The sequence below is a fragment of the Megalobrama amblycephala genome, linkage group LG7 (assembly GCF_018812025.1).
Source record: "Megalobrama amblycephala isolate DHTTF-2021 linkage group LG7, ASM1881202v1, whole genome shotgun sequence".
NCBI lineage: Eukaryota > Metazoa > Chordata > Actinopteri > Cypriniformes > Xenocyprididae > Megalobrama > Megalobrama amblycephala.
Window position 1 is genome coordinate 9,644,671 of NC_063050.1, and position 60,948 is coordinate 9,705,618.

General features: G+C 38.6%; 7 protein-coding genes across 11 annotated transcripts in view; 4 read left to right on the plus strand and 3 right to left on the minus strand.

Annotated features, from left to right (window-relative positions):
* The window catches only part of LOC125271264 (B-cell receptor CD22-like), an 18,742-nt gene extending 10,046 nt beyond the window's left edge, over window positions 1-8,696 (minus strand). For 2 of the 3 annotated variants that reach the window (XM_048195332.1, XM_048195335.1), the window contains exons 1-4: window positions 7,721-8,696; window positions 5,785-5,920; window positions 4,455-4,808; window positions 4,110-4,358 (exon numbers count right to left, since the gene is read on the minus strand). In XM_048195332.1, coding sequence (XP_048051289.1) covers window positions 4,110-4,358; window positions 4,455-4,808; window positions 5,785-5,827 — 646 coding nt within the window. In that variant the 5' untranslated portion in view covers window positions 5,828-5,920; window positions 7,721-8,696. The remainder of the gene's footprint in view (window positions 1-4,109; window positions 4,359-4,454; window positions 4,809-5,784; window positions 5,921-7,720) is intronic. The other variant, XM_048195333.1, reaches the window with a different exon arrangement.
* Window positions 8,697-8,755: 59 nt separating this feature from the next.
* On the minus strand, window positions 8,756-13,076 carry LOC125271241 (B-cell receptor CD22-like). 2 transcript variants are annotated; one of them, XM_048195292.1, is made up of 9 exons: window positions 12,996-13,076; window positions 12,782-12,838; window positions 12,054-12,413; window positions 11,707-11,955; window positions 11,375-11,617; window positions 11,195-11,291; window positions 11,036-11,081; window positions 9,055-9,132; window positions 8,756-8,968 (listed from the first exon to the last, which is right to left on the minus strand). In XM_048195292.1, the coding sequence occupies exons 2-9, from the start codon at window positions 12,834-12,836 to the stop codon at window positions 8,837-8,839; spliced, it is 1,260 nt and encodes a 419-aa protein (XP_048051249.1). In that variant the 5' UTR covers window positions 12,837-12,838; window positions 12,996-13,076; the 3' UTR covers window positions 8,756-8,836. The 2 variants fall into 2 exon arrangements, with proteins under 2 accessions (XP_048051249.1, XP_048051250.1); XM_048195293.1 differs by having other exon boundaries at window positions 12,054-12,118; window positions 12,996-13,069.
* A 902-nt stretch (window positions 13,077-13,978) lies between these two features.
* On the minus strand, window positions 13,979-24,438 carry LOC125271219 (B-cell receptor CD22-like). Of its 2 annotated transcripts, XM_048195239.1 has the most exons (10): window positions 24,349-24,438; window positions 24,013-24,079; window positions 23,435-23,791; window positions 23,090-23,338; window positions 22,739-22,993; window positions 16,718-16,960; window positions 16,539-16,635; window positions 16,346-16,391; window positions 14,687-14,937; window positions 13,979-14,432 (listed from the first exon to the last, which is right to left on the minus strand). In XM_048195239.1, exons 2-10 carry the CDS (start codon window positions 24,065-24,067, stop codon window positions 14,375-14,377), a joined length of 1,611 nt encoding a protein of 536 aa, XP_048051196.1. In that variant the 5' UTR covers window positions 24,068-24,079; window positions 24,349-24,438; the 3' UTR covers window positions 13,979-14,374. The 2 variants fall into 2 exon arrangements, with proteins under 2 accessions (XP_048051196.1, XP_048051197.1); XM_048195240.1 differs by lacking the exon at window positions 22,739-22,993 and having other exon boundaries at window positions 24,349-24,435.
* Window positions 24,439-37,562: 13,124 nt separating this feature from the next.
* LOC125271269 (CMRF35-like molecule 7) lies at window positions 37,563-39,599 on the plus strand. The gene is made up of 6 exons (XM_048195342.1): window positions 37,563-37,729; window positions 37,857-38,186; window positions 38,275-38,307; window positions 38,416-38,511; window positions 38,745-38,800; window positions 38,915-39,599. The coding sequence occupies exons 1-6, from the start codon at window positions 37,687-37,689 to the stop codon at window positions 39,233-39,235; spliced, it is 879 nt and encodes a 292-aa protein (XP_048051299.1). The 5' UTR covers window positions 37,563-37,686; the 3' UTR covers window positions 39,236-39,599.
* Window positions 39,600-44,396: 4,797 nt separating this feature from the next.
* On the plus strand, window positions 44,397-46,478 carry LOC125271282 (CMRF35-like molecule 7). The gene is made up of 6 exons (XM_048195361.1): window positions 44,397-44,561; window positions 44,691-45,014; window positions 45,144-45,176; window positions 45,283-45,378; window positions 45,632-45,687; window positions 45,798-46,478. Exons 1-6 carry the CDS (start codon window positions 44,519-44,521, stop codon window positions 46,053-46,055), a joined length of 810 nt encoding a protein of 269 aa, XP_048051318.1. The 5' UTR covers window positions 44,397-44,518; the 3' UTR covers window positions 46,056-46,478.
* Window positions 46,479-52,041: 5,563 nt separating this feature from the next.
* LOC125273096 lies at window positions 52,042-56,216 on the plus strand. The gene is made up of 2 exons (XM_048198364.1): window positions 52,042-52,092; window positions 52,370-56,216. The coding sequence occupies exon 2, from the start codon at window positions 52,569-52,571 to the stop codon at window positions 56,214-56,216; it is 3,648 nt and encodes a 1,215-aa protein (XP_048054321.1). The 5' UTR covers window positions 52,042-52,092; window positions 52,370-52,568.
* On the plus strand, window positions 56,189-59,098 carry LOC125271201. Its single transcript, XM_048195204.1, has 2 exons — window positions 56,189-58,745; window positions 59,024-59,098. Exon 1 carries the CDS (start codon window positions 56,218-56,220, stop codon window positions 58,525-58,527), a length of 2,310 nt encoding a protein of 769 aa, XP_048051161.1. The 5' UTR covers window positions 56,189-56,217; the 3' UTR covers window positions 58,528-58,745; window positions 59,024-59,098.
* The last annotated feature ends 1,850 nt before the right edge of the window (window positions 59,099-60,948 follow it).

The window sequence follows — 60,948 nt, forward strand, 5'->3', positions numbered from 1 at the left end:
ACACTTAATAAACCAAATCACTCCAACCTATGAAGCACAGCACTCAATGTGGACACCATTAAACGAGCAGCCAAACTCATTCCCTTCTTCTGTAAAATACAAAAAAAAAAACAACTCCACACTTTGCAACAAGTGTGCACCATTTAGAGTTTCAAAAACAAAAACAAAGGATGAACAAAAGAAAAAGAACATAAAACAGACCACAATCACCCGCACACTCGAGGCACAAAACGGCCAAAGAATGACCTCGTTTGACGCATGTGTGCACTCACTCCATGGCGAGTGATAATCACTCACACACACACACACACACACACACACACACACACACACACACACACACACACACACACAGAGTTGACCGGATGGAAACCCAGGCAAGGCAGCAGTGCGTTATACCACTAGACGGGCATTCAGTCGCATAATACAGCGATGAAACCCTTGGGCATTTAAAATCAACCTGCCAACAGAAATAGCAGTCACTAATAAAATCATAAAAACAAACAAGCAACCTTACGCTCGTACAGACCAGGGGCCCGTTTCAATAAGGAGGTTCAACCAACTCTGAGTTAAAACTTGAACTCCTAGTTGACTTACCCTGAGATGGGAAACTCTGAGTTTTCAGTTTCAGAACAGCTGAATTGAGTTAGTTCAATCCACTCTGAGTAGGTTGACTCTGAGTTAAGCGCATTAAGCTCCGATATTACGATTCACCATGGCAACAGCACGTGACAAATGGACATCCGCATACTTCTGAGTCAATGCAATTTTAATTCTTATCACTGTTATAATATCAAAGGTGAAAACTGGTAGAATGTTAAGTTATTGAACTAATATTTATTTTCATGGTATCCCACATGCAAAAAAGAAGAAGAAGAAAAAAATAATGCAGGATGCAATAATAAGAGTGTAAATGTTTTTATCGTTATTAAACACTCGTTAGGCAATTTACTTCCACTTTTAGAAAATGTTATTAATTATTATTAAAAATAAATGCCTTTCTAATGTGATATGTGATGGGAAAAGGGAGAATAGCAAGCTTGGCAAAAGGCGGATTCGAACCCAGTCAATCACATGACAAGTTAATTCTCCCCATCCAACACACGATTGCCTACACCACTGCAGCCACAAGAATGTATGTCAATTTTAACCTGATCTGACATTTGTGGGCGGAGCTACTGTAAATTTGCACTTAGTAATACCCAGGTGAAAAAAAAGTATACTTGAGTGCGTTAAAAAATACTTAAATACAAGCAAGTACATTTGTAGTACATTCTTTATTTTGGTGCTAAATAAAAGTGTCAAAGTTATACACTATAAATAAACTAATTCAATGTATATTTGTACTTCAGTAGTACTTCACTGCACTTGCAAAAAGTATACTAAATACCACTACTACTTAAATTGATTTTTAGTGCAATTAAATGAGTTTTATTAGTGTATTTGTTAAAAGTTTGTTTTAAATGCTTTAAAATTAGTTCAATCTTAGTAGACTTTTATATAGTAATCCAGTTTAAAGGCTCTCCAAGCGATTCTGAGCGGAGTAACTTCCTGTTGACGTTCGAAGTGTTGTCAAACAAAACAGAGGCTAGCTAGACCCTCCCTCCTACTCCTCCTGGCCCTCCCCTCCGTGCTTCCTGAAACAGTCATGAACGCGCATTTAAAATGTAAGTAGCTTGCGTATTGACGCTGCTTGTCGCTTATTGGCTGGAGCATGTTTATTATGTTTTGTGGTCCAGGCTGCACCAGTTTGTTTTTGTTGCCGTTTTTGCAGCTTGTGGCGACAAAAAAATGTTTTGGCCTAAAAACGCGTGACTTCGCTTAGAGCACCTTTAAATGACATTGATTTTCTTACAAATATATTACTAATGTACTAGTTATAAGTACATTTTCCCCCAGGTGAAAAAAAAAGTGCAGTAGAATACACTTTATTTTAGTACACAGTTTACTTCCATAATGTACTTAAAGTGCTCTATTTTCTTGCACTTATTTTGTACTTAATATACTAAAAGCTCTTCTTTAGTACTTCTTAAGATAATCTTAAGAACATCTAAGTTACTCAACTGTGCTATTTTGAGACACCAAGAAATATAAACTAAAATGTGCTTTTAACATACTTCTTGTATTTAAAAAAAAAATCTTTCATACACTTTAAATTATTCATCAGACGTAGGAAATACACTTATGAATTATTTAAAATATAAGAATAATATATATGATAAATAATACAAAATGTATTCATAAAGTTTATAAAATTTTGTATATATTCATTATATATTAATCTTATATTTGAAATCTAAGTCTATTTTAAAAGTGTTTGAAAGATAGTACAGAGTAAGTTACCATGGTAACTGACTCTGAGTATAAGTTACCTCTCTTTCAGAAACAGGCTTACTTACCCTGCTTTCTCGGGTTTGACATACCTCAATTCTGAAATTAAAACCCAAGTTTCCCTCATTTCAGGGTTAACATACTCAGAGTTCTCACTTAACCTCCTTTCTGAAACGGGCCCCAGGAGATGTTCACAGCGCGGTACTACGCGTGTTGCTGATCATAGCGTGCAGCTAGTCGTTTATCTACAAACTACACATAAAAACTCGGTAAATAAATATTCCCTGAAGAAGCCTCCCTAAAACAAGACGTACAAACCTGAACCTGGGGCCAGCCTACGCACAGCATGAAGCAGGGACGGCACACCAAACATCCTTCCATTCATAAATGGTGAACTCCTGTAAAGGGACGGTACGGATGACAATGCATCCCAGGTAACCAACGCCCTCCCAATTTATACCATAACACTCCTGTCCTGATAGGTTCACTGTTTTTACCTGACATCACCCAATGAACAACCGAAGGTATACTTCACACTGCTACACTACAAACGTTCCTCCTTTAAACCAGCTGAAGTTCAGAGCAGGAGGGTTTGAATCACTGCTGCAGATCAGAGTCACTGAATCTCCTGACACTATTTCACCAGATGAACTGATGAAGATCAAAGGATTCACTGGAGGAGCTACAAGTGAAATATTATATTAAATCACCAGTTTATAACCGAAAATCGTAAAGTTTCAAGGAAAACTCTGAGTTGATACTTTTACATGGGTACTGGAACTTTGAAGATGTTCATGATTGATTCACTGACACTGACTCATTCAGTTAATCTCAGATGTGTTCAGTGGGGTTAAGATTTGGACTTCATGCGATCAAAAGTGTCACGAGTCCTGGTCACAAGTCAACATGAATGTTTGTGTTCCATTTTTATTTATAATGATGTTGCTACGCAAAAGCTGTGTGTGCTTGTGACTCTTTATCACCTGGTAATGTACCCAGAACGTTCAGAGACGGTCACGATGTGGAGTTCTTTTAAGGGTTGGGAGACGTCATCTTAAAAAGTTTACCTTCAGGAAGTACTGAATGTTTAGGGCAGTGGTTCTCAAACCTGTCCTGGGGACCCCCTACCACTGAACATTTTGTATGTCTTCCTCATCAGACACACCCAATTCAACTCTTGCAGTCTCTACTAATGAGCTGATGACTTGAATCAGGTGTGTTAGATGAGGGTGACATGCAAAATGTGCAGTGGTGGGGGGTCCCCAGGACAGGTTTGAGAACCACTGGTTTAGGGGACAATTACAATAGGACATTCCCTCTGGGTCATGGGTCTCCAACCCTGCTCCTGGAGATTTCAGCACCAGCCCCAATCAAATGCACCTGAAGCAGCTAATCAAGGTGTTCATGGCTGCTTGATAATTACAGACAGGTGTGTTGGAGCAGGGTTGGAACTGAAGTCTGCAGGACAGAAGCCCTCCAGGAGCAGGATTAGAGATCCCTCCTCTAGGTGCACAGAAGATGCATCGCTGTCCTGAATGAAACATTCCCATCTAACTAACAGGGAACCATACGGGAGCATTCTGTTAATGTTATATAAGGAACCTCAAACAGCAGCATTTTCATTGCCAAAAAGGACATTTTAGGAACATCTGTTCTGTATTTTCGTCACCTTTGAGAACTTTTAGGGAACATTGCACAAGGTCACGAGAATGTCCCCTCCTACATGGATAGAACCTTCAAAGAAAAAAGTGAATACACTAAATGAAATACATACTCACACATGACATTGAGCTGAACAGCAGGAGAGATGTGATTGTGTCCGTGTACAGCACAGCTATATCTGCCTGCATCCTCTCTTCTGACTGACTGCAGCAGGAGTTCATTGTTTCTGTCTCTTCTCTCAGTTAATGGCTGTGAGTTTCTGTACCAGATGAATGTTGCTCTGTCAGTCAGAGTGCAGCTGCTTTTACATGTCAGACGGACTGAATCTCCCTCTGTCACTCTCTCAGGAGACTCCACCTGAAGATCTGAACAACACACACATTATATCTAGTGCTGCTGTCATACACTGATTATTATTCAACATAATGCACAGAAGAAGAGAGAAACCTCATGAAAGTCACCTGTGACAGTAAGAGTCACTCCTGGATAACCAATCCATTTGTCTTTATCAGTGTTGAATTTGAAATAGTACTTGTGTGAATCCTTCAGTGTCACATGACTCAGTCTAATGGTGCAGTTCTTCTGTTTATCTCCCAGATACTGAAGCCTCTGACTGTATTCAGGGTCCTCAGACAGATCTGGATGCTCTCCATTATGTTTTACCAGTGTTTTGGTCCAGAACACTTTCTTGATCTTATATCCAGTAGGGTATGTATAAGTGCATCTCATTATCACTGATGAGTCCTTTAGTGCACAGATGTGTGAAGGACTGTAACTCACACCCCAATCAGCACTAGAAACCCCTGAAACACACACTATGATAGTTCACATTAAAATGACTGCTTCATTACTGACTCCTCATGTTCATCACATTAATCATCACATGAAATTCTGATATTACAAGACAAAAATAATCACTTTTGATGCACATATTCATATTTTAGATTAATTTCAGTGAGAATAATTACATTTAGCTAAAAGTTTTTTTGTTTTAACCCACATATAGGATTTCGAACGTTCAGTGACGTCACATGACTGCCAGATTCAAACTGCGCTTTCGCTCTTTGGCTGTGAGACGGACGCGCGCAGCTCTTGTCATATATCACAACTATTCAGTGTTTTCAGCCACATAATGTTTCTTTAAAGGTTTCAGACATTTACAGTAGATACGCATAAGCACCATTAAAACAATATATTTAGAGTTTATAAAATACACACTGATGTCAGACGTCAGTGGAAGCAGCAATAACAATCCATTCAAATACAATTGCTGACATTTATTCATATCAGACACACATAATGGGCCCAAGTAACTACAAAGTTTACTCTATTATTCTTCCAGTTCACCAGCCACTTACTTGCATATATTTCGGGAGAAACTGATGAAGTCATCTGCTGTAAATCAGACTGACAGGACTACTTTGTGAATATTTTAAATAAAAAAGGAAAAACAAAATAATAGCGAGCCATCTGTCATACAGTGTTATTGTTGTGGCTGCGTTCAGCGTACGTGACATGCATGACGCGTCGCTATGGAAACATTAAAGGCTCACTCTGAGGGGTCATTTAGAATATTTTAAACTCACGCACGAAAGGGTTAATTCAGCTTTATGTTTATTTATTTTGATGATTTTTATTTATTTTTTTATTATTCACAGTAATTCGTTTGTGAAGGGTGTTTTAACAGGGGGTTCAATGACTGCCTGACCTCCCACTAAAGACCCATGATTTGAAAGAAAGACTTTGATAAGTGACTAAAACATTAAAAACTCTCCAGCAGAAGCGACTCACCGTGAATCATGAGCAGAAACACCAGAGGAAGAGGAGGAGCCATTAACAGTGCTGACTTAAGTGTTGTGAACTAAGGACTACAATGATGTCAACTCAAAATGGCCGCCCTTAATCTCTGAATCAGCCAATAGTGAGCCTGGAAGGGTGAAGTCACAGCAGCACAATACCAGTCATTTAATGTTATTATAAAAAACAATAATAACAATAATAATAAAAACACAAACGTTTTAATATTTAAATTGATTTAAAAGCAATACTGTGCAAAATGATCACAAATTAGTATTGATGGTGTGAATCTTTTTCTATTGATGTACTGTTTGTCTCCTCATTTACAGTTAGAGCAATGATGTGTCATGAGTTCATCAACGGCTCCAACAACTGCAGGAAAACCCACAGTCAACATAAAAGTGGCTTTCTTTTTCCGCATGGTTTGATGGTCATTTGGAAAGTCAATGAACTGCCATAGAGTAGAGGTCAAATGTGATGTCCAGCCATATGAAAATTGACATCTTCAACCTTAATTCAACTTACTTAATTAAACTTTTAAAAATGTGTTAAAAGATGTAAGCACATCGACTAGCTGGAGTCCATTGTTTCATGTGTGATAATGAAATGAAATTTCAAATTATTTCAGATTATGTTTGACCAGTCTGTCATACAAAGAAATTATGAACACATGCAAAAACAAGAGAGAACCAATTAAATATTAAAAACGGATTTTGTTGTATTCAATGTCATATTTTAAAACATTTAAATAATATAAAAATATATATTTTTTTTCTCATATTTTGATGGTTTAAGCGAAATTGTTTGCGATTAACAAGAAACTCTTGTTTGTATTTACTATTGTGTACTGTATGTTCATCTTTTGTGCTTCCTTGTCGTTCGTTCATCAACTGGGCTTTATTTTCTGTGAAGCATTTTGTTTTGTGTCAGCTGTGATGAACAGACATCCACTCTCGTATTGCTTGTGTAACAGTGGCCAGACAGTGAGAGTTTTGCAGGTAAACCACTGCACACTGACACTCGCTAGAGAATGAGGTGTTTAGAGTCATTGTTAGTGCACTCGCCTCACACGCCAGCAGCGATCGGGCCGGGGTTCTTGACCAACTCAGAGCAGGGTGGAGACTCAGAGGTTAGGATTGGGGTGTGAGTTTTGGTGGCTACGTAATGAAGAGAGGGGTGTGTTTGTTTGGGTTGATTTTAAATATCAACAGTGTTCAACAACGAATTTGAGAAATCGCATACAGCACCTTTAAATGTATTAAAATGCATTAAACATATTAATTATTGTTTAAGTAATATTTATTACATGTATTACATTTATTTAAAGTTATTACATTTCTTATTAGGTCAGTTACAAAAAGAATTGACATTCAAGTTTATATCATTTTATCAACTCCATGTCATCATATAACTCCAGTTCATATATCTTCATTGGAAAGCATATATCTCCTCATCTCTGCTGCCATCCTGTTACTCTTAGCTAGGTTAAGAGACCTCTCCAGCTTTAAATAATTAAGGAACTGAGACCTAGTCCTGACACTTAGGAACTTTTATGAATCACACTTATTTGTAAGTCTAAGAATAAGAGTAAAATTACATAATTTTTAGAATTTTGACACACTTAAACTAAAATTTTACTCTGAGCGGCTTTATACATACGGCCCCAGAACTACTTCATCAGATACTCAATCATTATTAATGTATGTTACTGTGGTTTGACCTTGTTCATTTGTTACCAACTTATGTTACAATACACAATGAAACTGAAGCTATTTTCTAAGGCAGATTTAAATAGGTATTTGTAACCAAGATACAAAACCACCTCAACTTTTGACCTTAAACCTTATAATTACTGTGTGACAACTAGCCCCAGTCTCCCCTATAACATATTTGGCTCTAAAGATCAATTATTAGAAAATTATGATCTTACCTGTTTCACGAACACTCATGACCAGAGACAACAGAACAAATGAATAGAGTGACACCAGCAGTGGGGATTTTATGTGGTCAAACACTTTATATTTAACATGAGGATATGACTCTTCAGCCAGTGCTCACATAGCAAGGTCTAAATAAAGCAACATCAGAGATGACATTAGACTAAAATAACAAAATAAAAGTAATTAATAGAGTAACGGAATATTAAACTTGCATCTTTATATCTAAAGGTTCTCATCATATGATATCTTCAAATGTTTTTATTCTGACAGTGATCTTGTGTGCTTTCTGGTGTCTCATGAAACTCTTAATATGGCCATAAATACAGTTTCCTCTGTAGCAAGAGGTGAGAAAACAAAACTTCCCAGCAGCCCCTCTCTAGTGTTGACTGTGATCATGTGACCATTGTGAGCGATGAATAGACGAGTGTTGATGTTACAGACCTGTTACTATGACATCTCTAGTTATAAACAGACTTGTGGTGGTTTTTGAATTGTTAATATCCCGAAAGGGTCTATATAATACCTGGAATACAGCATTAGTTCTCCCATCTATCCCAAATGGTATTTCTCTGACTGACTAGTAGCCCCGGAAGTACCAGCTCTTGAAGCTCACATGCACCAAAGATGTAGCAGATGAGGAAACATTTGGATGAATAAAGGGTAATGTAGTTTAAGTTTGTCCTGTAGAGGGCAGTCAATTTGATGTGGTCACTTGATGTTGGTCTGTTGAATTTTAAATCAAAATTAAGTTGAAAGAACGTTTGAGGAGCATCATACCTTTTAAAACACGTTCCTCTAACATCAAGAAAACTGGACATTTTTACTTTCGCAGAACCAAAATGAACATTTGGAGAAACGTTTTTATAACAAAAATCTGTTATCTGGAAAGTCGCTCATTTTCGTTGGGAGTTATGATGTGGGCGTGTCCAGCGACGTGACAAAAAATGAGTAAAGTTTAACTTGTGCTTCATTTTACCGTGGATTCTTGCTGTGTGGCTGAATAGAAATAAGACAATAGAAACATATTTACACAACACTGAATTTGTTTACTGTTGGTGAAACTCTTCTAGTCAAGCGTGTAACTGAATGAAAGTGATGTTCAGTATCTATTGACTAGTAGTGAGGACATTTTCTTCTTTATTGATGATATTGAGAAGACATGAGGATCTCACACTTACTGACTGATTCTCATATTCAGAAGAGCCTGACTGGTGATCAGCAGGTCTGGGATGGATAGTCTATGTGAAAGACACATTGATTATTTATTACCTGATTTTGAGTGTACAAACTCTTCTGCATGTGTAGTTTTCGATATTTCACTTACTGTGAGTGTGTCGTAGAGGTCAGAAGATCTGGACCTGAGTTCAAGAGCTGTATATGTTCCTGCACTGGGATCATCATTCTACAGGGAAACAGAGAGAAAGATATATGAGCAATATCACACTCAGAGTCATGCGATATGGCTCTATATCAGACGGCTGTGATTAGGCCACAGGCATGAGGCTGTAGGCCGAGTTAAGAGGATTTCTCATCACAGCACTAGTCAATGCATTTGTGGGTTGTGTCTTATAAGGTGTTGCTTTAAATTAAAATGATGTAAAATAACGTCCTTGTTTCAGTTCCTTTCAATATAAAAGTACCATCTCTACCATCTCACTCATGAAGACAGTCTTTGCTGCCATCAAATGTCTGAGTATTTTAAGTTGTTTCCGCTTTTATAAGAAAATTCAAGTGATCGCGCCGGTGCCTCACGCGCACACACAACGTCAGTTTTAGTAAATTGACACTGATGCCTGTTAATTGTCAAAATAACATACATTCAACCAAATATATAAAAAGTTACACTGCACATTTTAAGTAGTCTATGTACAATAAAATCGTTTAAAATCGTTTCTCATTCGTAAGTCGCTTTGGATAAAAGCATCTCCTAAATGACTAAATGTAAATGTAAATGTAAATAATAAATATAGTTTAGCCAGCAAATCGTGAATATGGAAACATTTGTATTTGTGCCAAATTAGAGAGGTAGGTTATAACACCGGATTCAGTTTATATTCAGTTTATATTCAGTTTATAACACCTGTTTCAGTTTATATTTAAATTAATAAGTTTTTGCTCAATGTTTATATATTATATTTTTCATAACAAAAATAGCTTTTAAATAGTTTTAAAATTAACACAACCTCTGTATAATCTGTGTAGTTTTACTCTGTTATTAACTCCTCATAGAGATTTAACCAGAAGCACTTCATATATATTCAGTCTAGTCCCTAAACTCACCCACTGATGTGTAAGAACAAACGACTTTGCAAGCTTTGGGGGTGTTGATGGACTCAATCTACTTGATCTTTTTATCATCATTCTGACTTCAATCTGGATTCCCTTTTTTTAATGAATTTTACCCACATTCAAGTTTGATTAAAATAATGCATAAAGCTAGAAAGCAGAGGCTCTGTTCTTTTTTTTTGATATTGCATGTTTATATATTCATACATCAAAATATTCTGGGGGCCATGAAAGTTTGTGAAAATTATCAAAAATGCTGATGCTGACTGGCAACTTAAAAAAAAAAAAAAAAAAACCCTGGCAAGGAAAGAGTTCAAGTACAGTTAAAGGTATATTTTAAGTATAGAAATGAATACCTACATATAAGTATGGTGTTAGGTTCACATAAAGACAAAAATTTGCAAGTATACTTGCAGTATATAACTACTGAGTATATATTAAAGTACTTTTATGTACTTTCATAAACTAAAAAAAAATGTGCTACAAGTATATAACTCGTAAACTATCAGTATACCTGTTCATGTCACGAACTCGGTCTCTGTGGCTCCCTCGGATCGCCACCTGAGGGCACCCTCACCTGAGTATTAACTGTTCATGGACTACATTTCCCACACCCCGTACCTGGACTGATTACACACTCACACCTGATCCATATTCCCCAGACTATAAAAGACCTTCATGCCCCACAATGCTTCGCGAAGTCTTTTTTTTTTGCCCCGGCTAACATTTCTGAGCGTTTATTCCTGTGTATGTTTTCCCATGTATGACCTTGGACTGCCTGATCACCTTGTTTCCTGTCTGCTGCCTGCCCTGTGATATCTCTGCCTGTTTACTGGTTAACCCTGTCTTGTCTGCCGCCTGTCCTGATCCTCTGCCTGGTATTGTCACTGACTATGTCTCGCCTCTGACACTGATATTGCTGGTATCTTAAAATCTAATTTTATTCTATTATTTATTTATTTATTATAAATAGCTAATTTTATTCTTTGATTTCAATCTGTGTTTTTTGTTCACCTCACCTCATACTCATGTACTGCAGATCTTCTGCTCTTCATTTTCCTCTGACTGTCAAAATAGGAAACAAAGTAATCTCATTGTTTTATATATAATTGATAATCAAATATCCTATTGCATTAGTCTGAAAGTAGAGAATATTTATACTCTATTATTTTATTTACATTATAAATATGATGATAATGATGATGATGATGATGAAGAATAATCCTCCTGATGACGCTGCGATCACAATCACATTCCTACCAGCACCATGATGAACTGAAAGAGGAAGATCATCATGATTAACTCTCCAAACTGATGAATGATGTGAAGATACAGGAGTGTGTTAATAAAAGCTTCACCTGTGACAGTTACAGCGTCTGATCTCTGAGATCCATGTTGATTGTGAGCCTGACAGTAGAAGCGTCCACTCTGTAGTGCACTGAAACTCTGTCCAGATCCAACAGCTGAGCTTTCATTCTCCTTAAACCAGCTGAAGTTCAGAGCAGGAGGGTTTGAATCACTGCTGCAGATCAGAGTCACTGAATCTCCTGACCAAATCTGACCAGACTGAATGATGGAGATTGAAACGTTCCTGGGAGGGTCTAACACAGAGAAAAAAATAAATCTATGAATAATCTCATTCAAACACAATCTCCAGTTTTAAAAAAAGAACAAATGAATCTGTACTCACACATAACATTGAGCTGCACAGCAGGAGAGATGTGATTGTGTCCGTGTACAGCACAGCTATATCTGCCTGCATCCTCTCTTCTGACTGACTGCAGCAGGAGTTCATTGTTTCTGTCTCTTCTCTCAGTTAATGGCTGTGAGTTTCTGTACCAGATGAATGTTGCTCTGTCAGTCAGAGTGCAGCTGCTTTTACATGTCAGACGGACTGAATCTCCCTCTGTCACTCTCTCAGGAGACTCCACCTGAAGATCTGAACACAACACACACATTATATCTAGTGCTGCTGTCATACACTGATTATTATTCAACATAATGCACAGAAGAAGAGAGAAACCTCATGAAAGTCACCTGTGACATTAAGGGTCACTCCTGGATCACCAGTCCATTTACCATCATCTTTTCCAGTAGTGAATCTGAAATAGTACATGTGTGAATCCTTCAGTGTCACATGACTCAGTCTGATGGTGCAGTTCTGCTGTTTATCTCCCAGATACTGAAGCCTCTGACTGTATTCAGGGTCCTCAGACAGATCTGGAGGATCTACACCCTTTTTTACAGGGCCTTTTGTCCAGAACACTTTCTTGATTTTATCTTTAGATGGGTTTTCATAAATACACTTCATTATCACTGATGAGTCCTTTAGTGCACAGATGTGTGAAGGTCTGTATTTCACATCCCAATCAGCACTAGAAACCCCTGAAACACACACTATAGGGATAGTTCACATTAAAATGACTGCTTCATTACTGACTCCTCATGTTCATCACATTAATCATCACATGAAATGCTGATTTTACAAGACAAAAATAATCACTATCGATGCACATATTCATATTTTAGATTAATTTCAGTGAGAATAATTTAAACATTTAGCTGAATTTTTTTTAATTGAGCTTTACATTTATTTATTTTGATGTTTTTTGTTTTGTTTTTTTTCCACAGAAATTCGTTTGTGAAGGGTGTTTTAACAGGGGGTTCAATGACTGCCTGACCTCCCACTAAAGACCCTTGATTTGAAAGAAAGACTTTGATAAGTGACTAAAAACATTAAAAACTCTCCAGCAGGAGCGACTCACCGTGAATCATGAGCAGAAACACCAGAGGAAGAGGAGGAGCCATTAACAGTGACATCACTACAAGAACAATAATACAGTATAACACACACTATTATCATTATAAAAACGTTTCCATAAAGATTTTTTCAGAAAATATGTCCTATTGAATAGGTCAGTGGTTTCTACAACAGTATTAATCAGACTATATTCACACAGTAACCAGAGTAACTCTTACCGTGTTCTGGTGAGTCTCTCCAGCAGACGATAAACTGATGATTTTCTTATGGTTAACATGGTTTATTTTAAAATGCTTGCACAGACAGAAAATGTTTCTTCATCATTCTTGACTCCTGCCCACACAAGCAACTCATAGTGTTGGTCCAGATCCGGCCCACATCTGTTACGTGTGGATTCCACGTGGGCAAGATGTGGGCCGGCACTATGCTGCTGTCAGGGATTATCAGCCAATCGCATTTATTGATATCTAAAAAAAACCCCATTAAACCCAAAATGTTTAACAAAAAGAATTGAGGTTTGTCCAACACTTTGATTAATCAATGAATCATGTACACATATTTATGAACATATAAGACATATTTACAGTTTAATTTGCATTTGCATACATTAAGATTGAATGAATGTTCAGGAATAAAATGAAAAAAATAAAAAAAATAAAACTGTTTTTATAGCCTTTCTTCCTGGAAACATTTTCTGAAGAATTATTGAGCAAGACACTCAGTACAGGAACATACTGTATATTGAGTAAGACTGGATTTCGACACTTTGACCTCAGAGAGACAAGCTATATTTTGACATCCTTGAGAAAATATTTCTGTTCAGTTTATTGGTGAAAAGAATAGCATCATGAAGTGGTGGGCAGTAGAGGTGGGTGAGACAGGAAATGACCTCATCCAGCATCAGTTCACCCACACATAAGCGCCAGCCCATAATGAAGAACACGTGTACGACACACAGACAGTGTCAATACGTCACTGATCAAAATTCATTCTCACTAATGTTGTTAATGCTTTTGCATTTGCAAAATTTTCCTGCATGGGGAATGCAAAAGATTTGAGAGAATAATGTCCATCATCATGTGACTTCAGGGGCTTCGTAAAATGTTGGTTTAGTCAAACTGATTAAACCATCATGATTGACCTCATCTGAACACACGTACACAGAAGCTGCACTACAAATAATCATGAGATTTTAACAGAGTGAGGTGTACATCAAATTTATTTTATCCACTGTTGCACATATACAGAGCCATCACACATTATTTTATAGGTCTACAACGACTTAGACATGACGACACACAAGCTCGAATTTGGTCAAACGGATATGGGCTTTTTATTTGCTCACAGAAAACATCTGAAGTCAAAAGTTCAAATCAAGTTTTTTAGTCTCACCAAACACCATGTCATGGGTTCTTTGCTCTTTCATTTGTATTCTGCTCTTGTAATATGAAAAAAGATTACAGACACTGTGTTCCTGCCATATATTTACCTGATTTATTGAATAATAAATAACTGTGCATGCTGAATTGACAGCCCTACTTTCAAAACTTTAATTATAATTTGTTTAGGCCTTTGTCTTCATGATGGTCTCTGTTACTCATTTGACATGGCTGTAGATCACAGAAGCGTCGTCCACAGTTTCAACATTTGATCGCCTAAAGAACATAAAATAAAAATAAATAGAAACAATCATGTCATGTGTCAGATTACACGATGAAGTCAAATACAGACACCTTGTATATCACATGCTTTTAAAACCTCAGTGACACACAAAGTTATTAGGAAATGTGTCCAGATTTAAAGAACTATAAATTCTCCTTTCATCACAATCATAAAAGTAACATGTGGATGAGTAGATGACAAATGTTTTATTTTGGGTGAAGTGTCTCTTTAAGCTGGTTCTTCTCACCTCACAGCAGATTCAGGCTGGTGAATCCTGATATTGCCGTACTGGCTTTCGTTCTCCTCTGATCTCTTGGTCTGTTTGTTTTTGGGATGTTGTACAGTTGCGTACTGGATCTCCTCAGTATCTCTGCGATCAGGAGCGTTTCTGTCTCTTCTGGGTTTGCTGGAAGTAACAGTGGCGTACTGAGCATCATCACAATCAGCTGATTCAGAAACATGAACGTCTCTCCCTGTTACGTTAGAGTACAGATTGTCCTGTAATGGAAGAAAATTCATTATTATTTATTATTCACATTTAGGGACTGTTCACACAGAACATTTTCCATTTCAGTGTGCTACTTTCCCACACTGTTAGCCCGGATAAGTTGAATTTACTTAAAAAAATTGAGGAAACTGGTTGCCCTAAAAAAATTAAGTAATGATTAAGTAATGTGAACTTAATAATTCGAGTTCATTTAACTTAAAATGTTTTGTAATATTAATTACTTTGTAGTTATTACAACTAGTATATTTAAGTTCAATGTACTAAGCAAGTTAACTTGCCACCAATCAAAATTCATCCATGCCTCCCATCATGCATTGCTGCATGAATAAATTATGAGCTGAATTGTCTTAGTAATTTTCTTTATTCTCACTATTAAAATTTTGCTGTTTTTCTGTGACTTTTTAGTAGCTTGTTTTCTAATGTTCAGAGTTGATCTGTTTATCAGAACATGCTGCTTGTCACCGTCGTTGAGATTCACAGGCTGATTCTTGATGTCTGTGTGTGCCTAAAATATATATATATATATTTTTGTGATAAGGACAACTTTAAAAAAAAAAATTGTATTGTAGAAGTTGATCCTCCGCTGTAGAATCACAGTGCTGCTGTAATCAATAATGTAAATCTAACTCAGAGATTGGGCTCTAAATGAGTTTAGTGATTCAGATGAAATAATGATTATGTGAAAACATAACCAACATCACCTGATCATCTTTTAACTTTGCTTGTCTGGTTGGTTTTAATACAGTTAAAACTGCCCAAACAAAATCTAATATTAAAAAGTCAAGGGTCAAGAGCTCAACTAAAACAAACACTGACCCTCGATGATGGTAACTTAAAAATTGTGATTTTCTCCTTTGGTGAAAAACTATAAGGTAAATGTTAGGAAAAAATGTCTGTAGAACAGCCAAAACAAATGTTCCAACTGCTCATCAACAGCTCCTTGAATTCATACACACCACGACAAAATGGCGTCATTACCTGCCGCAAACCAGTGTGAAGGAGGCGTGGCCAGGAGAAAAACTTCATAATTTAAATGCATTTAACTTACATTTATTAACACATTCAAATACACCCACAAATTAGTAGAATATACTTATATTTTATAAGTAATGCAACCAAACTTAAATATTTTAAGTATATTGTAATTATATTTTTTAAGTAAATATAAAATCCGGGCTAAGAGTGCATATGTAAGTGCGCTAGACGGACATGTTTGACCGTTGCGCTCATCTGACACTGCGTTAAATAAACTCTGTGCTCAATAAAGATGGTAAAGTTTTAAAAACACATCTCGAGACTTTTTTTTTTCTCCTTTCGTTCTACTGACTTGTCTCTCACGTTTTGTATGAATGGCCCCGTCTAATGAGATTATTCACATGTTGAGTCTGGATGATTTACCGGTTTCACTGTGAGGTCTTCAACTTCAGCACCTTTTCGTTTTCTCCTGTAATAATCGACAATAAAATTGTAAGCTGCATTTCAAAGAATTAAATTATTTATCACATGACATGACATTTCCACCTGCACTAGTCTGAAAGTGAATATCTTTCCTATACTCACTGCAATTGAGAATGATTTTAATCAAACTTACATTATAAACAGAATGATGATGATGATGATGATGATGAAGAATCCTAAACATGCCACTGTGATCCCCAACCAGACATGCCAACCAAGACCATGATGCACTGAAAAATGAAGAATTTGAATTAAGACAAACTCTTAAAGCCACACAACTGTTTTAAACTCTTAATAAAATAAGATCTTCACCTGTGACAGTTACAGCGTCTGATCTCTGAGATCCATGTTGATTGTGAGCCTGACAGTAGAAGCGTCCACTCTGTAGTGCACTGAAACTCTGTCCAGATCCAACAGCTGAGCTTTCATTCTCCTTAAACCAGCTGAAGTTCAGAGCAGGAGGGTTTGAATCACTGCTGCAGATCAGAGTCACTGAATCTCCTGCCCAAATCTGACCAGACTGAATGATGGAGACTGAGACGTTCCTGGGAGGGTCTGATAACAATTATCAGATTATTAATTTAGGACCTCTTACACAGTGCTTAATTTGTAAATGAATAATTGCCAGATTCAAAACAACAAATCAAAGGCTCTGTGACCGACACTTACAACTTCAGTTTTCCCAGAACATACAATAAAGTCACTAAACGGTGACGGCACAACTATAAAAGCATCATTTGCAAGTTTCTGCACGGCCCCAACTACTTCTTAATGCAGTGTTTCCCAACCTTATTTATTGCCACACCACACCCAGCCAGCAGAGCCATGTGGGGCCCAAATGGGTTTGACCTGGGCTATCTAACTGGGACCCAGCCAGTTTTGCACCCAGTTTCCATGGAGGCCCCACATGGTTTATCCCAGATGAACTGAACACTGCTCAGTGTGCACACTACAGGCTGTTAAATGAAACACAGAAACATGCTGGAGTTAATGAGATAATTAGGTGATAACGAGCAGAATCACTGAAGGACAGAGAAACAACAAGAACTACGACTTCAGCCACAGCCTTCGATGAAATCAACTGAAGATAAAAGACATTCAATCTCTGAAGATCTGATTAAACATCTCCACAAACAGCTTTACCAGCTTCACTTATTACTAACCAGACTGACTTTATTTCTGACATTCATCTACAAAAGTTGTTATTGAGAATTACCAGAGGTTTAGATGTTGATGATTTGTTGAAAATAAGTTTGGTTTGATGTCACCGTGATCGAGGTCAGCGCTTACTTCAGTTAGGCAGTTTGACTCTTAACTATAAATGTTTTCTCTGGCTGTTTGTTATGGCAAGAAAAACAAGAGACAATGTGGTCGGCTGTTAAATGATAAAAATATAGTCATCATTTAGAGGCTTAATTCATTGATCTAATGACTGAACTTTATATGAGCAAAACGTGATTAAATTTGTGCTGGATCTTTCCTTGAATTACAACAATAAAATTGTTTTAATCAGAAAATTTGAAAAACACATTGTTCACTAAACACTTCAAACCTCCTGCAAGATTCACTTACACAGACATCAAGAATCAGCGTATGATTCTCAACAACGGTGACATGCTTCATGCTGCAATGCATTCTGGGAGCCATGGATGAGTTTTGTATGAGGCACCCAGAATGCATTGCACCATTGAAGCATGTCACCATTGTTGAGATTCATATGCTGATTCTTGATGTCTGTGTGCAGGTAAAACTCACAGGAGCCCAAAATATGTAAATGGTGTGTTATAAATCGTTTGATGTTCTGATTAAATTCTATTATTCGCTTGCTGTAAAATCATAACAATAAAACAGAATTAATAACATATTACCCGTATAAACCTCCCACATAATATCAATGAGTTAAGCCAATATATGATGATTATATTCTTATCATCAATCAGCTTACAGCATCTGATTATATTTTCTCTTGCTGTTCTCTCCATAACAAACAGACACAGCTGTCAAAAGAAAAACTAATGTTAAAAAGTCAAGAGCCTGACTAAAGCACACACTAATCGCCACAATGGTAACATCAAATCAAACTATTACTTTCAAATAAGTAATCAACATCTAAGCCTCTTCTTAATTCTTAATACGAACTTCTGTAGATGTGTGACAGAAATAAAGTCAGTCTGGTTAGTAATAAGTGAAGCTAATGTTGTTTGTGGAGTTGTTTAATCAGATCTTGAGAGATGTAATGTATTTTATCTTCAGTTGATTTCATCCAAGGCTGTGGCTGGAAGTAGTTCTTGTGTTTCTCTTTCCTTCAGTGATTATGCTTGTTAACAGCAGGTGTTCTTCACTAATACAAAATCATTATTCAATCACTTAATTATCTCATTACCTCCAACACTGATTAAGTGTTACATTAAACAGCCTGTAGTGTGCACACTAAGCAGTGTTCATTTCATCTGGGCAAATCCATGTGGGGCCTACATGGAAACTGGGTGCAAAACTGGCTGGGTCCCAGTTAGATAGCCCAGGTCAAACCCATTTGGGCCCCACATGGCTCTGCTGGCTGGGCAGATTTGATAAGTAAAAAAACATCGCTAACGTATACTTAATATAAGGGGCACATTCAAGCTCAAACTGGTGCGCAACTTTTCACTACGGTTTCTAGGTTGAACGACATGTTTCCTGGAAACGGTGTGCAACGGGGTTTGAGACAAAGAGTATTGAACCCAAGAGGCGACACTTTGATATTTTTTGGCAACAGCCACTAGATGGCGCTCCGGTAGCGCGGCCACCATTATGGGGTGAAAATACTAACTGGACCATTGAATCCTTCACATTTTACGCACCCAAAATCGGTGAATTTCACTGCCAAATCAGAAGCGCAATAGAACAGTTTTTTAAATTAAGTCACCAGTAAATTGTATGGCTCCTACAGTAAATGCAGAGGTGGACATTCCAGGGGTCAGAAAGTAAAAATATTTTTATTCCACCCACTGAAGCATTAATGAGATAATTAAGTGATAAATTGAGTGATGATTGAGCATTATTGAAGACACCTGATGATAACAAGCAGAATCACCAAAGGAGAAAATCACAATTTTTAAGTTACCATCATCGAGGTCAGGGTTTGTTTTAGTTGAGCTCTTGATCCTTGACTGTTTAATATTAGATTTTGTTTGGGCAGTTTTAACTGCATTAAAACCAAACAGACAAGCAAAGTTAAAAGATGGTCAGGTGGTGTTGGTTATGTTTTTACATAAACATTGTTTGATCTGAATCACTGAACTCATTTAGAGCTCAATCTCTGAGTTAGATTTACATTATTGATTACAGCAGCACTGTGATTCTGCAGCACAAGATCAGCTTTTACAATACAATTTTTTTTTAGAGTTCTGATTAAAAAAAAAAAAAAAAGCAGAGCTCATTTAAACACACATACATCAAGAATCATCCTGTGAATCTCAACAGTGGTGGCCATCATAAAGCATGTTGCAGTGCATTCTGGGAGCCACCAATCAAAATTCATCCATGGCTCCCATCATGCATTGCTGTATGAATAAATTATGAGCTAAATTGTCTTAGTAATTTCATTTATTCTCACTATTAAAATTTTGCTGTTTTTCTGTGACTTTTTAGTAGCTCGTTTTCTAATGTTCAGAGTTGATCTGTTGATCAGAATATGTTGCTTGTCACCGTTGTTGAGATTCACAGGCTGATACTTGATGTCTGTGTGTGCCTAAAGGATTTTTTTTTTTAAATTCTATATTGTATAAGCTGATCTTCTGCAGAATCACAGTGCTGCTGTAATCAATAATGTAAATCTTACTCAGAGATTGAGCTCTAAATGAGTTCAGTGATTCAGATCAAATAATGATTTTGAGAAAACATAACCAACAACACCTGATCATCTTTTAACTTTGCTTGTCTGGTTGGTTTTAATGCAGTTAAAACTGCCCAAACAAAATCTAATATTAAACAGTCAAGGATCAAGAGCTCAACTAAAACAAACCCTGACCTCGATGATGGTAACTTAAAAATTGTGATTTTCTCCTTTGGTGATTCTGCTTGTTATCATCAGGTGTCTTCAATAATGCTCAATCATCACTCAATTTATCACTTAATTATCTCATTAATGCTTCAGTGGATGAGATAAAAATATGGCAGGACTTTTACTTTCTGACCCCTGGAATGTCCACCTCTGAGTAAATGTTGTATTGTCTTATATATGTTTTATTTTACCAGTTGTGGAATCCAACCATTCAACCATCTGAGGTAACGTAGTTAGGCTACTTTATTGAGTATTTCCATTTTATGCAACTTTACACATTTATTAATAGTAAATTAATACATTTAAAGGGATAGTTCACCCAAAAATGAAAATTTGATGTTTATCTGCTTACCCCCAGGGCATCCAAGATGTAGGTGACTTTTTTTCTTCAGTCGAACGCAAATTATGATTTTTAACTGCAACCGCTGCCGTCTGTCAGTCAAATAATAGCAGTGATTGGGAACTTGAACAATAAGAGTCGAAAAAACTTCCATAGACAAATCCCAATTAAACCCTGCGGCTCGTGACGACACATTGATGTCCTAAGACACGAAACGATCGGTTTGTGCGAGAAACCGAACAGTATTTATGTAATTTTTTACCTCTAATACACCACTATGTCCAACTTCGTTCAGCTTCCGGTTAGTGAGGTCTGATCGCGCTCATTGAAGTATATGGGCGAGACATCACTTCCGTCAGCAGAGCTGGTTTTTTGACCTCACTAACAGGATGCTGAACGAAGTTGGACATAGTGGTGTATTAGAGGTAAAAAATGATATAAATACTGTTCGGTTTCTCACACAAACCGATCGTTTCGTGTCTTAGGACATCAATGTGTCGTCACGAGCCGCAGGGTTTAATTTGGATTTGTCTAAGCAAGTTTTATTTACTCTTATAGACGAAGTTCCCATCCACTGCTATTATTTGACTGACAAGACGGCAGCGGTTAAAAACCATAATTTGCGTTCGACTGAAGAAAAAAAATCACCTACATCTTGGATGCCCTGGGGGTAAGCAGATAAACATCAAATTTTCATTTTTGGGTGAACTATCCCTTTAAGATCATATTTGCAGCGAACAATACATTTCAGAGTGGAGTAATAGTAATAGTAGTATCTAGGTCTGAATTGAAATATATATATTGTACGTTTTAATGGATCACGCTACAATCATAATGATCACTAGTTAGTATTTTAGTTAGTATAGATCACATAGTATTTTATTCTGTGTTGTCATCATTCAGGTTGGATTTCAGCTTTAATATAGTTTTTTTTTTTTTTAACGAAGCAGCTGATATTGCCATAGAAACTAGTGGACTGACGAGTCGCTTTCACCAGAAAATGGCGGAAACACAGGGCCGCTGCTGGGCGCCAGTGTTGCAATGGGACGTTCTATTGAGTGTCGCTTCTTATTAGTGTATATTCTTTGTTTGAGATACGTCTTTTCTTGTTTGGTGGGTGTGTCAAAAATGTCAGCCTGATCAGCAGCAACATGTATATAAAGCACGCGGTATTAAAGAGACAGCTCGCATAATGGGTCCAAGTAAATTCATTTACAAATGTGTCTGCTGCAGCACGGTATACGCAACAATTGAAGAAATTAGAAGACATGTTTGTCATAAGAGTTTTATAGAAAAATATCAAGAAAGCATATCAACATGATGATGTAGCTGTTTATATTTTTAGCTTCATTGCAAGGCAAGTTTATTTATATACACCAAATTTCATACACAACTGTAATTAAGTGCTTTCTTAATTAATGTTCTCTTTTATTCTGGGCAGTGACTGTAATACTGAACGTTTTTTGCAGTATTAAACACATATTTATACTGATTTCATCAGGCTCCGAAAATTCTTCAAAAACAACAGAAAGAATGTCTTTCTCAGCTGCCATAGTTGAAACTCTTGCGTCATCAGCACAGGGTGTTCAACACACCACCGTTTCCTTTTAAAAGATGTTTTGCAACGTTTTGTCAGGCCGTGCAGCACTATAACAGAGTTATAAGATTTGACTGACAGTTTGAGGATCCAGTAGAGATATGAGGTTTAGTCACAAGCTCTTTTAAATTATTTTCATTGCTTAAATATTTGTAAAACTCACATACAGGTGTAAATGATGACCATTGATTGTTAAAAATAAAATAAAACAAAAAATTTGAAGTGTAACATTAATGTTATATAAATAAATAAATGCTACAAATAAGAATATAAGCACTGCATTTTTTAAAATTACTAATATGAAATTAAATGATCAAAACAGAAATAACATCTTATGTTTTATAATAAACTCACACATGACATTTAAAGTCACAGCAGCAGAGTATTTCTCTCCATGTCTATTGATGGATCTGCACTTGTATGCTCCACTGTCATCAGAGCTGATCTTTGAGATGCTGTAGATTCTTCCAGATCCTACAAACGTTCCTCCTTTAAACCAACTGATTTTTGCAGGAGGGTTTGAATCACTGCTGCAGATCAGAGTCACTGAATCTCCTGACACTATTTCACCAGATGGACTGATGGACACTGAGGCTCTCTTTGGAGGGTCTAAAAGACAAAAAAAATAAGAAAAAAAAAAAAATAATAATGAAATTCCAAATATGAATTCAACAAGTTTTTGAAAATAAATGAATCTGTACTCACACATGACATTGAGCTGAACAGCAGGAGAGATGTGATTGTGTCCGTGTACAGCACAGCTATATCTGCCTGCATCCTCTCTTCTGACTGACTGCAGCAGGAGTTCATTGTTTCTGTCTCTTCTCTCAGTTAATGGCTCTGAGTTTCTGTACCAGATGAATGTTGCTCTGTCAGTCAGAGTGCAGCTGCTTTTACATGTCAGACGGACTGAATCTCCCTCTGTCACTCTCTCAGGAGACTCCACCTGAAGATCTGAACAACACACACATTATATCTAGTGCTGCTGTCATACACTGATTATTATTCAACATAATGCACAGAAGAAGAGAGAAACCTCATGAAAGTCACCTGTGACAGTAAGAGTCACTCCTTTTTTACTAATCCATTTTCCATCTGGTTTATCAGTGATGAATCTGAAATAGTACTCGTGTGAATCCTTCAGTGTCACATGACTCAGTCTCATGGCACACTGTTCATCTCCCAGATACTGAAGCCTCTGACTGTATTCAGGGTCCTCAGACAGATCTGGAAACTCTTCTGTTTCCTCTTTATCTTTTGTTTTGGTCCAGAACACGTTCATGATCTGATGTCCAGTAGGGTATGTATAAGTGCAGCTCATTATCACTGATGAGTCCTTTAGTGCACAGATGTGTGAAGTACTGTAACTCACACCCCAATCAGCACTAGAAACACCTGAAACACACACTATAGGGATAGTTCACATTAAAATGACTGCTTCATTACTGACTCCTCATGGCTTCCAGCCACAGCCTTATCCTTAGAAGACAACTCTCAAACAGCATTACCAGCTTCACTTATTACTAATCAGACTGACTTTATTTCTGTCATCTGGGCTAACTGATTAGTCAAAACCTTTCTAATGTTGAGATATTATAAGTCCCATTGCATTTTCAGGAGAGACTCACCTGGAATCATGAGCAGAAACAGCAGAAGAAGAGAAGGAGCCGGTCTCTGTGACATCACTGCTGAAAACTAAATCATTTACACAAAAACACGTCATCTTTAGTTTCATAAAAACTATTACAGTTGCAGTCTATGTTATAAACACTGTAAAAAATGATAATACTATTTTAACATTATTACTGTTAGTAGTTTGTCACTTAAAGACGACATTAGGCACACGTGAGCTCTGGATGTTCAGAGGTTATTATGAAAGAAAATGTTTCTCACTTCATGTTTCTTCTGTGAATGGAGATTCATTATTTATTCAATATTCATCACTGAACAAGTGTAACTCTTACCGTGTTGTAGTTTCAGACAGCAAACAGACTCCAGGAGAGTGAACTGCAAATGTGAGCTGAAAACTTTCTTCTGCTGATTAAGTTTGTTCCTTCCCTTTTTTAGTCTATTTTAGTGACTTGCCCCATGCCAACACAACCCAACCCAAATTAGACTACAGGAACAACCTACTGTACATGAAACCACTTGCAAAGAATAGAAGATAAAACTCTCTTTAATTTGATAAAAATCAAATTAATCTTTCAGTGTGAAGGGAAACTTCCTGTTTGAGGATGTTTATATGTTTGAAAAGGTATAAATAATAAGTAGTTCTTCATATTTATAGACAGTGTTTGCACAATAAGATCAAACTGTATGTTTACATGCCTGTTCAGTAATATTTTACACCTCTTTGAGGCAGGAACATGCAAATACCTTCCCTTATATAATGGATGAAGTATATATTCCCATATATGTGGATGGATGGATGAATAGGAGGATGGTTGGGTGATTGGATGGCGTAACCTTGAGGATGGCCAGACTTTACCTTCACTGCCCTGAAGAGGGAGCTGTTTTCTGACACTGTGTTTCTTCATATATGAGCATTAGGGAAGTATAACTCTATAAACACACACACACACACACACACACACACACACACCTACACACACACACACACACACACACAGCATGTGGTTTGGCTTTTTTCAGTCAACTCATTGTGGTCTTTGCATCAACAGAGTCACACTCCAGGTTCATGAAGATGGTGGCTTTGATGTGTGTTTTCGCTCTGTTTTTCGTGTGTGTGTTTGGTCTGATTCAAGTCCTCAAGCACAACAGCCGCAGTAACTCATGCGAGACTACAGCACTAACAGAACATGTACTTTTCTTCAAAACATGTTCTGAAAGAACCCCTGCATATTTCAATAAATCGATAAATAAATCAATTAAATCTGCATGTTCTTATCAAGTTCTGCTCCTCAACGAAGGACAATATCAAACTGATATACTGATATATATATAGTGCAGGTGATCACAGCAAATCTTATTCATAATTAATAACCTTGTTTTAACATCAGTGTTATTTTAGAATCGTTGAGATACTATTTTTATATATTTATATACACTGATCAGGCATAACATTATCACCACCTTCCTAATATTGTGTTTGTCCCCATTTTGCTGCCAAAACAGCCCTGACCCATTGAGGCATGGACTCCACTAGACCTCTGAAGGTGTGCTGTGGTATCTGACACCAAGATGTTAGCAGCAGATCCAGTAAGTTGTGAGGTGGATCCTTGTTCAGCACATCCTACAGATGCGGGATTGGATTGAGATCTGGGGAATTTGGAGGCCAAGTCAACACCTCAAACTCGTTGTTGTGCTCCTCAAACCATTCCTGAACCATTTCTGCTTTGTAACAGGAGCATTATCCTGCTGAAAGAGGCCACAGCCACCAGGGTAGGGGTAGGCAAGTTTGGTCCTAGAGAGCCGCTGTCCAGCAGAGTTTAGCTCCAACCCTGAAAAAAACCCTCACCTGCCTTTAGCCTTAGCAATCCCGAAGAGCTTGATTAGCTTGTTCAGGTGTGTTTGATTAAGGTTGGAGCTAAACTCTGCAGGACAGCAACTCTCTAGGACTGAATTTGCCTATCACTGCACCAGGGAATACTGTTTCCATGAAAGGGTGTACATTGTCTGCAACAATGCTCAGGTAGGTGGTACGTGTCAAAGTAACATCCACATTTATGGCAGGACCCAAGGTTTCCCAGCAGAACATTGTCCAAAGCATCACACTGCCTCCGCCGGCTTGCCTTCTTCCCATAGTGCATCCTGGTGTCATGTGTTTCCCAGGTAAGCGACGCACACGCACCCGGCCATCCACGTGATGTAAAAGAAAACGTGATTTATCAGACCAGGTCACCTTCTTCCATTGCTCCGTGGTCCAGTTCTGATGCTCACGTGTCCACTGTTGGCTCTTTCGGCGGTGGACAGGGGTCAGCATGGGCACCCTGACTGATCTGCAGCTATGCAGCTCCATATGCATCAAACTGATGCACTGTGTATTCTGACACCTTTCTATCAGAACCAGCATTAACTTCTGAAGCAATCTGAGCTACAGCAGGTTGTCTGTTGGATCAGACCACACGGGCCAGCCTTCGCTCTCCACGTGCATCAATGATCTTGGCCACCCATGACCCTGTCGCTGGTTCACCACTGTTCCTTTTGATAGATACTGACCACTGCAGACCGGGAACACCCCACAAGAGCCCACAAACCCAGATTATACAAGCACAAGTATCTTGTATGGTATTTTAGTTATTAAATATAATACAGAAATCATTCACATTTGTCTCAGCATAGTTTTGTGAAGCAGAAAGTATTAATCTCTGTTGTATTTATCATCTTCACTTTGCTGCATTTGCATTGGTATTTGTGTCTCGCCATCTAATAAACATACAGTACAGTCCAAAAGTTTGGAACCACTAAGATTTTTAATGTTTTTAAAAGAAGTTTCGTCTGCTCACCAAGGCTACATTTATTTAATTAAAAATACAGTAAAAAACAGTAATATTGTGAAATATTATTACAATTTAAAATAACTGTTTTCTATTTGAATATATTTCACAAAGTAATTTATTCCTGTGATGCAAAGCTGAATTTTCAGCATCATTACTCCAGTCTTCAGTGTCACATGATCCTTCAGAAATCATTCTAATATGCTGATCTGCTGCTCAAAAAAACATTTAATGTGTACAATTGTACAAAATATTTGTGTACAATATTTTTTTTCAGGATTATTTGATGAATAGAAAGTTCAAAAGAACAGTGTTTATCTGAAATCAAATCTTTTGTAACATTATAAATGTCTTTACTGCCACTTTTGATTGATTTAATGCATCCTTGCTGAATAAAAGTATTCATTTCTTTAATTTCTTTTCAAAAAAATAAAAATAAAAATTCTTACTGACCCCAAACTTTTGATCGGTAGTGTATAATGCTACAGAAGCTTTGTATTTCAGATAAATGCTGTTCTTTTGAACTTTCTATTCATCAAGGAATCCTGAAAAAAAAAGTACACAACTGTTTTCAACATTGAAAATAATCATAAATGTTTCTTGAGCAGCAGATCAGCATATTAGAATGATTTCTGAAGGATCATGTGACACTGAAGACTGGAGTAACGATGCTGAAAATTCAGCTTTGCATCACAGGAATAAATTACTTTGTCAAATATATTTAAATAGTACACAGTTATTTTAAATTGTAATAATATTTCACAATATTACTGTTTTTTACTGTATTTTTAATTAAATAAATGTAGCCTTGGTGAGCAGACGAAACTTCTTTTAAAAACATTAAAAATCTTAGTGGTTCCAAACTTTTGGACTGTACTGTATATAACATAATCCTATGTTGTTTCACTGAAAACAAGTTTGATTAGATTATGCAATTTAGTTTTTAGTTCGTTAGTTTTTATTTGGGGCCCTCTGCTGGTCACGAGCGATTAAACCACTCTGTGCAAAACACTCCTTATAAATAAAGTATGGAATACAATATTGTATTACCTTATGAAAATTAGAACTTTGAGAAGAGTTTTTATCACTTTTTTTTAGAGCATCCTTATAAGTGTAAAATGATATAAGAGTCACACTCCTCTGTTGCGCATGCGTCAAGGCTGAGCATATGGGGAGAACGCCAATCTCAGACAAAACGCGATAATGCTGGTAATTAAAGATCTTTCTGATTTATAATGACGGTCAGTCAAGTATGAAGGTCTATTTGATCGGGTGAGAGAGCTGTGATATGTCTAAGAAGAAAACAAGATCGCAAACAAAGCTAAGTGGACTCGGCTTCGTTGAACAGGTGCCTGAGATTGATATGGCAGCAGGAAAGGATATCAACATGCAGGAGCTGTCTGAGCTGATCCGAACCATAATAAGGGAAGAAATCAATGCGGCGGTTGATAAATTTCAACTGCAACTTGATGTCGTTAAAAAAGACATGGCCGAGTGTTCCAACAAAGTTGCTGTTATGGAGGAGACACTTGACCACATGGAGAGCAGGGTTACGGCGCTGGAGTTTGCAAACGAAAGTTTGCGTAAAGAGAACACGGACTTGAAAGAGAAAGCTGATCGTTTGGAGAATAACAGTCGGAAATATAACATTCGTATTCTTGGCTTGGTTCGAGATACAGAGAAGGGGAATCCAACAAGTTTTGTGTCCGCTTTGTTTAATGATCTGTTTAAGGATAAACTCCATCGCGCACCTGAAGTGGAAAATGCTCATCGTGTTGGTCCTGTGGCTAAATCGGGTCAGCGTGCAATGGTTGTAAGGATGCACAGGTTGGATACGAGAGATGAGATTCTACGTTTAGCCAAGAAGGAAAAGCTGTTTGAGATTCGTGGAATGAAGCTGCGCATTTTTCCTGACTTCACTGCGGAGACGGCTAAGGCGCGGGCGCGTTTCCGTGAGGTGAGGAACAAGTTATGGAGTGCAGGGGTGAAACATGGGATCATTCATCCAGCTATTTTGATTTTGACTTTTAATGAAAAGACCATTAAGTTTACTGACCACCTAGCTGCAGAGTCATTCTACAAGACTGTGGTTGAACCGGAGATGCAAAGTATGAATGATCATTGATGGTCAAGCATAGGTATTGACTCTGAGCATGTAATTTAGTTTATAGACATATTTAAGTCTGTTTTCTGAAGTTTGAATTATAATGTATATGCTTTCTGTCTTCCGGTTTAAATTATATCGTTAATGGTAACAGTGAGATTAAGTGGCTGGCTTGATTTATAACTTATGATGTATGATTTCATAACCTCAGAAGTTATTTGTAAAATAGTAGGTTTGTCTGAGTTGGCGTAACATCTCAGTAGTTGTTATTGACAAATGTTTATAAAATGGGGGTGCATATGGGTGAATGTGGGTGTATGTGTGTTTTTGTGGGCTGTGTATCTTTTTTGTTTAATTTGTTCATTTGATAGCTCTTTACTATGTTTAATCCAGAAGTTATTACTTGCGTAAAATAAAAAATGGTGATAGATAAAGTACTCTCAAATAAAGGGTTAAAAATAGCTCATTTAAATATCTGTAGTTTGAGAAATAAGATTCAGGATATTACAGGGATTCTTGGAGAATAATAATTTGAATATTTTGGCAATATCTGAAACGCATTTAGATGTAACTATAGAGGACTTTCTTTTGCATGTGAATGGATACCTTTTATATAGATGTGACAGAAATATAAATGGTGGAGGAGTGGCTTTTTATGTTCAGGATCAAATACCAGTAAAGACCAGAAAGGACTTTGGTTGTATTGGGGTTGAAGCGCTTTGGTTGGAAGTGCAGTTGCCACATTTAAAGCCTATTCTAGTTGGTTGCTGCTATAGGCCACCCAATGCACCAATAGTCTGTTTAGATCGAATCTGTTACATGTTGGATAGAGTCTGTGATTTAGATATGGAGATTTATTTTTTAGGTGATCTAAATATTGATTGGAGTATGAATAATTGCTCATTAAAAAATAAGTTGCATTCTATAGCCGATACTTGCAATTTGTCACAACTAGTTACGAAGCCAACAAGAATTTCTTATAATGCTGATGGGACAAAAACGGAAACATGCATAGATTTACTTTTTACTAATGCTACAGATTTGTATTCAAAAGCAATCTCAATTTGTGTTGGCTGTAGTGATCATAATTTAATTGCAATTAACAGAAAAAGTAAAATCCCCAAACCTGGTCAAAAGATAATAATCAAACGAATTTTTAAAAACTTCAATGAGGCTAGTTATTGTGCTGATATTAGAACTATTGAGTGGTCACAAGTCTTAAAAGAGGTAGATTCAGATTTAGCTTTGGAGGTTTTTACAAATTTATTAATGCCAATTGTTAATAAACATGCCCCATTAAGACGAATGACAGTAAGAAATATTGTTTCTCCATGGTTAGATGCTGAACTTAAGGAATATATGAGGAAAAGAGATAAATTAAAATTAGAGGCAAGCTTGTCAGGGGATAATGGAGTATGGGAAAGGTACAAGGAATTAAGAAATTTTGTTACAAAGTTAAATAGAACAAAAAATAAGAACTATTATGAACATAAATTTGAGGAATTAAAATTAAATAGGAATAGATTATGGAATACATTAAACCAATTAACAGGGCGGAGAGATAAATCTGTACCAACATTTTTAGATGTAGGTGATACTTTTTTGACTAAACCTGCTGATATAGCTAATTATTTAGGAGATTACTTTATAAAGAAAGTCCAGAATTTACAAAAAGATATGTCACAGGAATACCCTGATTTATCTTTAAAGACAATTAAAGATACAATCATGCTTAATAAATCATGTACATTTAAATTCGACAGAGTAAGTCTTACTACAGTAGAAAACATATTAAAGTTAATGAAAGATAAACCTTCTGGTGTTGATGAATTGGATGTTAAGCTGTTAAAGGTGGTTGCTGATGTGATTACTATGCCTATATGTCATATTATTAATTTAAGTTTAGAAAAATGTGTTTTTCCTTCTAACTGGAAGAAAGCTAAGATTGTGCCTCTTCCTAAAAACAAGAAGGAGCATTTATCTGGGAAAAATAGCAGACCTATAAGTATCCTGCCGATTTTGAGCAAGATTACGGAGAAAGTAGTCTATGATCAAATTAATTTGTATTTCTCTAAAAATGGGTTAAATTCTCTTTATCAACATGCTTATAAGAAAGGGCACTCTACAACGACAGCCTTAGTTCAGATGACGGATGATTGGTTGCATGAAATTGATGATAGAAAATTAGTTGGTACTGTAATGTTAGATCTGAGTGCAGCATTTGATTTAATTGATTATGATTTATTATTGAAAAAAAAGTTATGGATTTGAAAAGTGTGCAGTCAAATGGATTTATAGTTATCTTACTAATAGGGAGTTTAATGTACTGTTTAATGGTAGTTATTCCCAGACAAAGGTTCTGCGTAGTGGGGTGCCTCAAGGGAGTTGCCTCGGACCACTGTTATTTTCTATTTTTATTAATGATCTGTCTTTTGTTTTAAGGTGTGCCACTATTGCCCTATATGCAGATGACTTGACTATTTTTGTGTCTGATTATGATTCTATCAGAGTTAATAATGTATTAAATAATGAACTAAAATTAATTGAAAATTGGATCATAGAAAATAAGTTAATTATTAATGTTGCGAAGAGTAAATGTATGATGTTGGGAACTAATCATCTTTTAAAAGATTCCCCTGCTCTGAACTTGTCAGTTGGTGGTTTGATTATTGAACAAGTGGCTGAGGCCAAATTGCTCGGCGTGATTGTGGACAGCAGGTTGACTTGGAACGCTCAGATAAAATTAATATTGAATAAAATGGGCAGGAGTATGGCTGTTGTTCGCCACTGTAGGAAATGCATACCGATTTGTGTACGGAAAACTTTGGTGGAATCAGTAGTTTTGTGTCATCTGGACTATTGTTCTATCATTTGGGCTGCAACTACACAGAATAATTTAAACAGATTACAGATTGCACAAAATAAAGCGTCTCGGCTTGTCCTAAACTGTTCTTTTAGAACAAGTATTAGGGACATGCACAATCAGTTAGCATGGCTTCAGGTAAGAAGTAGAATTAATTATTCTCTTATTAAATTCTTAAAAAAATATAATTATTATAAAAGCTCCTGAAATTATTTATAATAGATTGACTTTCTTCAGTGACGTTCATACTCATTCCACTCGTCAATCAAGTGAAGGGCGTTTCTTGTTACCTGTTTGTAGAACAAGTCAACTGCAAAGAACATCGTGTTTTAGAGCAATGGTGGCATGGAACTCGCTCCCAGTGTTTTTGGTTTCTGAGTGTCACAATGTTAGCTTTTCCAGAAGATTGAGACTGTATTTATTTACTTTGGAGTAATGGTAATTATGTAATTAATAATGACTGTATAATGAGCTATGGCAATTGAAATGTGATTTGTATACTATATTATATTATGAGAGTGGTAATATTTCGGATTTGGAAGAGCTTATGTTGTTATTGTTATGTTATGTTTAGTGTATATGTGTTATGCTGAGGTGTGTGTGTGTGTGTGTGTGTGTGTGTGTGTGTGTGTGTGTTGGAACGATTGGAAAGATGTTGTGTGCACTTCTGTATTTTGTCCTCATTGTACTGCCTTGATGTTAATATTTTTGATGATAATGTTAAGACCCCAGGAAGAATAGCTACTGCTTAATGGAGTAGCTAATGGGGATCTAAATAATAAACAAATAAACAAAAGTCTTGTTTTGGAGTTGAGGATCTGTCCCAAATAGAAACAAGGAAGTGAGAGAAAGACAGTTTTATACTTTGCAGAACAACAAAAGCGGTTAAAACCATTCAGCATGTGGAAAGCAAGAGTCTTGTTTCTTCATCTGTACAGGTGAGTTGTAGAGATCGCTTTACAATAAAACAGCTTCTTGATTTCAGACTAATTTCAAAATTATCTGCATCAGTGTTCGGGGAAACTACTCAAACTCTAGTGTGGTAATTATAGTTCAAGTAATGCTTAAAAATGTATTACTAATACTTAATCTACAAATAAAATGCTTTTTTAAATATAATTTATTGCACATAAAATTAGGATCTCAATTAGGGAGGCAGCGTCTTAACAGATCACCAATAAAACACAGCAAAAACATTTATTTAACTATTATTATATTGTTAACCATGAAAGCCTATTAAATAATATTAAAACATTAATGTGTATATCACATTGAAAACGTAAAATGTCACGCTGACTGCAATGAATCAGTCACTTTTTGGCTGAACAGTTCATATTTTGAACCTATTCACTAAAATGAATCAAACGGCTTCATATGAGAGATGCTTCTTTTAACATCAAGCTTGAAGTCGAGCGATTTTCACATACGTTTTATTTGCTGTTAAACTTTACCAAGTTGTACGACGAGCTCTTGCTCGGAAAGCACAATACTGTCACGTCACTACTAATCATCTTAAATACTAATAATCTTAAATTTGCTAACTGTCGTTTCACTTGATGAACTACAAAGGGAACATGTTTATGGATGTAATTAACTGCTAGGTATTTATGTCGGAATATCACACAATTCAATAGCTAACGTTAGTCATTTAATTTCGTTTCCGGACTGTCTACATTACATTAGTTGTGCTGTGATTGGAATATGAGGGAGAAGACCTTTCACGTCAGAAACCCACCTGGCTACGAGACGGCAAGTACTTTAGCAGATCAGATGGATTCTTCTTTGAGAAATTGATTCAGATGAAGCCAACAGGTTGGCTGGACGACACATCTGCGCGCGTTTTCACCGCCGCCATCTTTGGACTGATCTCAGAGGATTCTGGCTTGTACACGGTCGGCGTGGATGTTAAACTGCTGCCTGATCCTGATACTCAAATACAACTAACTGTCAGAAGAGGTGAGGGCTCTTTAATATCAAAAAGGTTGTCTTCTTTTTTTTTTCTTTTTTTTTTCCACACACATCCCAGCTAACAAATGATATAAGAAAGTTTTCCTAAGTTATGAAAACGTTATTTCCGTTGTCTGAAGATTCAAAACACTTAAAAATGTCTTAAAATGTACTTTAAAAAAAAAAAAAAAAATATGTGAACATTAATGGAACGTTACATTTTGCAAACATTATAGGATTGTTACTTTTGAATGTTCCCTGAGCATTCTAAAACAAGTGAGCATTCTAAAACAAGTAAAAAACAAGGAACATTTAAAACTTTTAGAAGAGCGTTAAACTAAAATGTTCAAAACATTTTTTTATGAGCAATGTATAGACCCCTTAAAAGTTTGTAAACATTGCAACGTTTCCTGGTGGGTGGGGCTTAGCTGGAGGCAAAAAGAGAAGCTGGACTCAATATTGACAAGCGTAAGCTAGCATGTTTTAGGAGGGATTTATTAAACATAGATGCAGAAGAAGGTTCAGAACTGTCCGAATATGTACAGTCACGGACTCTGACAGCTATTTTTGTAAATTAAATTAAGCTTTGGATATTTCCTAGACAACATATGAATTACTTTCGGGTGGTTCGGGGAATTTTTGCAAGGCTTATTGTCTAATGTAACCTAATGCTGGGCTAACTATGATTAAGGGTAGCAATGTGGATTATTTTAAGAGCCCATTCAAAGGATGGCACACACATCTATCGCTGTATGTTTGTTTAACATTTAAGCTAGCTGGTGCGCTGAAAGTTGGCGACTTTTCACCTATAAAACAGAAACTTGCTGATTTGTACTAGATAAAACCAACACAACATTACATATGCATCGATTATTTTACCTGATATGAAGTGTGCACTGCAAACACAAGCATTATTTATGATCGTCTCCGTACAGTCTGTACGCCGTATTGCTTTCAACCACAATTATATTTTTGATTTCTGTGAAGGAATGTCTGCCGGGATCTGGTAAAACTTTAGTTTTGAACCAAAAGTCCTGTTCCTTCTATTCTGGCAGCCAAAAACACAACAAGACAACATTTTAAAGTCAAAACCTAAAACTTTTAGCGCGCCCGCTGTTAGTTCTTATTTATGTTTTGCCTCCAGCTAGAGCGGTGACGTCACAGTGACGTAGGTGATTAAGGGGTCTATAGATAATGTTTGTGGCTGACATTAAGGACATTTTTAAAGACCGATAATTTTGAGGAAATACTGTGTTAATGTTACTGGAAGAACGTTTGTTCATAACTTTGAGTGAACCTCACCTGTTCCCTGTTAGCTGGGATGATTGAATGCTGAAGTCGTATGGCTGAAGGAGCGAATCTTGAAAGTTTCACGTTCCTTCTCTGCACAGCTGAACCAGAGAGACCCACAACATCATACTTCGGTAAAGTTGGTTTTATATTCGCACATTCGGACATCCGTATTCAATAGTCTTATCAATCAAACTATATTGGACATTCAGTGGACATTCACAAGTAAATATGCCATTAAAACAATACTTGCCTATTTTGATCGACTGTGAAAAATGTTGTAAGTTGACAATCGTTGGTTGTCAATATCATGTCGCTGCTTAAAATTCGCAAACATTAATTTATTGCACATTTATTGGAAAGTCTGAATTTATCAGAAGTCCGAATGTGCGAATATAAAACCAACTTTACCCAAGTCAACATCATTACCTAGAGGTACCAGAGTAAACCAGGAAAAGAATGTATATTTAATCACACAAAAAATACTCTTAAAATATAATTAGCGATTGTCAGCAGCACAAACAGTCCTGCAAATATCACAACACCGAACTAGGCCAACAAATAGATCAGGGTGATCTGTATGTCTGTCTGTGTATCCTATTTAGAGCAGAGCACCGATGGTGTGAGGACCCTATTATAATTGCTCAGTCTATTATTCTTGTTCTCTGAAATGAATCGCATTTTTGAGGGGCCTAAACATGCTCAAACTCATGAAATTTGCACGTCCGTCAGAAGTGGTGAACATTTTCGTATATGGGTTTCAGAATAGGGCGTGGCAAAATGACTCAATAGCGCTACCTACAAAGATTTCAATTTAGCCCTTCACGCTACATTTCACGTATGAAATTCAGTACACACAACTAACAGCCCAATACCTGCAAAAATGTCCCAGGGTGCAAAATCTATAAAGCCAACAGGAAGTCAGATATTTAGAATTTTCTCTGCAAAATTTTGCCATTTTTTGCCATTTCCAGACGTTGTACTTTAACGAACTCATTCTAGAGCTTTATTCAGATCAACGTCATATTTGGTCAGTCTAATCTTAACGCCTTAGTGATGTTAAATTCCAAAGATCTTGAGTTTTCGTTGAACGGTGCGTCCGTGGCGGCCTGACAAATTCTGTTTCGCCATGAAATAGGAAGCTGTTGTAACTGAAGCATACAGTGTCCAAACTGCCCCAAACTTCACATGTGTTAAGAGTCCTGGCCTAAAGACATCTACATGCAAATATTCAGTTAGTCATAGCACCACATGTTGGCAACAGGAAATGGTATGCTTTGTACTGTAATTCACTCACAGAAACACTTTTAAATATGCCATGAAGTAGCAAACATACTAGAAACTCATTAAATCATGCAACACTTGGCTAAACGCTAATGTATGTGATTAACACCACAGAACAGGAAGTTGTTGTAACTCAGGCATACAATTGCCCTGTCCAAATACCCACACTTGTGGTCTTTGCACTTGTGTACTTACATGATGTATTTCCTGTATTTGGCTCAAGTGTTCAAGTGGGCGTGAAAACTGCAAGTGTGTTTAGAGCTTTTGATTACTCGATGAGACACACTTATAGTCTTGCAAAAAATGCAAGCGTTTACAGATTTTTAAAAATTATTATTTTCAATACTTTGCATTTTAAAATACACTTCAAAATGTCTTCTAAACTGTCGTTCTATTGTTCATTCTATCTTATCCATGTCTTTTAATTACACACACAGCTAGTTGTGTCTTTCTACAGATGGGTCGGGAAGAGGAGTCTTTCTCTTTTCTACACAATCTTCACTCACTCACGCTTACCAGCTATAGTGTATTTTGTTTTTTTACATCCAGTTTCTGTGTCTTATCACACTAGGATCAAGGTCTTCAGGATTAATAGAAAGTTATAGGCAGATGAGTTTGATCAAGATTTGAGGACCCCTGCACTAAAGTCTACAATGCACCTGAAAAGTAAATATTAAATTCCTCTGTGATTTATGATTGATCTTACCATTGAGTTACAGTAATTATCTCATTGTTTAAGTTAGGGTTACATTAGCATAGTAGTGTTTGAAACAGTTCAAATATTAAATGTTTTTGTATTTCATGCTTTTGGGTGAAAATATGGGGTATAAGTTTTTTGTTGTTGTTTTTGCAACTTCACTGTATTCATTATACACTGATCTCACACAGCTTGTTTATACTTGAGAAACTTTATAGTTAACAGTTATACACAATGCAAACGAAGAGTCTCTCCTGAGATCTAAATTAATTTCAGGTTAGTCCAGTGCCTTATTTGTTGCTTGATCACAAAATTAAAGTCATGCAATTCTAAATTAAAGGCACAATTTAAAATGATTGATTGTCGTTGCATTAGATAATAAAATATCAAACCATTTTTTTTTTTTTCTCAAGAAACTGATATCTAATGCAATGGCATTCATACATTTTAAAGTGTCCAAATACTCTCTAAGGCCACATGAATACATAACACTATAATATACATTGTTATGAAGTAAAGCTGTGGTTATATGGTGTAGTGATGGATGTGGAAATGAAGGGAAGGAGAAGTTAAGCATTGCTCCACACTTTGTGTCAGTACGGAAGATAGAGTTGTTTTCCAATGTTTTTATGTAGTCAAAAAGTGGCATAAATCTTCACCATGTGGAACTTTATTCTTCTTCTCTGGTCCTGCATTCGTATCGGTGAGTTCAAGATGTGTATGTGTGACTGTTTTACACTTCTCTGATTTTCACTGGTCTTGTATTTCTGCAGGAGTCTTTATAAATACAGTAAATATGCTAATCATGGCTAATGATATTTGTGTTTCAGCTGTTGTTGTAGGAGCTCCACATACAGTTACAGGACACAGAGGAGAGAGAGTTGAGATCAGATGCTCATATAAACCCGGATATGAATCAAATTCAAAGTATTTTTGTAAAGGAGAGTGTAAATACGTTCCAAATAAAAACATCATGGTTGAATCAGGATCTCCAGCTAAAGACGAGAGATTCTCTCTGACTGACGACAAGAAGAACAGAGTTTTCACCGTCAACATCACTGATCTGAGAGCAGAGGATGAAGGACAATACTGGTGTGCTGTGAAGAGGACTTTGCTTTTTACTGACATCTATTCAGAGATTTTGTTGAAGGTTAAACAGGGTAAGTGATTCATGTGACTTCTGCTTAAATTGAATCTTTTTTTTAACTATCAGCCCATTTTTAATGACAAGCATATGTGTTTCATCAGGTCCGTTGACTCCAACCCCTTCACCTGACACAGGTAAACACCTCTCCACATCTCACAGCTGATATTTCTCTCACGTAAAGATCTGTCATTTAATTCTGTAAAACCATTTAAGTAGTTCATTTTGTCTTTTTGTATTTCCAGGTTCATTTGGTATCATCATCACAGGAGTTTTGGTTTTGCTCCTGATAGGTGCTGTATTGCTTATAGTGGCCATACGAAAGAAAAAGCAGACTTGTGGTAATATTGAATAATATATGAATGCATAAAATCTACATTACATCAGTGAATTCAGACACTTTATAGTCCCTAATAATCAGATTCAGATTCAAGTTCAGATTGCTTTTTAATCAGATTCTTGCTGTGTAAACAAAACAATTGAGACGTTGACACAATCTCTGGATTCAAGCTAACATGAACAACTGAATTCAAATACTGGAAGAAGTTTTGAAACTTAATTTCATCTGTCACAGGTCCGGTCTCCTCCTTCACCAAAGGGCTTCGGCTGACATTAAGAAAAGGAGAAGAGGTGAGGCAGGAACATGTCCATTATTATAAACTGTAGTTCTTCTCAAGTAAATGTCATGGTTCACTTTCTTGCTCAATAATGATGAAGCAATCATCTCCTCCTTCCAATTTACAGAATAAATATGATAAAGGAAACCCGACTGGCCTGCCAAACTCGCACACAACTCAATGTGATATTTCTGCAGAAAATGAGTTTCACAGTCCCGTGAACACCGACACAGACCTCGACTACACAAATGTTACTTCTGCAGTGACAAACAGTCAGAATCTGGATCAGATCTACACAGAACTCAACGCCAGTAGACAGAGTCACATTTATCAGTGTCTCAAAGCTGATTCTGCTCAAGAAGAGTCGATCTATCACAATATTGATCAAATTACTGAATTAAACACTTGTACTCATACTATCGATGTTCACTATTTAGGAAATGGCTAATCAGCACAATGACATCATGACACGACTGATCGGCTGGTGACCTCACAAGAAAACAAACTCAGGAACCACTGTTTGAATGGCCGTCAATGGAGAAAGATGCTGTTGAAGCCATATAGTGTAGTTATGACATCTACCAGCAGGGGTTAATTGGTTCCTGCTAACCAGCTAAACCTCAACCACTCTACAAAAACGGTAGATTTGACAAATTAGCTTTTGATTGAGAACTTAAATTAGAAAGAGCTTTATTGCTACTAAACAAATATAACATAAATATAGAACAAGTAAATAGGAAATAACAATATATACACTACCAGTCAAAAGTTTGGAAACATTACTATTTATATTATGTATATTACAAAGTCTCTTATGCTCATTAAGGCTGCATTTATTTCATAATAAATACAGAAAAAAACAATAATATTGTGAAATATTATTACAATTTAAAATTATGGTTTTCTATTTTAATATACTTTAAAATATAATTTATTCCTGTGATCAAAGCTGAATTTTCAGCATCATTACTCCAGTCTTCAGTGTCACATGATCCTTCAGAAATCATTCTAATATGATGATTTTATGTTCCGTTATTATCAATGTTGTGTTCTGTTATTGTGTTGCTTATTATTTTTTTGGAACCTGTGATACTTTTTTCAGCATTCATTGATGAATAAAAGGTTAAAAAGAACAGCATTTATTCAAAATATAAATCTTTTCTATCAATATCAATCTTTACTATCACTTTTTATCAATTTAACACATCCGTGCTGAATAAAAGTATTAATTTCTTTCAAAAAAAGAAAGAAAAAAAAATGACTGATCCCAAACAGTAGTGTATATTGTTGCAAAATATTTCTATTTTAAATAAATGCTGATATTTTTTACCTTTTTATTCTTCAAAGAATCCTGAAAAAGTATCACAGGTTATAAAATAATATTAAGCAGCACAACTGTTTCCAACATTGATAATAAATCAGCATATTAGAATGATTTCTGAAGGATCATGTGACACTGAAGACTAAAGTAATGATGCTGGAAATTCAGCTTTGCATCACAGAAATAAATTTATATTTTAAAGTTTTATATTAAAATAGAAAAGCACAATTTTAAATTGTAATAATATTTGACAATATTATTGTTTTTTCTGTATTTATTATGAAATAAATGCAGCCTTAATGAACATAAGAGACTTAATTCAAAAACATTAAAAATAGTAAGGTTTCCAAACTTTTGACTGATAGTGTGTGTGTGTGTGTGTGTGTATATTTATTATATAATTTTTTAGGGATGCACCGATACCAATTTTTAAGGGCCGAGTATGAGTAACGATACTTTTTTTCTAGTACTCGCCGATACCGATGCCTATAATTTTTTTTTATTATTTTTTTTTTATGTTGCAGTTTTCCGAGCACAACACAGTGAGACTAATGAATGTAGGACAGCTTCTTTATTATTACCCTAATAAAAAAAGTCATAATTTTTAATGTCCTTGTCACAAAATTAAAGAACAAAAATGTCACAGTGTCCAATACCAGTTAATACAATACATTTGCCTCATGCAGTGCAACACATCTCCTTCACATGTGTTGATTGTGGCCTGTGGGATGTTGGTCCACTCCTCTTCAATGGCTGTGCGAAGTTGCTGGGTATTGGCAGGAACTGGAACATGCTGTCATATACGCCGATCCAGAGCATCCCAAACATGCTCATGTCCGGTGAGTATGCTGGCCATGCAAGAACTGGGATGTTTTCAGCTTCCAGGAATTGTGTACAGATCCTTGCAACATGGGGCTGTGCATTATCATGCTGCAACATGATGTGATGGTCGTGGATGAATGGCACAACAATGGGCCTCAGGATCTCGTCACGGTATCTCTGCATTCAAAATGCCATCAATAAAATGCACCTGTGTTCGTTGTCCCTGAGACGGTTTCTGACAGTTTTTGCAGAAATGCTTTGGTTATGCAAAACGATTGTTGCAGCAGCTGTCCAGGTGGCTGGTCTCAGACGATCTTGGAGGTGAAGATGCTGGATGTGGAGGTCCTGGGCTGGTGTGGTTACACGTGGTCTGCGGTTGGATGTACTGCCAAATTCTCTGAAATGCCTTCGGAGACGGCTTATGGTAGAGAAATGAACATTCACTTCACAGGAAACAGCTCTGGTGGACATTCCTGCAGTCAGCATGCCAATTGCACGCTCCCTCAAAACTTGCAACATCTGTGGCATTGTGCTGTGTGATAAAACTGCACATTTTTGAGTGGCCTTTTATTGTGGCCAGCCTAAGGCACACCTGTGCAATAATCATGCTGTCTAATCAGCATCTTGATATGCCACACCTGTGAGGTGGATGGATTATCTCGTCAAAGGAGAAGTGCTCACTAACACAGATTTAGTCAGATTTGTGAACAATATTTGAGAGAAATAGGCCTTTTGTGTACAAAGAAAAAGTCTTAGATCTTTGAGTTAAGATCGTAAAAAATGGGGGCAAAAACAGAAGAGTTGCGTTTATAAATTTGTTCTGTGTATAATGTATACAAATTTACAAAAATCAACAATAGACAGTATATGTGTGTACCGGCATGTACAAATGCAAGGAAATGTAAATAATTATGGTGTGATAAATAAATAAGTAAATGTATAAATAATGTTGTTTAAACTTGTTTAAATATCCATATTTAAACAAGTTATGAAGTATCGAGTTTCCGCCAGACCACCTTCTGTATTCAACGTATGCAGAAGGTGTAAAACTCTTGCAGTTCACAAAGCGTGCTCTATGTCATATATGCCTAGGATGACTTGAGGATGAGTAAAGCTTGGGGTTACAAAGTCTGTTTCGCCATGAAAGAAGAAGCTGTTGTAAGTCAGGCATACCAGTGCCCAAACTGCCCCAAACTTCACATGTGTTAAGAGTCCTGGCCTAAAGACATCTACATGCAAAATATTCAGTTAGTCATAGCACCACATGTTGGCAACAGGAAATGGCATGCTTTGTACTGTAATTCACTCACAGAAACACTTTTAAATATGCCATGAAGTACCAAAAATACTAGAAACTCATTAAATCATGCAACACTTGGCTAAACGCTAATGTATGTGATTAACACCACAGAACAGGAAGTTGTTGTAACTCAGGCATACAATTGCCCTGTCCAAATACCCACACTTGCGGTCTTTGCACTTGTGTACTTACATGACGTATTTCCTGTATTTGGCTCAAGTGTTCAAGTGGGCGTGAAAACTGCAAGTGTGTGTAGAACTTTTGATTACTCGATGAGACACACTTATAGTCTTGCAAAAAATGCAAGCGTTTACAGCTTTTTTATTATTATTATTATTATTATTATTATTATTATTATTATTATCAATACTTTGCATTTTAAAATACACTTCTAAATGTCTGTTCAGTGGTCGCTATGTAACTAACAGAAGACACAATTTTAAAATTATGGTGCTTCTTTGAAGGGATAGTTCACCCAAAAATGAAAATTTGATGTTTATCTGTTTACCCCCAGCGCATCCAAGATGTAGGTGACTTTGTTTCATCAGTAGAACACAAATGATGATTTTTAACTTCCACCATTGCCGTCTGTCAGCCGGATAATGCATTTCAATAGGAACTCCATCTGTAAGAGTAAAAAAACACGCACAGACAAATCCAAATTAAACCCTGCGGCTCGTGACGACACATTGATGTCCTAAGACACGAAACGATCGGTTTGTGTGAGAAACCGAACATTATTTTTTACCTCTAAAACAGATGTCCAACTGCGTTCAGCACTCGATTAGTGAGGTCTGATCACGCTCTGACAACGGCAGTGATGTCTCGCGCTTATCCTTCAATGAGTGCCAGACATCACTTCAGCTGTCAGAGCGCGATCAGACCTCACTAACCGAGTGCTGAACGCAGTTGGACATAGTGGTGTTTTAGAGGTAAAAATACTGTTCGGTTTCTCACACAAACCGATTGTTTCGTGTCTTAGGACATCAGTGTGTTGTCATGAGCCGCAGGGTTTAATTTGGATTTGTCTATGCATGTTTTTTCGACTCTTATTGATAGAGTTCCCATTCACTCCCATTATTTGACTGACAGACCGCAACGGTTGGAGTTAAAAATCATCATTTGCGTTCTACTGAAGAAACAAAGTCACCTACATCTTGGATGCGCTGGGGGTAAACAGATAAACATCAAATTTTCATTTTTGGGTGAACTATCCCTTTAAGTGATAAAAAGCAGTTGCAAATGAAGTGCAAAATACACATAGCCTATATCTTTGCATTAATAAAATGTGCAACACTTTATATTTTACTACCAAATTATTTGTAATATGTAATTATTTTAACTTGCAGTTGAATGTTTTCCTTGACATCTTGCAATTTCGGGGCATGTGAGTTCCCAAACATAATACATGATGGCAAACACCTCGAATACCACTCCGAAGCTGGTAGCAGGAAGTGTGGCAAATACAAATGACTGACATAGTCCTCCTATATTTATATACTTGAATGCATATTGCCCACCGTGCTCTGTTTTACTAAAGCCACTTGGTGGCAGTGTCACGGGTGCGAGGACCCTTTCATTGCTGCTTGCAGCTTTATTAGTATGTCTGTTCTTGTTACAGTTCATTCTATCATTCGTTTTGTTTATCTTTCATACAGTCTGTGTGTTGTACAGTCTTCTGTGGTTGATTCTTTTATTGTTTATTCTGTCTTTATTCAGTCTGTTGTTCGTACTGTCTATAGTTTGTTGTTTATTCTATCATTCTGATGTTTATTCTGTCATTTGTTCACTCGTTCCACTTGTTCATTCTGTCTATTGTTTATTCAGTCTCTCAATCATTTGTTCCTTCACTCAGTCATGTTTGTTATTCATTCATCATGTCTTTTTTCTGTCTATTTGCTCACTCACGCTTACCAGCTATCATGCATTTTTTTTTCTTTTCAGGATTAATAGAAAGTTATGAGAGTTAAGTTAGTGAAGAGAAAGGATCCTGCAGAGTCTGTTTGATATTTCATCTAATGCAATGACATTCACTCATTTTAAAGTGTCCAAATACTCCCTGAGGCCACATGAAAACATAATAACACTATAATATACATTGTTATGATCTAAAGCTGTGGTTATGTTATTTTGAAATGCACAGTAAGGACCTGGTGTAGTGATGGATGTGGAAATAAAGGAAAGGAGAAGTTAAGCATTGCTCCACACTTTGTGTCAGTACGGAAGATAGAGTTGTTTTCCAATGTTCAATGATTTTATGTAGTCAAAAAGTGGCATAAATCTTCACCATGTGGAACTTTATTCTTCTTCTCTGGTCCTGCATTCGTATCGGTGAGTTCAAGATGTGTATGTGTGACTGTTTTACACTTCTCTGATTTTCACTGGTCTTGTATTTCTGCAGGAGTCTTTATTAATACAGTAAATATGCTAATCATGGCTAATGATATATTTGTGTTTCAGCTGTTGTTGTAGGAGCTCCAGATACAGTTACAGGACACAGAGGAGAGAGAGTTGAGATCAGATGCTCATATGAACCCGGATATGAATCAAATTCAAAGTATTTGTGTAAAGGCGAGTGTAAATACGTTCCAAATAAAAACATCATTGCGAAATCAGGATCTCCAGCTAAAGACGAGAGATTCTCTCTGACTGACGACACGACCAACAGAGTTTTCACCGTCACCATTACTGATCTGAGAACAGAGGATGAAGGACAATACTGGTGTGCTGTGAAGAGGAGAGGTCCTGATGACTATTCAGAGATTTTGTTGAAGATTAAACAGGGTAAGTGATTAATGTGACTTCTGCTCATTGAACTATAGTGATGTGGCTTAAATTCATGTTTGAATCTGAGTTTTTTTTTTTTTTAAACTATCAGCCCATTTTTAATGACAAGCATATGTGTTTCATCAGGTCCATTGACTCCAACCCCTTCACCTGACACAGGTAAACACCTCTCCACATCCTACAGCTGATATTTCTCTTATGTAAAGATCTGTCATTTAATTCTGTAAACCATTTAAGTAGTTAATTGTGTCTTTTGTACTTCCAGGTTCATTTGGTATCATCATCACAGGAGTTTTGGTTTTGCTCCTGATAGGTGCTGTATTGGTTATTGTGGCCATACGAAAGAAAAAGCAGACTCTTGGTAATATTTTTGAATGATATATGAATACATAAAATCTACATTACATACATACATATATCTGCTGTATACACTTTATAGTCCGTAATGATGGAAAAACTCAGATTCAAGTTCGTATTTTTTTTAGTCAGATTCTTGCTGTGTAAACAAAACAGTTGAGACATTGAACACAATCTCTGGATTCAAGCTAACATGAAGAACTGAATTCAAATACTGGAAGAAGTTTTTAAATGTAAATAACATTCATCTGTCACAGGTCCGGTCTCCTCCTTCACCGAAGGGTTTCATCTGACATTAAGAGAAGGAGAAGAGGTGAGTCAGGAACATGTCCATCATAAACTGTAGTTCTTCTCAAGTAAATGTCAAGGTTCACTTTCTTCCTCAGTATGATGAAGCAATCATTTCCTTCTTCCAATTTACAGAATGAATATGATGAAGGGAACCCACCAAACCTTGGCCTGCCAAACTCACACACAGCTCAAAGTGATATTTCTGCAGAAAATAAGTTTCACAGACCTGTGAACACAGAACCTGCCGACTCAGTAACAAACAATCATAATCTGGATCAGATCTACACAGAACTCGACGCCAGTAGACAGAGTCACATTTATCAGTGTCTTATAGCTGATTCTGCTCAAGAAGAGTCAATCTATCACAACACTGATGGAACAACTGACTGAACACTTGTACTCATACTGTAAAGAGTGATGTTCACCATTTAGGAAATGGCTAAATCAGCACAATGACATCAGAAACAGGAGAAAACAAACTGTCTCAGTCAGGAAACACTGTTTGAATGGCCATCAATGGAGAAAGATGCTGTTGAAGCCATGTAGTGTAGTTATGACATCTACCAGCAGGGGTTAATTGGCTCTTGCTAACCATCTAAACCTCAATCACTCTGCAAAAACAGGTTTGATTTGACAAATTAGCTTTTGATTGAGAATTTAAATTACATTGTTAGTAGTGTTGTAAAGTCAGAATAAGAAAGAGCTTTATTGCCAGGTATGTTTACACATATGAGGAATTTGTTCCTGAAGCTTCCACAGCACAAACAGAATAATAAATATAGAATAAATAAATACGAAATAACAATATACAAATATATATGTATATATATTGTTACGGCCAGCTCGTAACCGCAACAAAGATGGGACAGCCACACCACTGAATTAATAATAATAATTAATATTTATTACAAAATCTAGGGGTTTAGACAATACAAAAGGCAGACAACGATCGATCATGAAGCGAGGCAAACCGAGGCCAGCCGGAGATGATGTCAACTCTCCCTGCCCTCCTTCATTGCATGAAACCACGGCATATATCTCCACCTCCTAATGGAAATCAGGTGTCCTGCATCTCTGCGGCCACCTACAACACAAAAAAAAACAAAACCAGCAAATACCAAGAAAGATAAACGCACCCATACCCATAACACCTCCCCTCTTAAGAGAGAGGATCCTGCAAAAGAACCTCTAAAACAAATGTGCAAATATTATTCATTTAATTAATTTCATAAAGTTACGAAAAATCTAACATAACCACTAAACCCAAAATCATTATAATCCACAGCAAACCCAGTCTGGTCCTTCTTTAATCTGATCCCCCTCTACAAATTGAACCAGCAACTCCCGGCGCCTAGGAAAAGCCACAGTCAGAATGAGGGAAGACAGAAAGAAGAAACAAAACATTTGAATTAGCTGCCAAGAATCTCACACGGGGCACGAGATAAGGCATCAGCCAGTACATTCTCCACACCCCTTATGTGTCGAATGTCCAAAGGATAGGGTTGTAGAAAGAGAGACCATCGAATAAGACGCTGGTTTGGGCTCTGCAAAGAATGCAAAAAAGTAAGTGGATTGTGGTCTGAGTATACCACAACTGGAAAAGTACCACTTGTTAGATAAACTTCAAAAAACTGCAAAGCCCAAATCAATGCCAAGGCCTCCTTTTCAATAGTGGAGTAATGCAACTGGTGAGACTTAAACTTCCGAGAGAAATAACAAACTGGTCTTTCTATACCCTGTTCATCCGTTTGCAACAATACCGCTCCAGCCCCGACTTGACTAGCGTCAACCTGGATCTGAAAAGGCTGTCCAATGCGTGGAGCAACCAACACAGGTGCAGTGCTAAGCAACAATTTCACATTATCAAAAGCCCGTTCACACTGCAAGGACCACTCAAATTTAACGTTTTTCTTCAACAAATCAGTCAGAGGAGCGACCACTGACGAAAAATTTGGGCAAAAGTTCCTGTAATAGCCCACCATACCCAGAAAACGCATAAGCTCTCGTTTCGTGTTAGGTGGAGGAAAACCATCAATTGCCAAGACCTTGGCGCGCACCGGACGCACATGACCCTGCCCGACTACCTTCCCCAAATAGGTCACAGTCGCCTTGGCAAACTCACACTTCGCCAAGTTGACTGTGAGCCTAGCCTCCACCAAACGCTCAAACAGTGTTCGAATGCGTAAAAGATGCTGCTCCCACGTGTCACTATATACCACGACATCATCCAAATAAACCGCACAACCATTTAAACCAGAGGTTACACCGTTCATCAAACGTTGGAAGGTAGCGGGTGCATTTCTAAGGCCAAAACTCATTACAGAATACGAATATAGCCCAAAAGGGGTAATGAATGAGGCAATCTCCTGTGCACGGGCGGTTAAAGGCACTTGCCAATATCCTTTCAATAAATCAAATTTACTGACATATTTTGCTGAACCGACTGAATCTACACAATCTTCCATTCGGGGTAATGGAAACGAATCTGGTTTTGTCACATTATTCACCTTTCGGTAATCTGTACAGAAACGGTACGATCCATCTGACTTCCAGCAAACAAGGTGATGCCCAACTTGAATATGAAGGTTTAGCGATGTTATTTTCAACCATATACTTAATTTCAGACTCAAGATGCTGTTGTTTATCCAAAGAGACACGATAAAAACGCTGGCGTATTGGTTTCGCATCACCAACATCGATATCGTGCTCTATCAAATGAGTGCGTGAAGGTGAATCTGAAAACAATTTAGGAAACTCGGAAATCAAAGACAACAACTCAGCTCTCTGGTGTAGGGGCAAATGCTGCACAAAACCCTCCAAGTTATTAAGCGTCTCAGAATTTTTAAGCCGGGGCTGCAGCATACAATCCTCAGGTACTTTAACATCCTCAGCAACTTCCACGGACGAAGCTACAGCAACCGCCACATGAGCCTTCTCTGACACCAACGAACGGGAATAAAAGGGTTTTAACAAGTTAACATGGTACAACTGTGTGTGTCTCTTCCGCTCAGGTGTTGAGATCAAATAATTTTGATCACCAACCTGATGTACCACTGTAAATGGGCCTGAAAACTTGGCACAAAAAGGAGAAGCAGGAAGAGGCAACAAGGCCAACACCTGATCCCCTGGACAAAACACACGAGTCTCTGTGCGTCGATCAAACAACCGCTTCATCTTCTTTTGCTTGTTTAACAAGTTGTCTTTAGCCATTTGACCAGCTAAGAGTAAACGTCGTCTAAAGCCGTCAACATATTGTAACAAACTCTGAGGTGGGTCAGGCCCTTTTTTCAGTCCATCATGAAGAACAGCCAATGGTCCACGCACTTTATGACCAAAAACCAACGCATTTGGACTAAAACCTAGACTATCCTGAACCACCTCCCGAGCTGCCAACAACAACCAGGGCAAACCATCCTCCCAATCACGCTTCAATTCCACACAATAGGCCCGAAGCAAAGACTTCATTGTCTGGTGGAAGCGTTCGAGCGCCCCCTGGCTCTGTGGATGGTAAGCACTAGAATGATTGCACTTCACACCAAGCTGCTGCAAAACTTCCTGAAACATATGAGAAGTAAAATTTGATCCTTGGTCGCTTTGAACAACCCTAGGAATCCCAAACACAGAAATAAACTGTGTCAGTGCTTTAACAATTGAACGAGTAGTGATTGAGCGAAGAGGATAGGCAGCAGGGTATCTAGTACTCTGGCACATTACTGTAAGCAAAAAAGCATTACCTGATTTAGAAGGGGGTAATGGACCCACACAGTCTACAATCAGATGCTGAAATGGTGGTTCAGTCGCTGGTATTGGATACAGCGGTGCTGGTTTTAGACCCTGGTTCGGCTTTCCTGTAAGCTGACAGGTTTCACAAGTTTTAATAAACTTCCGCACATCTCTTTTCATACGAGGCCAATAAAAGTAATGCAACAAATGATTATAAGTCTTGTTAACTCCAAAATGACCCGCAACGTCGCCATGTGCAGTACGTAAAACAGTGTCTTGAAGAGACATTGGTACAACCACCTGAATACAGGCCTCACCCAAAGGTAACTCACTACCAGATAGCCATTTCCTTAACAGGATCTCATCCTCAATGAAACAGCCACTTGCTGCACTCGCTACCTCTTCAGCGGACAATGCAGCAGAAAACATTTCCTTCAAGGTGGCATCCTCCCGTTGCGCCACCACCAAATCCTGCTGAGAAACAGAAGGAAAAAGATACGAAAAGCCAGGAATTATTCTCTTTTTTTCACAATCAGACTTGAACTCTAAATCCTGCTTTTCAGACGTATTCTTACTCATTGCCCGAGTAACAGCACAAGTCACAAACACTTCAGAAAACTGTCGATCAACATCAGCTTGTGCTGGTAAGGAAGGAGAATCTGTTACAATAGGAGGAGGTGGTACTTCCCAAAATAACCGAAATGCCCTCCACTGGCAGAGAAGGTCTCACGCCTACAGTAACCTGACCAGTGACCAAGTCTGACTCAAGTACAATTGCGTGTAATGGAACAGGCAGAACTTGTAACCCAATTCCTTTTATTAACACCTCATTTCCAGTACTGGAACTCTCAGAGAAAGGCAAAACAGACTCTAAAATAAAAGTCTCAGAAGCTCCAGTGTCTCTAAGAATTTTAACGGGAACTTTTTCATCACTTCCAACCAGAGACACAAAGCCGTCAGTAATGAAAGGAGCATAGCTCAACTTTTCTTCGTTACCCGCCACCAAGCTTTCCCGAATACAGGCTACATCAACATCAGGAACAACTAATTCAATAACTGAAGACACAGCAAGAGCAGATTTTGGTTCAAATTTAGAACGGTTCATTTTTGCTTTAAGAGCTGGGCAATCTTTTTTTCCAGTGTCCTTTATTCAAACAATAAGCACACTGATCACCTTTATCTACCAAACTTCTCTGCTTTTTCTCAAGTTTCACATTAACAGGCAAAAAAGAACGAGTCTCCATAGGAGCACTTTCCACAGAGCCATTTAAACGACGCCAATGATTTTTTTTAACATCTCTATGAGTCAACACATATTCATCAGCAAGGACCGCCGCCGCCTCTACATTCTGAGTACTACGCTCCGTTATGAAAACAGCCACATTTTCAGGTAAAGTGTTTTTAAACTGTTCCAACAATAACAATTCATAGAGTGAATCAAAATCATCTGCCTGTGAAACAGAGCACCAACGATCAAACTGAATCCTTAACTCTCTTGCAAACTCTGTGAAAGACTGCTGCGTACCTTTTCGTAAAGTCCGAAACCGTTGCCTGTAAGCTTCCGGAACTAACTCGTATGCCTTCAGCACCACGTCTTTTACCCTACTATAAACTTGACTGTCGCGAACACTAAGCGTCGAATAGGCTTTTTGAGCTTTACCACAAAACACACACTGTAAAAGTAGCGTTCTCTCACAATCTTCCCATCCCATAAGATCAGCCAGCCGTTCAAACAGAGTAAAGAAAGTATCTAAATTGTCCTCATCAAATTTTGGCATGAGGTTAAGAGAACGAGAAACATCAAAAACTTTTGGAGCTGGACTAACTATTGGGGCCTGCAAATTCCCTGAATGATATCCCAACTTACCTTCTCTAATCAGAGCAAACCTTTGAGATTCAATATCCAGTTTACGCAACTCAACTTCTTGACTTATTCTACTCTTCTCCATTTCCAAGAGCAACAATTCCTTCTGCTCTTCAAACGACAAAGATGAAAGTGTACAAACAGGAACATCCTTTTCTCCTTGATCTCCAGTAACCCCTGATTCAGATACAACAAGAATACCCAAATCAATAAGAGCAGTTTTAACAACAAATACCACTCCCTCTTTTAAACTCTTTTCTTTAGTGGTAAGGCTGATTTCATACTTTTCTGCTACTTCCAATAACTGTTTCTTAGAAAGCTTATAAAAGCTCTCCTCAGTGGGATGCTCAAAAAACTCATCTAACGACGTAGTCATCTTAAAAAGCACAATTATCAACCTCTAGATCAGAACATCAAATTCAACATCAACTTTTCAACTCTTTTCAAACTTCTCACATTTAGTGACTTTCCCCACTACCTACACACAACACTACCTCAACCCTAGGCTTCGTGCTTCCACCAAGAGCTAAGTGACTTTAAGCACTCTAATACCGTCAGTACAGACCACTCTCGGATAAACCAGAGAGCGACTGTTACAGCGGCAGTGCCCTCAGCCCAGCGTCAGCACAAAAACAACAAACTAAAATAATAAAGGGTCAACGCAAGCTGTTCTAAATTCCCTGTAAGAGTATATGGGAAGGACTTTTGTCATGAAACATCTTATAGTGTATTTCCACTGGGCGGCGCTAGTTTCCGCTATTCCGCTATTGTGTTTTTACTTTCACTTTTGCCAGCCGTTTGCTCCGCCATTTCTTCAGGTGTTAATGTGCGTGATTGAATGTAAGTTTATTATTTAATTATACAAATTATAAGTGATACATGTTTATTATGTTGTTGTGTTTAAATATTCAGTTTGTGCAACCGAATTTTACATTGTGCACTATGTTATAATATGAGAGCTATATACAGTGATTCACGTGCATATGTTCACTGCTGTTAATCCCCTCTCTGTGACATTGGTACATGCATAACTTGTCCGTAGTGTGTTACTGTTTGTTTATGTAACTTAATGTTATTGGACATACACTGATGTATATTTTTATTTTGTTCATTTCAGAAAGACCACATTTAATACCTTGCACATAACTGAATGATGCCAAATATGCAAACAAATATAAAGAGTTGAACTGTTCCATGTCTCCTGTCACGCTTCTTACCGGAGCCCCGTAGTGGATGAGCATTCACCTACCTATATTATTAGTTATAGTTCTTTTCATTTGGTCCTTCGAGCCGGATGCTACACTCATTACGGTGATATGGAGCAATGGAGCCAATATTACTCTCCTGATACCACACATCCTGTTCGACCACAGGCCAGAGCACGTCAGCTCTCAACACGTCTGCAAGCTTATGACATAACATTGCCTAAATCTCTCATACCAGACCCTGCGCTGTACGACAGTTCATACCACCAGCCAAGGATGAATCACCCAGCATCACAGCTAAACCTCAGTGGACAGGCCGAGCCAGTCTCGACTGTGGAGCAGCTTCCTATGAGTGAGTTATCTCTGGTGCAGTATGGAGTAGGTCAAGCTACAGGTCATTTGGGCAGCGTTGATAATGGATCTGGTGTTTTTGCAAGACAGCTAGATGATGACAGATCCTATAGTCATTCTAGATCACCTGTAGTTCAGCGAGAATATCACAGTCTATCCGAACGTGAGTCTCTTAGCAGTGGTGCTGTTTCACCTTCACTCCGTGATGAAGAACAGGCTAGAGCCATCTCACCACCTGTGGTCAGACCAAAAGCTACTGCGACACCATCTATCCCACTTCAGCCATTCCATGCTGCTGTAGTCACCCGAGACATTTCTCAACAGTCAGCTCCATGGCATATGACACAAACGATGCCTAATGCCGCATATGGTACGACTGCGCCATATCTTGGTGTCTCACCTTCATCCGCTCCACATGCAATGCTGCATCAGCAAACTTCATCCAGTACACTAGATTTTCGTCCTTCATGCCAACTTACCTCATCATTGCCACGTACTGTTACATCAGTGAAGCTGCCTTTAGTTACAACAGCCCACACCACTTGTGTGCCACCTGTCTATCAGTTACAGACTACTGTTCCATGCCAACCACAATGGCAGTCATTCACCATGCCAGACCCATATCGACCTCCACCATCAGTCCCAGGGTATTATGTCACTCAGCCGTCTATTCACATTCCAGGACAGACCTGGTATGGCTCTCCAGCAATGTACCCGCCACTACCTCCAACCCCTGTTTACCAGCCAATACCTGCAGCGCTTCCACTCCAGCCAGTTCCAATCCCAACATTACCTAAACTTGTGAATGATAGTGAGAGAGAGTTTACAGATCTGAAGATGGCTTTGGATAATCTCCTCAATCCTCACACTGAGCTCACTGAACATTATAAATATAGGGTGTTAATGGAACAGTTAGTCCTGGAGGAAGCAAGGCTTATCGTCCAAGCATGCCGGCATCATCCTGCACCCTATGCAGCAGCTATGACAGCATTACAACGTCAGTATGGCCAACCTCATCAGCTGGCTCAAAGTGAAATTGCATCTTTGTTAAATTCGCCTGATATTAGAGCTGGGGATGCAAAGGCTTTCCAGAGTTTTGCGCTCAATGTTGACTTGTTAGTAGGCATGCTGATGTCACTTGAGGGGCCACAGGGACGAGAACTCACTTGCACGGGGCATGTTGACAGACTACTCAGTAAGCTACCCAAGCATTACAGAGATAGTTTTATTGAGCACCTCCAGTTACGAGGCAGACTGAGCACTGACAGCCTCAACCCGTATAACCTTCATGATCTTGCTGACTGGTTGAAAGTGAAAGCAGAGGCTCAGCGTCTGTCATCTAAAATGGTACAGCGCTACCAGACTGAGAGAGTTCAAGTCCCACGTAGAGAACGTCAACCCATTCCGAAGCCCCAAACTCGACTCACTGCAGTGTATCATGGCAGCAACCAACCCAAAGAGGTCAGTACAGTAAATTATGCCCATACAGAGCCTGCTCATGCCCAGCAATCAGTTAAGAAGCTGAAACGTCTATGTCTGTTCTGTAAAAGTCAAGAGCACTATTTGTCGCAGTGTAGTGAAATCACTGAGCGCTCACCGGAACAGATTTTCAAGTGGATAAAGGACAGTAAGAGATGTTGGAAATGTGGACGTACAAGTCATAAATGTGAGGAATGCACGCTAAAGAAACCTTGCAGAGAATGTGGTAATATACACCTCAGTGTGCTGCATTCCATTGCCAAAGATGGTCCCAACCTTGTGCTACTTACGACGTCTGGAGATCGAGCATATCTGACTTCCCCTAGCTCAACAGGACGTGTTTACCTGAAAGTCGTCCCAGTGCTGCTGTGGAAAGGCAAAAGATCTGTACCAACATATGCTATCCTGGATGACGGGGCCCAGCGGAGTATTGTTCTTCCAGCAGCAGTTCAGCAGCTAGGACTTGTGGGTAGGGAAGAGCATATGGCCCTTCGCACCATCCGACATGATGTCACTGAGTTAAAGGGACAGTCAATCGATCTGCTACTTTCCACACAGTCAAGTCCAAAGGAGAAGTACAGCCTCACAAATGTATTTACTGCTCCTCTCCTTACGTTAACTGACCAAACGTATCCCATCCAGAGACTCCAGCGATGCTATTACCATCTCAGAGGGATTCCTCTTCCAACCTTTGATAAGGTGCAGCCCCTTCTCCTAATTGGGTCTGACTACCCAAACCTGATCACAGCCAAGGAGCCCATCAGACTAGGGCCAGCTGGTGGACCGGCAGCTGTTCGTACGCAGCTCGGTTGGGTTCTCCAGGGACCAGATGGACTTCTGCCACATCAGGTACCTTCACCACAGTGCTTATTCACTTCCCTTACTCCAATTCGCGATCCTGTTTACCAACATGTTGAGCGACTGTGGCAACTGGATGTCCTCCCATACCGCAGTGAAAAGCTGGTAACACGATCAAAACAGGATCAAGCAGCTGTGAATATGCTGGAGACCAGAACACGACGTGTGGAAGTTAATGGCATCTTGCGTTACGCTACTCCACTCCTTCGTGCACGGGATGCCCCACCTTTGAGAGGAATCAAAGAGTCAGTTTTGTCCAGCCTCAGAAACACTGAGAGGCGTCTCAGCAAAGACACAGAAAAGGCAAAGATGTATGAAGCTGAGATACAGAAACTCCTTGATTCAGGGTATGTTGTCAAGATACCCCTGGAGAATCTTCAGCCCATTGAGGAGTCATGGTTCATACCACATCACCTCGTACACCACAATGGCAAGGATCGGCTGGTTTTTAATTGCTCCTTTGTGCATCTAGGTGTTTCCCTTAATCAGCAGCTGCTTCCTGGTCCCAGCCTCAGTGCCTCATTGTTGGGAGTTCTCCTTCGGTTTCGGCAGTATGCGGTTGCCATCAGTGGTGACATACGTGGTATGTTTCACCAGGTGAGACTCCTACCCGAAGACAAACCCCTGTTGAGGTTTATTTGGAGGAACATGCGTAGGGAGGATCCACCTGACATTTACGAGTGGCAAGTCTTGCCCTTTGGGACGACCTGCAGTCCCTGCTGCGCCACCTTTGCTCTACAGAGACATGTGCGCAGCCAACAGCCCGGAAATGAAGAAGTGCTGCAGTCCATAGAGCGGAGTTTTTATGTAGACAATTGTCTGCAGAGTTTCGCCACTGCTATGGAAGCTAAGCAACTGATCGACAAGATGAGACCTCTACTAGCCTCAGGGGGCTTTGAAATAAGACAGTGGGCTTCTAATGTACCTTCAGTCATTCAGCACTTACCTTCCACAGCTCGCTCAGAGAGCATTGAACTGTGGTTGCAGCAGTATAATTTGGATCCCCTGGAACCAGCTTCTGGGCTTGGTGTGGCACTGTCTAGAAGACCATGTGGGCTTCCGGAATCGTGAAATGATAAATCACCCCCCAACAATGAGACACATTTATAAGGTCTTGGCATCACAATATGACCCCCTGGGGTTTATCATCCCCTTTACCACACGGGCCAAGATTCTTGTCCAGAAGCTCTGGGCCAAACCAAGGAATTGGGATGATCCAAACCTTCCCACAGACTTGCTAGAGAAATGGAATAGGTGGGAGGAGGAGTTGCCCGACCTCAGCAAGATCAAGCTTCCCAGATGCTACATCCCTTCCAACTTTGATGTGGAGACATCAAAATTTAATTTGCATGTGTTCGGTGATGCATCGGAAGTGGCCTATGGATCGGTGGCTTACCTCCTTATTGAGCAGCATGGGAAGATCCACACCTCCTTTGTTATGGCCCGCTCTAGGGTAGCCCCCAAACGGCAGCTGTCAATGCCACGTCTCGAACTTTGCGCGGCTCTGACCAGTGCCCAGCTTGCCAATTTCCTCAGTCAGGAACTGACCATCGCCATAGAGAAGGTGACATTATGGACTGACTCTACTACTGTCCTGACATGGATACAGTCAGAGTCTTGTAAATATAAAGTTTTTGTTGGGACAAGAGTGGCGGAAATCCAAGAGTTGACCGAGCTTCACTCATGGAGGTATGTAGATTCCTCCAATAACCCGGCGGATGATATCACCAGAGGGAGGAAACTTACAGAGCTGGCAAACCCAGGTAGATGGAGTCAGGGTCCAAAATTCCTTTGTGAACCACCAGATCACTGGCCAGTCACGCCCTTGTTAGAGGCCCAAGATGACATATCAGAGAAAAGGAAAGCTGTCTTCTGTGGTCTGGTTGGGAATGGGGATCAAAGTTCTGGGATTCCTGATGCATCCCAGTATACTTCCTGGAGAGACTTGGTAAATGCTACTTACCAGTTTCTTCACGGGGCAGCTACCCAAACCATGAGCACACAACACCCTGACTACCAGAGTGCGGAAGTACTCATATTGAGTCAATGTCAGGAGGAGACCTTCCCAGAGGAGCTTAGAGCCCTGAAGTCAGCGAAACCTGTGCCTGTTTCCAGTCGTCTGAACACACTTGCACCAGAGTTGGATTCCACACTGAGATTGATCCGTGTGGGAGGAAGACTGCGGAAACTGGATGACTTAAGTCAAATTGAGATCCACCCAGTGGTTTTAGACCCGCACCATAAAGTAACTAAACTTCTTATAAAGCACTTTGATGAACGCCTTCTCCACCCAGGACCTGACAGGGTTTTCGCCGAACTCCGTCGCCACTACTGGATCCTGAGAGGCAGACAAGCGGTAAGGCAACATCAGAGAGAGTGTGTAGAATGCCAAAAGTGGAGAGCCAAGCCGACTGTGCCTATCATGGCTGACTTACCTTTAGCTCGTCTGCGACTATACCAACCGCCTTTTTTCTCAACTGGAGTTGACTGCTTTGGGCCCTTCATTGTGAAGATTGGCCGTCGCACTGAAAAACGATGGGGAGTCATCTTCAAGTGCTTGACGACCAGATGCATTCACCTTGACCTCCTCAATAGCATTGATACCGATGCATTTTTGTTGGCACTTAGACGGTTTATAGCTCGCAGAGGAACCCCATCCGAAATTTTCTCGGATCAGGGGACCAATTTCCGAGGAGCTGCAACTGAATTACGGGAAGCCTTCAAAGTAATGGAACCCAAACTGCAAGAGTTGTTGGCTAACTATCAGATCAACTTTAGGATGAATCCTCCCGCCGCACCACACTTCGGAGGTGCATGGGAAAGGGAGATCAGATCAGTAAAGTCTGCCCTGCAGGTAGTTGTTGGTAGCCAGTCGGTTCCAGAGGAAGTACTACGCACAGTACTGATCGAAGTCGAGGGCATCCTTAACAGCAAGCCATTGGGATATGTCTCATCCGATGTGGCAGACATAGACCCGGTTACCCCTAACATGCTGCTCATGGGGCGGCGAGACGCCTCACTCCCCCAGGTAATCTACACTCCTGAACCGCTATCCAAGCGTCGCTGGCGTCACTCTCAAACCATTGTGGATCACTTCTGGTCATACTACACCCGGCATTACCTCCCAAGCCTTCAGACTCGCCAGAAGTGGCAGCGAGAAACCCAAGATTTAACTGAGAATATGGTAGTGATGATTATGGATCCGCAGCTTCCCAGAGCCCATTGGCCAACTGGTCAGGTAGTCAAGTTGATACCCAGTGCTGATGGACACATTAGGTCAGCTCAAATCAAGGTCAGTGATCGCTTATACATACGACCTGTGGCCAAACTCGTCAGACTTCCAGCACTTCCGGATGGAGGTGACGCTGACCCCAAGGACTAGGGAATTTATTCTCACACATATTAGCTATGCTAATCTGGGGGCGGCTGTTCTAAATTCCCTGTAAGAGTATACGGGAAGGACTTTTGTCATGAAACATCTTATAGTGTATTTCCACTGGGCGGCGCTAGTTTCCGCTATTCCGCTATTGTGTTTTTACTTTCACTTTTGCCAGCCGTTTGCTCCGCCATTTCTTCAGGTGTTAATGTGCGTGATTGAATGTAAGTTTATTATTTAATTATACAAATTATAAGTGATACATGTTTATTATGTTGTTGTGTTTAAATATTCAGTTTGTGCAACCGAATTTTACATTGTGCACTATGTTATAATATGAGAGCTATATACAGTGATTCACGTGCATATGTTCACTGCTGTTAATCCCCTCTCTGTGACATTGGTACATGCATAACTTGTCCAGTAGTGTGTTACTGTTTGTTTATGTAACTTAATGTTATTGGACATACACTGATGTATATTTTTATTTTGTTCATTTCAGAAAGACCACATTTAATACCTTGCACATAACTGAATGATGCCAAATATGCAAACAAATATAAAGAGTTGAACTGTTCCATGTCTCCTGTCACGCTTCTTACCGGAGCCCCGTAGTGGATGAGCATTCACCTACCTATATTATTAGTTATAGTTCTTTTCACAAGCGTTGCTTCAGCCTAACAAGGGAAAAGCCACCAATATGAGAAGACAATCAATTTAATCCTCGCTATAATCTCACGCAAACTTAACGGAGACTACCAAAAACAACGTACATATACCACCCAAAAAGTTATCATAAACAACCTTCATACCTGTACAACGACAACCGGTCTCAACTGCCTTCATCAGTCAAACAAACAAATGCCAAACAAGAGTAAAACATACGTCTACCTCCGCAGCATTTCAATATCGCATTACAAACGTAGGTTAGGTTAAAGTCAAACTCACCCGACTCACTTTCCTCTCATATAGATGAGTGGCAAACAATTGCGATAAACAATCGACAAAGAGCAATGACTAACCAACTTACACATCGATCTGTCAGCACGCTCTCCTGCAAACAGCTGAACTGCTGAAAATACCAACATGTGTTTCTAATCACCAAACGCGTATCCCGGAACATCCGGGACGAGCCCCCAATTTGTTACGGCCAGCTCGTAACCGCAACAAAGATGGGACAGCCACACCACTGAATTAATAATAATAATTAATATTTATTACAAAATCTAGGGGTTTAGACAATACAAAAGGCAGACAACGATCGATCATGAAGCGAGGCAAACCGAGGCCAGCCGGAGATGATGTCAACTCTCCCTGCCCTCCTTCATTGCATGAAACCACGGCATATATCTCCACTTCCTAATGGAAATCAGGTGTCCTGCATCTCTGCGGCCACCTACAACACACAAAAAAAAAAAAACAGCAAATACCAAGAAAGATAAACGCACCCATACCCATAACAATATATATATATATATATATATATATATATATATATAGATTAGATGGTATATATGTGTACCGGTAAGTCATGTACAAACGCAAGGAAATGTAAATAATTATGGTGTGATAAATAAATAAGTAAATGTATAAATAATGTTGTGTATTGCACATGGTTATTGCCAAGAGGGGGCATTAAAGGATTAGTTCACTTTCAAATGAAAATTAGCCCAAGCTTTACTAACCCTCAAACCATCCTAGGTGTATATGACTTTCTTGTTCCTGATGAACATAATCAAAGAAATATTAATAAATATCCTGACGCATCTGGACTTTATAATGGCACTGATAGGGTTCAATGAGTATGAGCTAAAGAAAAAGCTTCAATCCACATCCATCCATCATAAATATGTGCTCCACACGCATCCAGAGGGTTAATAAAGGCCTTCTGAAGTGAAACGATGTGAAACATGATCCTCCTTTGTGATGGGATGGCATAAGTGGACTAACTGTGCCGCCCCTTCTGTGCCGTCTCCTATACACCTTGTCATCTGTCAGAGTCCGACCCCACTTCGGGCCGCTATGCCATCCGAATCGGGTCCCAGTACTCTGTCTCACGCCGGGTACGTCTGTGGTGCTGTTGGTCCCGCTGGCTCGGAGTCTGGAGGCCTGGTTAGTGCTTCCCAGCCCGTCCCGCTGACTCATCTGTACTATCAGACTCAGCTATGCAATTCAGTTCGCCCGGCGCCCCCCAGTGTTCAGGCATGTCCATTACATTTGCGTGTCCCTGGACAGTGCACCTGTTGTCCGGGCAGAGATAGCTGTCCTCCTGGCAAAGGATGCAATCGAGCCGGTCCCTCCAACCGATATGAAGTTGGGGTTCTACAGCCCCTAACTTCATTGTACCCAAGAAAGGCAGTGGGTTACGGCCAATCCTGAATCTGAGTGCCCTGAATCCATCCCTTCACAGGCTGCCGTTCAAGATGC

Bases quoted from the DNA above. Each gene is read 5' to 3' on its own strand.
- LOC125273096 (XM_048198364.1), top strand. From the start codon at position 52,569: ATGGAGCAATGGAGCCAATATTACTCTCCTGATACCACACATCCTGTT.
- LOC125271219 (XM_048195239.1), bottom strand. From the start codon at position 24,067: ATGTCACAGAGACCGGCTCCTTCTCTTCTTCTGCTGTTTCTGCTCATG. The intron at 16,636-16,717 runs GTGAAGATCTTA...TTCATTTTTCAG, and splicing joins AGACGCTGTAACTGTCACAG to TGCATCATGGTCTTGGTTGG. The intron at 16,392-16,538 runs GTAAGTTTGATT...CGATTATTACAG, and splicing joins ATCATCATTCTGTTTATAAT to GAGAAAACGAAAAGGTGCTG.
- LOC125271201 (XM_048195204.1), top strand. From the start codon at position 56,218: ATGATAAATCACCCCCCAACAATGAGACACATTTATAAGGTCTTGGCA.
- LOC125271282 (XM_048195361.1), top strand. From the start codon at position 44,519: ATGTGGAACTTTATTCTTCTTCTCTGGTCCTGCATTCGTATCG. The intron at 44,562-44,690 runs GTGAGTTCAAGA...TTTGTGTTTCAG, and splicing joins CTGGTCCTGCATTCGTATCG to CTGTTGTTGTAGGAGCTCCA. The intron at 45,177-45,282 runs GTAAACACCTCT...TTGTACTTCCAG, and splicing joins AACCCCTTCACCTGACACAG to GTTCATTTGGTATCATCATC.
- LOC125271269 (XM_048195342.1), top strand. From the start codon at position 37,687: ATGTGGAACTTTATTCTTCTTCTCTGGTCCTGCATTCGTATCG. The intron at 37,730-37,856 runs GTGAGTTCAAGA...TTTGTGTTTCAG, and splicing joins CTGGTCCTGCATTCGTATCG to CTGTTGTTGTAGGAGCTCCA. The intron at 38,187-38,274 runs GTAAGTGATTCA...GTGTTTCATCAG, and splicing joins TTTGTTGAAGGTTAAACAGG to GTCCGTTGACTCCAACCCCT.
- LOC125271241 (XM_048195292.1), bottom strand. From the start codon at position 12,836: ATGTCACTGTTAATGGCTCCTCCTCTTCCTCTGGTGTTTCTGCTCATG. The intron at 11,292-11,374 runs GTGAAGCTTTTA...TTCCTCTTTCAG, and splicing joins AGACGCTGTAACTGTCACAG to TTCATCATGGTGCTGGTAGG. The intron at 8,969-9,054 runs GTAAGTGAAATA...TCTTTCACATAG, and splicing joins ACCTCTACGACACACTCACA to ACTATCCATCCCAGACCTGC.